Below are 72089 nucleotides of genomic sequence, written 5' to 3'. Positions count from 1 at the left end.
AACAGAACGAAATAATGTAGCCTACAAAACTGATATTCTCGTCAATGTGTCCGTCTGGCGGAGCAGATAGATGCAATTAGATACAGAACAGACATATAGATAGATAATTAGGGAGATAGATAGATATATAGATAGATAGATGTATTAATTGTCCACTGGGGAAAGTTGTTTTCATAGTAAAAATGTCTTCATCAGCTACGGAATCATGGTATTCATGCATATGCCTTTAGTTTGTTTTATTTTTGATAAACGTATGACGTATGTCTCAACCATTCACAAAGCTGCAAGAAATTACATTTGCACTGAACTATTTCACATTTCTACGTAGATTATAACCGACATCTGTAGCTTGTCAGATGCAATTAAATGGATGGAAATAAAATGCCCCAATCACAATGAGTTATAGCAGCAGATGATGAACAAAGAGAAACGGTGATCTGATGGTGTTGGTTGTGTTTTAACATAATCATTATTTCACAATCATTTGGCCTGAATCACTGAACTCTTATAGATTCCAATTTATGAGTTCGGTTTATTTTATTAATTTTAGCTGCATAATATTTTTAGCCTTTTCAATAAAATTCAAACGAAATCAATAAATCTAAAAAATATAAAAAAAATGTTAAGGCACACACAGACATCAAGATTTAGCGTATGAATCTCAGCAATGGTGACAAACAGATCACCTCTGAGCATAAGCTCATTATTTATTCATGCAGCAATGCATGATGGGAGCCATGAATAAGTTTTGATTGGTGCAACCCAGAATGCACTGCAACATGCTTTATAAATGTCACCATTGTTGAGATTCACAGGGTGATTATTGATGTCTGAGTGTCTCTTTATTGTACAAGAGAAACATTTTAGAAATGATTTGGATTACATTGTAAAAGTTGATAATATTATGGTTTACTAGGCCAGTACTGCTATAGTTAATAAAGTTGACATAACTCATAAATTGGACTCTATATGAGTTTAGTGATTCAGGGTCAATGATTGTGAAATAATGATTATGTTAAAACACAACCAACACCATCAGATCACCTTTTCCATGTGTTCATCTGCTGTTATAACTCACGTACAGCAGCTAAACAAAACTTAAAGTTAATCATTTAAGGGTGAAGAGCCCAACTAAAACACACACTCATCTCCATAATGGTGACGTTAATTATGGTTTTCTCCTTCAGTGATTCTGCTTGTTAACATCAGATGTCTTCAATGTTGGCAATAACATATCTTTTGTAAATTTTACTCATTTTAAATGGTTAACATTTAATGAATTAATTTGATTAATTATTACTCAATTCTAATTTGTTAAATTTAATTAATAATATTGCTTGTAATCTGTTGCCTCATTTTTATTAATTAGATATAAATCAAATCTATGTTTTCATTTTTACAGTGCACATTCAGGAGATTCAGAAGCAGAAGTTAGATGAGAAAGTGATGCTGTACAAACAGAAACACAAAATGGTCACTCACATAGAATGGAAGATATACTGGAGATGAACAGATGAGTCATTAGATTATTAATCTAATATGCAAATATGCTCCTGTCCATCTGAAGAGAAAATTCCCTACAAACCCTGAATTCCTTATAGAAGAAGCAAAGTCTGTGTGTGTGTGTGTGTGTGTGTTTTAATCGTTGTCAAATTGAGTTAAATACTGGTTTAAACACACTCAATATGTTGTTTATTAAATGTCTCTGTTTCCTCAAACATGTCATTGGTGAAGTGTGTCCCTCCATTCTCTTCCACCATCATCTCTATCTTATGCTGTACAACCTGAACACTTCATGATGAAGAAACTGAAACACAACATTAGACACAAATCACATACTTCAATCATCATGTGAGTTTAAAGGGAGAATTTGCCATTTTTAAATTGACCACATCATCATGAACTTACACTCAGGTATAAAAGCTCAGCTTGCAGGACCGGACTAGAACAAGAGACGCAACAAACACGACACAAGACACAACATGACAGAGACTAAAGCTAAGCAGTAGCTAGAAAGGAACCACAACTAAAGAAAGGAGAACTAATGCTAGGAATAAGGAGAAAGAACTAATATACATAAAGGTTAAAGGCAGACTATGGATAATGTCATGTCACTATGGATAAAAGTAAATACTAAAGTACACTGAGAACTAGGGATGGGTTCGACGCCCAGTGTCGACACACGTCTCGAGGTTTCGACACACGAGTGCTTCGAAACGGGTGTTCCGGAGCATTGCTGGAAATGAGGACCTGTGGAAATAAAGCTTTGTTATACCACACTGACTCCTCACGCCTCAAACACAAAGTGGATTGACTGTGCTGTCCCTTACCCACTATCCATTTAGTGCAATATTATCATTATATTGGTCATGCCTATATGAATGTAGCTTCTTTTTTTTTTTTTACGTGGTGTATTGCTGTTAATTAAAGTAAGAGTTTAAAATATTAAAAACAATGACATGTGAATGGTTGTTGTCTGAAAATGAAAACACCTTGCGGCCTAAACCACTGTTCCCAAAAATAATAAAAGTTCTTCCTCAACACAAACTTGCTACTTGTACAAGAAAAACTAAGATAAGATTTCCTGAAGATGCTGGACAAAGAGTGTTTGACACGGGTGTGTTTGGGTTTCTGAGTCGGTGTGTACGTCACCAAATCTAACTTTATATTACATTATTCACCGTCTTGTTGGCTAAATCATGGCACCATTTTGAAACATGTCAGCAACTCCTAGCAACTGCTAGCTAGGCTTAAGATATGTTGTGCACAGCGGGGTTAGTTGTAGCACAGTGTTAAGACTAAGCCGTCAAGTGTCCAGCGCTAATGAGAGGAGAACAGCGAGACACACAACTTTCAGCTTTGCGTTTTTATTTATACATTTATTTTGCCACATTTAACTTTGTCAGACTTTCAGAAACAATGAAACAAAACTATATGCACAGCGCCACCTACTGTCCTGGAGCTTCATTACAGTGAGGTCCAGCGGTGAACACTGTGCAAACACACTGACAAGTGTTTATTTAAGCGGAACATAAAACAATAGGCGGCCCTTTTTGGCCAGATCACAATAATAATTCACCTTTGTTTGTAGAAGATGAACTTCATGAACTTATTACTAAGCTCACAGTCAGTGTGGACTGTGCAGAACATTGATTCTGCCTTATTTATGTAAGGGATAATCCTTTAATGCATGGCTAGCCGTGGATTATCCCGCTTATACCTTGGTTATTTGCCAAGTTAAAAACAAGTTAAAGCTGTAACTGTGTAATTTTTTTACAGACAGGTAAAAATGACGGTTATTTTCTTAAGTTACGGAGAGAGAGATACCTGTGTGCGTCTCCTCTTTAAAGTCTACAGTCCCCTCGTTGCTTTAAAATTATTTCTGAATGACAGGCAACACTGACAGTGACAAGGCAATCTTTATTTGAACTAAATCATGTCATTTATTTAAATGAATTATGTAGAGTGTGAAATAAAACCAGCGTCTCTAACCATGATTACAATATAAAGATGCATTACATTTATTGACATGCATTAAATTAAATGAAAACAAAAAAATAAAACAGTTGGCAATTTCGATAGGGGATTGTTTTACCTATCATTATACTAATTGATGTTAAACTCCACATTGCGTCTCCTTTGGTAATGGTATGGAAGAAGGATGGTTCTCTCAGAGTCTGTACGGACTTTCGCTGGCTTAAAGGGCTCCTATTATGGAATTTTGAAATGTACCTTTCATGTAGTGTGTAACATAGATCTAAGTGAACAAAAACATCCTGCAAAGTTTGAAATATGAAAGTGCACCGTATATAAAGTTATTGTCTTTCAAAAGTGAGAGTCGACTCTGAGTCATTTTTATGAATCGTTAGAAGACCGAAGCTTTTTCTCTGACTAGATGACGTCAACTTGTCAAGTTATTTGAATACGATACGTCCACTTATTGCGCTCCAAGGCCAGCAGGGAAACATCATGGCGACGAGACGCTGTGTTCTGAAGTGCGACTCAAAAGCCAACTTTTTTCATCTGCCCAAGGAGGAGCATTTGAAGACTAAGTGGCTACAATTCACTATACCACAGAAGTATAGTCCGAGCCTTGTGCTTTGTTCGCGCCATTTTGAAGACGATTGCTTTTTAAATGCAATCAAACTTGGATTCGCGAGCCGCTGATATTGAAGGAAGGTTCAGTTCCAAGTGTATTTGCATCAGCTTCCTCCTCCGTATCACAACCTGTAAGTGTTATTAATAATTGTTGCTTTTATATTTTATGTAGCATGCTTAATAATTATTTTGTTTGTTGAGTAAGCACCGTTTAGCTTCTAGGTCTTCAATGACAATTGTATTGAGATATGTGAAGTGTTTGTCGTTGTTTTTGGAGTTGTCTAAAGAATAGAGTAATACCTCGTAGTAACGTAACTGCATTTTTTTTTTGTGTAAAAACGTTATGTTTATGCATCGGGCTAACGCAAACAAAGACTGATTGTGCTTTTACAATATGAACTCTGGGCTATGCTCGCTAACATAACATTAAATTCTTTATCTTATTTTTCGTTTTTTACTACAAACTATAAAGCAGTGGACTATAATCATTATTATAATACAATTTAATTGATAAAAGCATCATTGTACTCCGTGTTAAAAATAAGTATTATCTCTGTAAACACTGCTGGGTCATCTGACCAATCAACGCAGATTAGCGTCGCGCAGAGGAGGGGTTTGAAAAACGAGTCGTTGAACGAATCATTTGGGAGTCGGTGAGCAAATCAGGTAAAAATAAATGCATATTATACGAAAACAAAAGTGTTTTTTGTCATTGCATGCATGTAAAACTGTTGTTGGGGACTCCCTAAACAACATTAGGAACATTTTAAATGTCATAATAGGTGCCCTTTAATGCAAAGACGATCAAGGATGCTCACCCTTTGCCAACTTAAACTTAAATTAAACTTCTTATGTTTTTAGCAAACAATTTGTAATTAGTAAATCCCTAGTTAGATTTTTTTGTTTTAATGATACACATAAATTGAATGACTTGACTTGACTAATGATGAAAGGTTTAAAGATGAAACCGTTTAATGCACAGGTAGTTCCAGTCAATTTGATTATAGTTTGAAATGAATCCGCTACTATAAACATTGGTAACCATAGTAACACTATGTTACACATAGTAATGTGTAACACATAGTAATACTCGCTGACAGATTTGCTAATAATGCCCTTCTCTTCCATATCAGAAAGTACCTCTCTCAACTTTTGGTAGTGGGCGGGAGGGGTTCGGCGATAGGGCAGGCGGAACGGACGCTCATCGCTCAGATGAATTCGGTGTACAAAGTCTTTCACCTCTCCACAATCGAGTCTGTCTCTGGAGAAAACATCACGATAGGACACGATAAGACTCGCCAACTCCTCCTTCCATGACTCGGAGACTTCACATCCTTCGATATCAATGCCCTCCAAACCATACTCATGCAGTAACCGCTAGGGGTGTGCATTGGCACTGCCCTCACAATTCGATTCGATTACGATTCACCAGGTAACGATTCGATTCAATTCGATTCTACGATGCATTGCGATGCATCAAAATTCTACTGCACACAACAAGGCAATTTTTTCATCAGTCATGCGGCAATACAAGCAGTCATATATTGAACAACAGATTTTATTGGCTGCTATGTGTGTATTATCACTCTCCTGTATCTTTGACATAAATGTCATTAAACTAAATAAAATTGAATGGTACAGGGTATTGGATATGGCATTTTCAAACCTGAAAAAGAAAACATAAATCACTGCTTTCTAGGGCTGTAATCTCCCGGTCTATTAGTCGATTATTGGTCGATACGTTCTGGCTTGACCAAAATTCTGATTGGTCGATTTTTTGCCGCGTTCATTTCATCAGTTTTGCCGCGTTCATTTCATTCGTTTTGCCGCGTTCATTTCATTCGTTTTGCGCATTCATTTCATCAGTTTTCCCGCGTTCATTTTATTCGTTTTGCGCGTTCATTTCATCAGGTGGAAAGCACTAATTGCAAATGGGGGTGTTTTCAGAGCACCCCTGTTTCACAGGTAACAGTGTGTCTTCAGAACACCCCCCTTGTTTTCACTTCTTTTGGATTAGCCCAACCCACTGGAGAAGAGAGACAGACTGAAGAAATTAGGCTAGAAGGTTTGCAAAATATTATTTATTTAATTGAGAGACCGTTTAATTCATAGTCAGTCCTCTTCTACCATGTCAACAAAGACATCGGCAGTGTGGCAGCATTTTTTTTTTTTAGAAGACGGAAAATAATTATTGGAGCCCAATGCGCAGTGCCACTGTTTGTATTAGTTTTGAGCCTATGCTTTATTTTTCAGTTATGCACTTTATTTAGTTTTTGCTCTTGATCTGGTTTGTTTAATTAATATTATTTTTTTATTCAAATGGACGTGCCTTTTGTGTTTAAGAGTAAAAGCTTTATGTTAGTCTATTCGTGTCTCAGCCGCGAAGTTGCGCTCCTGTGTTCAGCCTCGTCTTGTTTAGTTTCCCATTAACTTCGTAGAATCCGAAATGTGCCCAGATGTCCGCTTTTCCAAGCTTTGGGTGCGTTTTTAATTACCCGTCTATCGCGGTCATCTCCCTCCGCCTCAGCCGTCTTGATTGTTGTTGTTATGCCCACGAAAGTAACTTTATTGTCCAACTCAAGGCCAGAAAATAAACAGTGACATAATCGATTATGGCACTTTGCCGCATCGATGCTGAATCGTGCATATCCCGCATTGCGATGCATCGCCGAATCGATTATTGTTGACACCACTAGTAACCGCACAGGGTCAACAGGTGGAAGAGACTCGGGGAAGGCTGCATCAGAAACTTGAGGTCTGCACACATCTTGTGAAACCGTAACATCCTCCACCGCCAAACAAGGAGACATATCAGCCAGCTTAGCGTTACGTCGAAGAGTTATTGGAGACTGAGTGGGATTCAAGATCTTCATCGGCACCCATCGATCACCCCACATAGGAGTCACTACACGTCCAACAAGAACATGACGTGGCGCTGAACGTGAAGTAGTGGGTTCGACGATGACAGAGCTTCCTGGGGAGACATTAGTGTTAGCTGGTAGTTTTCCCCAGACAAGGTGCTCACATCTGGGAAGCAAAGTAACCGCCTGACAAAGCTTAACTGTGCCGAGCTTAGCGGGCTGTTGAGGACCAGACCAACGAGAAACACAGCTCAGAAGCTCAAGAAACTCTGCACACTCAGGGCTGCTGTTTTTGCAGGAAATCAGTTCCCAGTACTTCTTTTCGGCTTTCGTCTTCTGAAGCACGCATTTGATGACGTTACTGCCGATAATGAACTCATCCTTCTGTCCAGGTACTACTAAGGTTGGTACGATGAACTTGAACCCGTAGACTTCAATTTCCAGGTCATACGCGCATTTAGGCTGAGTAGTAAGACCACCACAGCCCACCAGGACCACATCACCAGGAATCACTGAGGGTCGAGGGAGAACGCCGTCAGCACACAACTTGGATTCACATTTCGTGCTCAGGGTGCAAGCCATACTACCAGAATCTAGCATACCGTTCAGTACGGACTGGCCACCGACAGTCACAGGAGCATAAAAGAGTTCACTAGCTCCATCAATTTTCTGAGATCACACATACAGCACTGTTTTGTCGGGTGGCAACAATTTGCAACTATTTACAAAAATTACTTGTGGGTCTGACTCATCTTTTAGGAGAAATATGCCACCGCCCATGTTATCCCCCTCTGCACATGGGCTATTTAGTTTAACTGGGTGGCTGGAGAAGGCAGCTCAAGGCCCGTCGTCTCAGGACAATTGCTCTTAAAGTGTCCAGGTTTGAAGCAGTTACGACAAAGCCTCTGCCACATACAATGAGTATGTGTAGTGTGCTCTTTAGATCGACATACTCTACATGCTGAGCTCAAACTGGACTTGGGGTCTGAAGTTCTGACAGGACAGTTTGGGTTGGGTGAGGACAGTGAGGCAGTGCAGAGAGATAAAACTTTATCAAATCATGCCAACCAACTGCTGCATACTATCGACAGGAGTAAAAGGCGCTGCGCTGGGGTTGAGCTGACCAGTTAAACATGGTATCTGACTTGAGGAGAGTTCAGGCTGTCTGGGAGAACTGGGCACAGGATCGTCACAGACAGTCACAGTGTTCTGATGGCAAGCTGACACAGGCAATGAACGTGAAGTTCTAGCAAAAGCTCTCTGCAGGTTCCTGCGATGACTATCCAGTCGCTCTTGAACTTCAGCAGCACTCCACTGTTCAGCAGGCTTGAACTGAAAAGACAAAGCAAGGCCAGGATCTGGACAGTGTGAGATAAACATCATAACAGCTTCAGTAGCAGGGTCCTCAACGCTCTTGTTGCGCCTACGCAAACACTCATCAGCCACATAAATCGCCTTATTCAGCCTTATCCAGTAGTCCATTGGGCTCTCATCTGCCCTAGGCAGGGTGTTATAAAAGTCAGCCATAGGCATGTTTGAATACATCAACTCACTAAAATTGCGCTTCAGTATGTCGAACACGGTGGTGCACATCAGGTGTACATCAGGTGTACACTTCTTGCACATATGTCATCCAGAAAGGTAAGTCCAGAAGCAGGTCCAGGTCTACGGCTGATGCTGGTGGTGTGAGGGGAATACACAGATCTACAAGTTTACTGTACAGCGTAATGTAGTGGAGGATTGCAGAGACACAGTACAGTAGCTGGAGGACAGATGAAGAGCGTTTCCTAGATGTTTCCAGTACAGCAAGAAGCAACACTGGAAGGGCAGATGATGTATTCTAAAACTTTCTTAAAATACAGTATGAGAGTTAACTGCACAATTACTAGAAATGTTTACCTTGGATATTATAAAATGTGCATGTATAAAAAATATATATATATTTTTTTTTGTCCTCACATTCTTTCTTGTGTGACACACCTGAATGAAAGGCTCATTATGCAAGCTCATTATGCGGGGTCATTATGCGGGGTCCATTGTCTTCTCAGGTGTGAACCACTTACTATACATGCTGGTGTTGGATCAGTCACGCCCCTGCGCATATTGCCTTCCCAAACAAAAAGTGTTTTACAAAATGTAAATCAATGTTTTGTTTTATGTGAATGACTAGGCAGGATGATTTTCAGATCATTTTGAAGGAAAAACTCTAGATGACAACATCCATTACTCAAAAGTATTGTGAACACATATTTACTATGTGTTTTGTGGCGTTCAGACACTGTTTTTTAAATAACCATGCATATTGCTCACATATTATGGTAGCCCTGTATGTGATAAATAGAGTGTAATTACACCTTTGCCATTATTATGTTTATAAGCAACTGAAAAAAGCACAAATGTCAGGGCATGTCAGAACATCTTAAGGACCCCAAAAACACCTTGGTCCCCAGAGGGTTAACTTCTGCAAACCTAGATGTTTCCAGTACAACAAGAAGCAACACTGGAGGAACATCGTTTAGTGTGAGGTCAGAGAAAGTAGCCAATAATCGTCTATTAATAGGTCATTGTGTACATGTCGTGTGTGTATTGCAAGCTAACTTACAGAGTTCTCTGGACTTCACTCACAGGTTTATGTGCGCTACGTAGTTCTCCCTTTCCCTGAGCAAACTGAGGTCGAGGTGGACCATCCTCTGGCTAGACTGGGTCCATGGGGACCATTCACCAATGTAGATTTACGATAATACATAAATGATCAACATTAAACACAGTCAACTATATACAGAAAACATTAGGCAAACATGTAAAACGATTAAGAAAGCCACCGCTACTGGTCACATCTATGGTCAGATTGATTTGTTTAGATCCATAGATTGTTTAGACATAGTCTCTCCAGCGTGTCCTAGGTCTTCCTCGGGGTCTCCTCCCGGTGGGACGTGCCCGGAACACCTTCCCAGGAAGTAGTCCAGGAGGCATCCGGAACAGATGCCCGAGCCACCTCAGCTGACCCCTCTCGATGTGGAGGAGCAGCGACTCTACTCTGAGCTCCTCCCGAGTGACCGAGCTCCTCACCCTATCTCTAAGGGATCGCCCAGCCACTCTGCGGAGAAAGCTCATTTCGGCGCCTGTATCCGGGATCTTGTTCTTTCGGTCATGACCCAAAGCTCATGACCATAGGTGAGAGTAGGAACGTAGATTGACCGGTAAATCGAGAGCTTCGCCTTGCGGCTCAGCTCTTTCTTCACCACGACAGACTGGTACAATGACCGCATTACTGCAGCAGCTGCACCGATCCGTCTGTCAATCTCCCGTTAAAAAAATGGTTTAAAAATCAAACATTTTCCATCTCAAAAATATTGCCAGAATTCAACCTTCTTTATTGCTGTCAGATGCGGAAAGGCTTATTCATGCATTCATTACGTCGAGACTAGATTATTGTAATGCACTTTACTCTGGTCTCCCTGATAAGTACTGTATATGAAGAAACTACAAAAGAAAACGGTTCGGCTGTTCATATTTCCCCCGTTCTTTATGAACTTCATTGGCTTCCAGTATCGGCACGGATTGATTTTAAAATCTTGATTTAAACATATAAAGCCATTCATGGGATAGTGCCGGAATACATCTGTAATCTAGTTGCTATCCGTTCTCTCCGCTCTTCCGACTCTTCTACTCTTCAGCAGCCCACATTTAAATTGAAGCCGATGGCTGGTCGTTCTTTCTCTGTTACTGCTCCACGGTTGTGGAATAAACTGTTTAAAGAAGTCTCTAATGACCTATCTTTTTAATAATGCTTATTGTTCTTGAAATGTACTATCATTAACTTCTGTAATGTTTGATTTAATTTAATTATTCATTCATTATAATTATAATTCATGTGGTTTGGGCGTAACGTGCAGAGCGTCCTCTCACATTCCTTTAAGAGCCGGCGCGCTTGTTCCACGGCGGATTGATATTATAACGGCGGGTTTGCCGGCGCACGTCAGGAGCGGTTCACAGCCGAGGAGACAGACGTTCTCGTCAGGGCCGTAAAACACAGAGAAGTGGCATTGTATGAGGATGATGGGAGAAACCACACATATAAGCTTCGGTTAAACAGGCGTGTAATAATTTGGGTAAATGTGTAAGCTAGATTATGCCTATTTTTTCACATCTTCATGGACACCACAATGATCTCCCTTGTGTGTTAATATTTTTCCCTGTAATAATGTATGATTTGCAAAAATATGAACGGCTGCTTCTGTGTAGATGAGAGAAGCAAAGTGTATGATGTTGTGTACTGAAGAGAAGAGCCAGCGGAGGCCTTCCTGAGGCCCAGACCGCGCATTCCCTCGCCAAACATAAACTCACATATTTATGGCAGAATAGAAAATCTAGAGCAATCCAAATTATTCTCAACAACAGTGCATACCCGAACGTACCAGTCGGCGCACATAATACACTGTCACTGAAGTGGAGAAAGTGCTTAATGACCTCCCCAATAATAAAGCAAGCGGACTTGATGGCGTGACTTACGAAACGCTGAAAACTACCAAACAAATGGTGTGTCCAATTCTGACCAATATATTTAACATCTGTCTTGAGAATGGTAAAGTTCCCATAATCCCCCGTATCCCCAAAAACGATAATATTCCTGACGACCCGTCTACCTGGAGACATCTCCTTACTACCGACAGTCTATAAGCTGTTTATGAATGCGTCACGAATACTTCCTTGGTTAGTAGAGACCGGAATACTTTCACCAAAGCACAAAGCTTATATCAATAGGCAGGCGATGACTGAACATGTCTTCTGTCTTAAAACGGGAATAGAGGACTTCAAACACTCATCTACCAAGTTCTTCACTGTCTTTGTGGATTTTCGTGATGCATTTGGCACATTGCCTCATGATGTCATGTTTCACGCATTAGACGAAATACCACAGCTGTATGCAGAGGCAATTACAGATGTTTATAATAACTCTTACATCCAAGTCATATGTGGAAGCGCCCTAACCGACCCCATACCACTTAAAACGGCATCAGAACAGGGGCCCGTGGAGTGCCATCAGTTTCATTCTGTTGATCAACTCCTGGATGAAGTGGTTGTGCCAGCGCCAGCAGGTGTGCGGTCCCCAAACCCAGTGCAAGGCTATGCGGACGATGTGGAGATCTCCTCAAGAGATGAAGTGTCATTTCCAACATGCTCCTCCGCACAGATGAGTTCATAAGCTGGTCAGGTTTGGACATCAAACACACAAGATGTGCTGCATTCTCTGAGAGCCGCAGTGGAGGACACAGATGGTATGAAGCAAACCCCCTGCCTTCTCATTAATGCAGAAACCCATCCGACTGTAGGAACGCCACGAAACATCTCCTCATCTGGGTCATAAATGTGACGTCAGTGGCGATTGTGAGGAACAGATCCCAGAGCTGTGTCACGAGTACAGCCAAAGACTCGGGCTGAGTGATGCTGCCCACTCCCCATCATGATGAAGACTGAAGCCATCAGGCTGATCGCAGCGGCGAAAGTCCAACACCTTCTCCCGAACGTACATATTCCACAGCGTACACTGTCAGCGCTGAACAACGAAATGGTGAAGCTGGTGAGGAAATGGTTTTGTCTTAATAGTTGTACAACTCGGGACATTATCTTCCAGCCGTGTAGAGACGGAGGTCCCGGTTCCCCAAACACTGATGGCTCTACACCGCTTCCAGAACAGGACATCTTCTAAACATGCTCAATAATGACGACACAACTGTCCTGGCTGGGACCCGCCGGAGGAGGAGCTGTGTGTGTGTGTGTGTGTGTGTGTGTGTGTGTGTAGTACAGGAACACAGCTGTCCTGGCTGGGACCCGCCGGAGGAGGAGCTGTGTGTGTGTGTGTATGTGTGTGTGTGTGTGTGTAGTACAGGAACACAGCTGTCCTGGCTGGGACCCGCCGGAGGAGTAGTTGCTCTCAACGACAACATAATCACCGGTCCGCTGGTCTCCACCCTGGCGATCTTCAATAAAGACAGTACACCTCACCAGCTGCAGATTAAACACGCAAGAGCCTCGATTCTTCACCTGTGTGTGTGTGTGTGTGTGTGTGTTTGTGTGTGTGTGTGTGTGTGTGTGTAGTGTTCAGTACACCTTACCAGCTACAGATTAAACACGCAAGAGCCTCGATTCTTCACCTGTGTGTGTGTGTGTGTGTGTGAGTGAGAGTGTGTGTGTGTGTAGTGTTCAGTACACCTCACCAGCTACAGATTACACACGCAAGAGCCTCGATTATTCACCTCAGACAGACCCAACATGGACAGCACTGGACGGGTCTCAGGTTACAAGGAAAACTTGCATTACTTCAGTTTGCCGACCATTCAGTGTCTCACTCTGTCCTGACAAACCCTTCAGTCTCAGACGATATTCTAATATTCATGATTAAAGCAAGATGACAGTGTCTTCCAACGAAGTACAATTTGGCAACATGGTATCCATCAAAGCATGAAAAGGAGGCAAAAAGTTATGCAAAATTCTGCTCAGTTTCAGCCACCATCGGGAGCATGCAGATGTGGAGACGGAGATGTTCGGTTTATCCTTAATGTGTGGAGTATTATAACTGGACCTGTTTATCCTTACAAAGTATTGTTACTGACCTATAAAGCCCTAAATGGTTTAGCTCCTGTGTATTTAAGAGATCTTCTATCGCCATATATTCCATCGCGCTCTTTAAGATCGCTAAATTCGAGGCTTCTGGTCGTACCTAGGATATCTAAGTCCACTAAAGGAGGGAGGGCGTTTTCACATCTAGCTCCTAAACTCTGGAATAGCCTTCCTGATACTGTCCGAGGCTCAGACTCGCTCTCCCAGTTTAAAACTAGATTAAAGACGCATCTCTTTAGCCAAGCATTCACATGATGCATCTCATACCTTTTATACTACAGTTAAATCAGATCAAATGCATTCATATTAAGAACAGCAGCTACGCTAATTATTTCCCATCTGCCTTTTTTGTTGTTATCTCGGGACGCCTGTCCCTATAACTCAAATAGAGTTCGTCAGCTCCAGTTATGTATCCAGCCTCTCATGGAGACTTCAGATGCCCCAACGCCTGTGATGAGACGACTCGACGCCTGTGAAGAGACGACCCAACGCCGGCGATATGTTATGCCCTAAATTTCATGATTAACTAACTGTATTTTTGTATGTATATTTTTGAAATGCATTTTCTGTAAAGCTGCTTTGAAACAATGTGTATTGTGAAAAGCGCTATACAAATAAACTTGAATTGAATTGAATCCTTAATGTGTGGAGTATTATATATATATATATATATATATATATATACACACTGGTAATGTTAGCATGCTTCTGATAGTTAATTTTGGTCTTATAAAACGATAACTTAGATCACTGATTGCATGACGTGTTTGTTTAACATGGCTTAACCATTTTAACGGGTTACTGTTCGAACTAAAATAGCTAATGAGCTAGCTAACTTTGGCACAGTTATTTGGTAACGTTAGCTAATGGGACACCGTGCCTCTAAACTTTAACGAGCCCATTTTCTGCAGAAAATAGCCTAACGTTACGTACAACTTTGTCTTCTTCAACCGCCCTTTGCAATTGCAGTGTAACATCTAAGTAATGTATAGTGCATTGCCACTACTGAGAGTAATGGATAGGTAACTCTTAGTTGAACCAGCCCTAAATGATGATTTTGAATTAATATTTTCTTTATTAACAGGGACAAAATGCTGTTGCGTGTTCAATTCGGGGAAGAGCAGAAATACGTCAAGCTGTCTGAGCTGACATTCGATGCTTTCTTGAAAGAAGGTGGGTACATTAGGTTAAAGCAATATACATAAATGACAAAATAATACAGTATCAACCGTCTAATACAGTATCGCATCAGGAAGTGCATTGTAGTCTGCCTGAGGGAAAATTTTGATTCATTCATTGCTATAGGAGAGGAAGAATTTTGCAAACTCGTCAAATCATCTAAATCGACAACGTGCATGTTAGACCCTATACCGACTAAGCTGCTGAAAGAGATGCTTCCAGATGTCATAGATCCTCTTCTTAATATCATTAATTCATCTTTGTCTCTAGGATACGTACCAAAAACCTTTAAGCTAGCTATGATTAAACCGCTTGTTAAAAAAACGCAACTTGATCCTACAAAATTAGTCAATTACAGGCCGATCTCGAATCTGCCATTTCTGTCAAAGATATTAGAAAAAGCAGTATCCTCACAACTGTGTTCTTTTCTTTGAAGAAATGATATCTGCGAGGATTTTCAGTCCGGATTTAGACCGTACCATAGTACCGAGACAGCTCTCGTTAGTCACAAATGATTTGCTCTTATCATCCAATCGTGGTTGTGTCTCTCTATTAGTATTACTTGATCTTAGTGCTGCATTTGACACCGTTGACCACAACATCCTTTTAAATAGACTCGAACATTATGTTGGCATTAGTGGAATTGCACTAGCATGGTTTAAATCATACTTATCTGACCGTTATCAGTTTGTAGCAGTAAATGAAGAGATGTCTTATCAATCATAAGTTCAGTATGGCATACCACAAGGCTCAGTACTAGGACCGCTGCTGTTCACTCTGTATATGCTACCATTAGGAGATATCATTAGGAAACATGGAATTAGTTTTCACTGTTATGTCGACGATTCTCAGCTGTATATTATTTCAAAACCTAACGAAACCTGTAACGGTGGTGGCCGCCCTAACTCCAATAAACAATTCTAAAGAAAATATTCGGGCGCCAGACAAGATTAAACTTGTCACAAATTAAATTAACCCAGGATAGCAAAAAAATATATCCACCTGTTACACAACAAATTATAATAATCAAGAAAAAAGAATTTTCCTTTCACAGAGGATATTTATTTTCCGACACATGTTCATAGTCATAATTCACAAAAAAAGAGAAAGCAAAAAATAAAAAGAAATAAAGGGCACACTAGCGGTCTCAGCTGATCTGTTGAGATCATATAACTGGTCGGTCGGGATCCGTGCCGGAAACCAACCGCGTCACGCTAATCCACAGATTCGCGTCCACAATGAATCACAAAAAGGTCCATAAAAGAAAAGAGAAAAAGCAAACAAAACATTGGATGAACATCTCATTCATTCAGTGGTAAATCATCATTAACAACAGCAACATTAATTTTAACGGCGAACACTAATTATAAACACAACTCAGAATACACAGAATGTGTGAACGTGAAAATTATGCGGGTATGTGTGTGCGTAGTAGCGTGTGTGATGGCGGCGCAGGTGTACTGACCGGTTTTCAGTGAATCGAAAGGCACCAATAAGTTTATGGGTCACCAGACACCAGGAACCAGGATAAGTGGATGGGCAGTTGCCTTGTCTTTAGCTAACTGACACTAGTTGCTCTGGATTGCGAAACTTCAGCCGACCTTCATGCTCGCACCAGACATGCACGCAGCAGCTGCTTGACACAAAGCCGTTTTCCACCGTAAATCCCTCACAACGGGTAACCTCGAATGCAACCAACCGAATGACGCTTCTGATTGAAGGTATGAAAACACTCCCTTTTTATAGACCTTCCTTCCGTCGTTAATTTGACACTCCACCCCTAATTACACTAAACTGAAAATGAAAGTAAACAAATGTTTTCCCCGGGAAAGATCCTCTTGTCTGCCACAAACCTACCAATTCACAAAATTAACGGAATGCATAGCGGATATAATAAATTGGATGACTAGTAATTTCCTACTACTAAATTCAGAAAAAACAGAGATTCTATATTGGACAAAAAACTTCCACACGTAATAACCTAGAGTACTGTCTAACACTTGATGGCTGCTCTGTTAAGTCTTCGTCGTCGGTTAGGAACCTGGGTGTGCTCTTTGATACCAATATTTCATTTGAAAGTCACGTGTCTAGTATCTGTAAAACCGCTTTCTTCCATCTTAAAAATATATCTAAATTACACCATATGCTCTCATTGACAAATGCGGAACAATTAGTTCATGCGTTCATGACCTGAAGGCTAGATTATTGTAATGCTCTACTGGGTGGTTGCCCTGCACGCTTAACAAACAAACTACAGCTGGTTTAAAACGCAGCAGCTCGAGTTCTTACCAGAACCAGGAAGTATGACCATATTAGCCCCGTTCTGTCAACACTGCATTGGCTGCCTATTAAACATCGTATAAATTTTAAAATGGATATTTTGATTACTTACTGATTACTTACAAAGCACTAAATGGTTTAGCTCCGCAGTACTTGAGCGAGCTCTTAACACATTATACTCCTTCACGTCTATTGCGATCTCAAAATTCCGGCCAGTTAATAATACCTAGAATATCAAAATCGACTGCTGGCGGTAGATCCTTTTCCTATTTAACACCAAAACTTTGGAACAGTCTTCCTACCGTTGTCCGGGAAGCAGACACACTCCGTCAGTTCAAAGCTAGATTAAAGACACATCTCTTTGACCTAGCATTCACATAAGGCATTATAGACTTCTATAACTCAATGATAGGCTGCATAGATTAGGTCAGCCGGAACTGGGAACACTTCCCTTAAATCCTGATGTACTCGTTACATCATAAGAAGAATGGCATCTACGCTAATTTTAGTGTCTTTGTTTATCCCGAGGTTTTCCCGCAGCCTGCCGGATCCAGATCTGAGGAAGGACCTTCGCCTGGACCCGATGACAACGCAGTGCTGAAGTGCCAACTAGCCTCTCCCTATGGAGGATCCCTTTACCACTCTACAGATAAAGCATTGTGGAAAATTCACGTATCTCCCCCTTAGTGATAAAATAAAATTCTGTATCAAATTTATAGGCAGGACAAGTAGTTTAAGGCTTGGTTTGTAGAGAAATACAAACATGCGCACATATATTCAAATGCACAAAACTATAGAATTAATTCTTGATCAGCGTTTCTCACAGGTTCAGTTTAAAGTCTGTGTAGAGAGAACGGTGTCGTCTTAGCGGCCCCTAACTTAATAACAAATTATCCTTTCGCCAGAAGTGAATCAATCAAAACTAACATTATTCAAGAACCGCTATAAAGCCAAAACAATCTGTTTCCTTAAATTACACGTTTATCTCTGTAAAGCAGCTTTGAAACAATCTACATTGTTAAAAGCGCTATATAAATGAAGATGTCACAGGTCGGGATGGGACAAGCCAGACTGCACCCACCCCTGAACCAGGACCACCTTGAGGAGCGTGTCAGGAACGAGTCAGAGGCAGAAATAAAAGGAATAACAAGTTTATTTGAAGTTAAGAGTAATTTGAAAATCCTAAACTAAAATCTTCTCTCTTCCTCTTCCCAGGAGTCAAGGCGATGCAGCGGTGCCCGGGGTCTCTCCCACAGGTGAGCAAGTGGTCAGGACTCTCCTTCCCCACGCCGGTGCAAGGTTCACAGTGGCATACGATGGACAGGTGAGTTTTCCACCGGTGAGTAGGTGGCCAGGACTTTTCCTCTTCCCACGCCGATGCAAGGTTCAAAGTGGCATATGATGGACAGGCGAGTTTTCCACAGGTGAGTAGGTGGTCAGGGCTTCTCCTCTTTCTTCAGGTGCAAGCTGAAGCGGACACACCACAGGCAGGTAGGCAGGTGGGGATCACGCAGTCTTTACGTCCACAGGCTGAAAGGCACCACCTCGGTAGAAGACAAGACGGACACCTCAGAAAGATGGATAAATGGGGTACGGTTTTCTCACCTCGACAGACTGAACAGGCTTCCTCTGAGACGGACAGAATGGCTACTTCAAGCAGCGCGCACAGTTCTCACGTGTGTCACCGGGGGGACGGACACTTCACACTATACAGGTGGGCTACGGGGCTGCAGCAAACTCGAAGTCAACAGGCTGAGCGGAGCTTCTCCTAAGACAGACAGGGTCAATACTTCAAGCAGAGTGTACAATCTACACGTCAGTGTCTACACGTCAATTTAGACACTGCAAATCCACTTCCAAAGGTGCAAATAAGGCCAGCACTCACCCAGAGGTCTCTATCTGAAGAGCGATGGTCGTCAATGTTAAAAAGGATGTTCCAGATATTTCCTCACAGACACGGACAGGATTCACATCACCGTTTCCAATGCGGAAGGAGGAAGTGAGAGATCGATAATGAATCAGTGTACTCCACTCAGTGATATTTGTATAACGTAATCCAAGCACTCCAAACCACATCCAATTCAGTGTCAAAAACAAGCATTTAAGAGACTCAGTTCATCAGCTACTTATCTCACTCTCTTCCAGCCCAGACGGTGTGTTTTACTTTCCCTCCACTGTCATTGAGTTCCCTTAAACAACACTTCTTCCTGCACACAACAACAATTCTTCAGCGGCAACACTCAATAAAACGACTTCTCAATGGGGGAGAACCACACTAACAGTCTCTTTCTCCTGGCTTTTATATCTTTCTCAATGCCCATGTGACCTCATCACAGATCTAGATTAATTCTCCACACCTGATGTCGATTCCTCATCACGGTCGGCAAGGCAACCGGTACACATTGGCACATTGTCTCCTTGTTATTGTCCCGGAGGGAACACAAATCCAGCGAAACTTAGTTCCACTCTCTTGTTTGTCACACCGTGACAATGACTTGACTTAAAAATATCTGTTTCTTGTAATATGTTTCTATGTTTTGTACAAATTTCATAATGAACAGGTGCCTCTCAATCATCATCATCATCATGCCCGGGTACATCTGATGACACCGTCATACTGAATTTCATGATGTGTGACCCTGTTGAAGAAGTAGCCGCTGCTGAAGGAAGCCAGGCTAAAAGGCCATGCCACATAAACTACGAGGCAAAAGCTGTAAGTGGTGAAAATTGCTGTTAAGTCTAATCTGAATGTTGTTTCACCATGGGAAGTGTTCTTTAGTAAACTATTTCTTCTGCATATGGTTTTACAATAACGGAAAACACATTTTATTCCACCTATAGTTGATTGAAAAAATCCTAACATCAAAGCCTGGTGGTAAACGCATTATGCAAGAGTATGGAAAAACCAAATCTCTGACTGATGCCACCTTCGGGATATCTTGCATGGCGATTGAAGACCATACAAAGAAAAACAGCAGAGGAAAGAGGTGCCTCAGTCAGCAAATCTCCTCAAGGTATGTTTACTGATCAGTGACACGTGATTATAATGGTGACCTGTGAATTGTACAGAAATGAGTTCTTAACATTGTATTTTGTCTTAAGTTGGTGGGCCAGGCCGTGGTCGTCAGCCCTTCATCTATGACAGGGAACCATCTGATGAGGATGTGGAAGCAGCTATTGCTGTTTTGAAACACTCTGCTGATGAAAAGACTGTCCGTGAGAAGATGAAAATGACCTTCATATATCGGCAAGCAATGGTCAACGATGAAGCCAAATCATCAGATGTCTTTTTGGTCTTCTCACGATTTCTGGACACACCAGGACTGGTATGACATCTTAATTCACTGCATCACCAAAATATCCAATGTACCATTAGGTATCACTCATCACTTCTGTCTATATGTGTTACATTGCAGATAGAACAAGATTTCAGACTTCTGTTTGGTGAGGCCACGGCCAACAAATTCTTGGAGAAGTGGCCAACCACTTTCAAAGCAAAAGTACTAAAGGAAAGCCATGGACTTGTACCCACCACAGAACTCTTGGATTTGATGCGCAATACTGAGGCAGCTGCTGAAGTTGAGAATGGTATGAATGGAACTGTTTTACTTTTTATTGTGGGTTATGTAGGTGTGTAGTGTACATTTTCATAATGGTGCAAGTTGTCAATTTGAATGCTAGGCTATGGCATATTGTTAACCAGGTTTTTATTGACCTATTTATAGGCTGGGACAGTGACATGTGACAGTGTCATCTTGCTGCTGCTACATTTGCTACCACCATCTGCACAAGGTAGAAAGAGGCCGGGAAAGCTGTCTGCATATCAAGCTGTAGATCAGCTCATCAGATTTCAAAAGGTATGGTTAAAGGATTAGTTCACTTATAAAATAGTTTTTGCTGATTATTTACTAACCCCCATATCATCCAAGAGGTCCATGTCTTTCTTTCTTCAGTCGAAAAGAAATTAAGGTTTTTGAGGAAAACCTTCCAAGATTTTTCTCCATATAATAGACTTCAATGGTGACCAGCGGTTTGACGGTCCAAATGAGGGTTCAAAGTCTCGACATGATCCCAGCAGAGAAATAAGGTTCTTATCCAGTTAAAGGTAGGCATTTACCCTGAATCAGCTCTAATCTAATAAAGCTTTTTAAACAAAGGGATAAAGCTTGGGCCAAATAGCGCTCCTCAAAAGATTCTTTGGATTGGGAAAATTACAGATACCTTAGGAACTTATGTAAGACACAAACAAGAAACGCTAAATCTAAGTACTATAAAGATAGCTTCTCTCAAGATTTTCATAATTCAAGACAGTTCTGGAATCATTTGAATCGCATTCTTAATAAAACAAAAGAAAGCCCTGTAAATCAGATAAAATTAAATAATGAAATGATTTCAGACCCAGCACTTATCTCCAAGTCTTTTAATCAGCATTTTTCTTCCATTGGGGATCTCTACCACTTTAATCCCTATGAGATGTCTGGTACTTCAAACTTAATTAATACTAATAATTATTTTTCTTTTATTAAAATCTCTCCAATGGATGTGTTTCATGTACTTGGTGAGCTAAAAGAAAACCGTAAAGCTGGTCCGGATGGTCTAGAAGCAAAATTTGTGAAACTTATCTTTATCTACTTGTGCACTCCCTTCCATATGGTGCAGAATAAAGCTCGGGCGTAGACGTTATGGAACGGTGCATTGTGGGAAGCGGCAGCCATTTTAGGGGTAACGCAAAGGCGAGTTTGTAATAAGGTTATAGCGTAGCCGGCCGGTCTCCACCGGCACCGAGAAAGAGTACGGACCGTGACAAACTAAAAAGTTGGCTATACTATACCGTATACTGACAAACATAATAATGAAGCCAAACAACGCTACTTAAAAAAAAAAAAAAAAAGAGTATATAGGCGGAATCGATCCCTATATGAACTATTATGAAAGTTTAGTAAGCCTCCGTTTCCCTGATATTTTCACCTACCTGGTCTGTGGAGGGAGCGCTTACACCTCCGATCAATTAAACTTCAAGACACTGGACCTGCAGTTCACAAATTGATTGGTGCAAGATCTGCAGATCTAAGTAAACGCAGAGAAAACAATCGTTCGCACTAAGGCAACGCTAACGTTAACCAAGCATCAGTGGTGACACAGACACACACACACACACACACACACACACACACACACACTTGTTCGAACAGTAAAATAATCCACTGTTTACGTCCGGTAGTTCTGTAATCCGGTATAATATTAACATTCACCTCAGACACAACCCACCGTTCACCAAAATAAATACTTTAATTACATCATACTTTACATACTTTCTAATTAAATTATATTCATTGATTTAAAGGTGATGGTTTTCTTCCGTACAGTTGCAACCCAAGCCATCCGACGCCTCTTTGTATTTTCAGACACCAAGTCTCCTCACGTTTTTTCCAAGTATGAAAATGGTGAAAACTAACATGATTTATTTGCCGTCGACCATGAGACCGATTACAGCAGTTCAATACAGCAATACTGAACCATTTTCCTTCAAATAACCTACATTAAACCTAATATTATCAAATATGACCAACGTTACAATTTGAATTACATCTACTTCCGTACCGTGATTCCCACAATGCATTGCGGCATGACGCAACGATCCCGAGCTCTATAGGAATGATACATGTGACGTGTCCAAAGTCAATTGCCCTGGGTGCAGTGTGTGTGTGTGTGTGTGTGTGTGTGTGTGTGTGTGTGTGTGTGTGAAGTGCATATCTGTTAATAACACTAGCTCAACACACATCTACTCTGAACACAGTTTATAGGCTATTCTTTGCAATGCTGTTAGTTTCACTTTATTTTAGCAGTTTCCAGCATGCCATTAAACTCTAGAAATAAACTCTTGGTCTGTCTTCAGAAGCGCCACTAAACTGAGACGGCCCTGCTCTCGGTTATTGCAGCGGCTTCTCAACTAGTACATTTGTTCATATGTTGGATCTGAACGAAACTGCACACGGTTCTCAACCTCAGCTCGCTTCAGTGGACTTCTCTACAGACACGTCACACGCTCATGAAGGGAATATCATATTTGTATCAAACCTCTCAGGAAAAGAGAAATATTAAACACAACTGCAGAGGTTTATTAAGAAAATTAGTATCAATCATACAATTTTTTTTAAAAAGCTGGTAAAACCAGGAATGAACAGACAAGATACAAGAATCCTCAAATCATCTCCATCACACAGAACAGAGAGAGGATTATACAGTCTGAGTCTGTCCATTACTGTATGTAATATTATATTTAAAGCAGTTTACATATGAAGCACAAGAGAATGACTTTCAACACTGTAGGCTAATATCTATAAAACCCATATAAATGAAAATAAATCTGGCTTTTATATGTAAAACACACATTTGAATCAGTTTAAAGAGTTTTCCTCAGTTTTCTGAGAAGAAGAAAGTAAAACAATGACCAATCCTCGAGTTTTTGCTATTGTAAATATTGTTGCAGATTGGCTGTAAACTCATCAGTATTTTATTGTAATATTGTCGGCATCTCTATTTCCTCTGGGTGCTGCGAGTCCTTCCTTCCTGCAAAATAAAAGCATTGACTGACCTCTCGTCTGTGTTTTATCATGATTGCAGATGTTCAGATCAGATGAGTGTGAATCATCAGATTGTGTGCGGCTCAAACTCACCAGCTCTTCTTGCACAGATGATCTGAAGAAGAATCACAGTAGGAGCAGCAAACACTGCGATCTCAACAATAGTCACAATCACTGCAGGAAACATGAGAGGAAGAAGAGAAACTGGACATGACTGAAGTCAAGGGTCTTCAACTATCAACAGTTATTGATGAAGCATTTACAGACTGACTGATAGTTTAATGTTATAAAGCTGTCAGTATAAATGAACGTGTCGTACCTCTGTATAATGATCCAGCAGTCACACTGACTTCAGTTTCTCCTGGATCTGTGGATCACGTCTGTTAGTTCAGTTCAACACATAATGCCACATATACACAACATCATCATCACATAATACTTGAACCTTGTGTAGGAGCTGCTGCTGTAGTTCGGCTTGAGTTCTTCTCAGAGTTTGAGCTTCTGACTGGAGTCAGTGTTGGTGAAGCGACTGGAGCTGCAGAAGATGAATGTGCAGACGCAGCATCTCTAGATTAAAGATCATTACGAGAATAAAGTCGAAACATTACGAGAATAAAGTCGAAACATTACGAGAATAAAGTCGAAACATTACGAGAATAAAGTCGAAACATTACGAGAATAAAGTCGAAACATTACGAGAATAAAGTCGAAACATTACGAGAAACATTACGATGTCACATGTAACAAGTCGCTGAGCAGTTTCACCCAGTATGTCACCTGTCCCACTCGGGGGAACAAAATATTGGATCTCTGCTATGGCTCTATCAAGAGAGCCTATAAGTCTGTTGCAGGTCCTCCCATAGGATTCTCTGACCATAATGTGGTACATCTTCTGCCCATATACAGACCTGTGCTACATAGAGACGTGGTGCAGGTGTGGAACGAGGAGAACACTCTGGCCCTACAGGGCTGTTTTGACTGTACCGACTGGTCTGTTTTTCAAAACTCATCTAACAACATTAATGAACTTACTGATGCGGTATGTAGTTACATTTCTTTCTGTGTGGACAGTGTGATCCCAACTAAGACTGTTGTTTCCTATCCTAATAATAAGCCCTGGATATCTAAAGAACTGAAAAATTTGTTAAGAGAAAAGAGGGCTGTTTTTAATAGTGGTGACAAAGTGGCATATGCTGAAATTAGGAAGGTTGTACGAGTAGAAATAGTAAAGGCTAAACTTCAGTATAAAAGGAAAATTGAGTCTAAAATCAGTCAGTCTGATCTCAGATCGGTGTGGTCTGGAATTAAGCTAATGACAGGTCTACACAAAGGTACTAACACTGTGTCATTAAATGGTGTTGATACTGATGAGCATCTAGCAAATGAATTAAATAGTTTTTATATGAGATTTTCTAACAGTGATTTTAGCGGAAAAAACTGTCACATGTGTGATAATTTGGTCAGTGAGTGTACTCTTTATTTTGATATTGATGCATTTAAGGTTAAATCATTATTCAAACAAATGAATGTGAGGAAAAGCCCAGGCCCGGATAACATCAGTGGTCGAGTCCTTAAGTCTTGTGCTGATCAGTTAAGTGAGATTTTTAAAGTTATTTTTAATCAATCACTTCAGACACAAACAGTGCCAAAGATTTGGAAACACTCTATAATTAATCCTGTAGCTAAGTGTAAGAACCACAAGGTCTTAAATGACTTTCGACCTGTAGCTCTCACCTCATTGGTGATGAAGATTTTTGAGAAGTTGGTCAAGCAAGAGTTACTGAAGCATGTAGAAGAGCAGTTAGATCCTCTCCAGTTTGCCTATAGGGCTAGTAGAGGTGTTGAGGATGCAATACTTACGTTGTTAAATTCCCTTTATCAACATCTGGAATCCTCAAAAAATCATGCAAGGCTATTATTTATCGACTTCTCTTCAGCATTTAATACTATTCAGCCATTTTTGTTGGCTGAAAAACTTCAGTCCCTTTTTAACCTGAATTCTAACTTAATTGGCTGGATACTAGATTTTCTATCTAACAGGTCGCAGTGTGTTAGAGTAAATGGTGTTTTATCTTCAAAAGCCCTTACCTCTACAGGCTCTCCTCAGGGCTGTGTTCTTTCACCTTTGCTCTTTATTTTATATACAAATGACTGTAGGAGTAAGTATGAGAATAGGCACTGTCTGAAATTTGCAGATGATACTGTTATAGTGAGCCTTCTGAATAATGATGAGGATGGGCATGGCCCTGTAGTTGATGATTTTATTAGGTGGTGTGAAAACTTCTATCAATCAATGTTTCTAAGACAAAGGAGATGATTATTGATTTTTGTAGAGTACAGCTCAATGTTTCACAAACGTTTTTTTTCAGAAAATGAATGTTGAGACTGTAAATGAATATAAATATTTAGGATCCATCATTGACAGTAAATTATCCTTTGAGAGTAACACAGTTGTGGTTTGTAAGAAGGCCCAACAGAGACTTTTTTTCTTGAGGAAGATGAAATCATTTAGCGTGTGTGGGACTCTGATGACTTTGTTCTACCAGTGTTTTATTCAATCAGTCTTGACATTTTGTATTGTGGTGTGGTACAGTGGCCTTTCAATGATCAACAAGCGTAAGCTAGCTAGGCTGGTAAATGTTGCGTCTAAGGTGGTTGGGGTACAGCTACCTCAGCTGCAGCATATATATGATAAACGGGTCCTAGGGAAGGCTAATCAAATTTTAAAATACTCTGATCACCCAGTTTTTGGGGAGTTTGATTTGCTCCCCTCAGGTCGCCGTTTTAGGATACCAAGGTTAAGAACCAGACGTGCCAGGGACTCCTTTATTCCTGTGGCTATTAGGAACCTTAACTCACATAGGTGATATTTGTGTATTTAGTATATGTTTATTTATTAAATTAATCTTATCTCTGTTATAGCTCATTATGATATACTGACCTGTGTATTGTATTTGTTTCTGTCATTGTTATTAGGGAAAGAGTGCCTCCATTGATGTGTTGATATATGTTTTGTGTTGTTTTATATGTTGTTGGCATCTGATGGTGCTTTTATTTTGTTTTAGTTGTTTGTTTGTTTTCTAGATATCCAAATTTCCTTCCTAAGGATAAATAAAGTGAAACTTGAACTTGAACTTGAGAATAAAGTCGAAACATTACGAGAATAAAGTCGAAACATTACGAGATTAAAGTCGAAACATTACGAGATTAAAGTCGAAACATTACGAGATTAAAGTCGAAACATTACCAGATTAAAGTCGAAACATTACCAGATTAAAGCGAAACATTACGAGAATAAAGTCGAAACATTACGAGATTAAAGTCGAAACATTACGAGATTAAAGTCGAAACATTACGAGATTAAAGTCGAAACATTACGAGAATAAAGTCGAAACATTACGAGATTAAAGTCGAAACATTCCGAGAATAAAGTCGAAACATTACGAGATTAAAGTCGAAACATTACGAGATTAAAGTCGAAACATTCCGAGATTAAAGTCGAAACATTCCGAGAATAAAGTCGAAACATTCCGAGAATAAAGTCGAAACATTACGAGAATAAAGTCTAAACATTACGAGATTAAAGTCGAAACATTACGAGAATAAAGTCGAAACATTACGAGAATAAAGTCGAAACATTACGAGAATAAAGTCGAAACATTAAGAGAATAAAGTCGAAACATTACGAGAATAAAGTCGATACATTACGAGAATAAAGTCGAAACATTACGAGATTAAAGTCGAAACATTACGAGAATAAAGTCGAAACATTACGAGAATAAAGTCGAAACATTACGAGAATAAAGTCGAAACATTACGAGATTAAAGTCGAAACATTACGAGATTAAAGTCGAAACATTATGAATGTGCAGACGCAGCATCTGTACGACATTATTTTCATATTGATCATGACATGATGTTCCATCATCACAGTTTACAGTGGCATCCTACACAGTTTATATGATATATTGCATTAACCATCATACGTTAATAGACTCGTCTGGTTTATGCAATATATCATGTATGACCAGTGTAGGAGGCCACTATTGGGGATTATAAGGATTGTTATGCAGTTTATGACTTTGAACACTAATATTTTACAGTCCCAAACCGTATGAAGGCATCAGAAAGAGTCGAGCCAGTCTGTGGAAGTTTCCAGTAATCTGTCAGAAAAGAGTGTTTCTCACCTGAATACTTGACAGTGTATCTGACTGAGGTCTGGAGTTGATCTCTGTGAGTAACTTCACATCTCCACTCTCTGTTGTCATCTTCATTCAGGAGTGTTGTAGTCAGAGTGATGATACAGCGATGTGATGATGATGATGATGATATCTGATATCTGGAGTCTGTCTTCAGATCAACACCAGTCTGACTCACCCACAACAGCTCGAATTCCCCAGAACTGATCAAATAATCACAATAGAATCTAGTATACAACTGACAGGAGAGAGTCACAGAGCGGCCTGGACTGATCTCAGTCTGTGAGGATGATGATGATGATGGAGATGATGATGATGATGAAGATGATGATGATGGAGATGATGATGAAGATGATGAAGATGATGAAGATGATGATGAAGACACTGAAACTGAACACAAGAAACAAATCACAGACTCTTCAATCATCATCTGAGTTTAAATGGAGAATCTGCCCTTTTTAAATTGACCACATAATCATAAACTAACCATGAAGAACATGCAGATCAACATCAGCAACAGTTTCTTGATGTTCTCCATTCACAGATTGTCTGGCGAAGTATAATCCATGATCTTCTCCTGTGGCGTTCTTGATGTTCAGAGAGCAGTCAGACTCCAGACTCAGTCTCTCATGTCTCTCTGTGTCTTTATTCTTCATCCCTCCAGTAATCAGATCAACTCTCCCTGAATCTCTGTCACTGTAGCTCCATGTAGTTGATCTGCAGTCAGGAAGAGTTTTATTACAGGACAGAGAGACACTTTCACCAGAACTGATGAACACATCATCCTCTCCACTGGTTCCTGAAACACAGTATATCTCAGTGATCATTATGATAAATATTAATAAATGAGAACATAAAACTGTCAGGTTCTGGGTAGATGATGTAGGAGGCGAACACGAAGATAATAAATCAAAGGTTTTAATTCTCAATATGGCAAATACAAGAAAACAGGGAGCGTGTGCTCAGAGCACAGACTTAAACCCTAACATAAACATTGACCGACAACTGAAAGGTGAAAGACAGGAACTTAAATACACAGATGATAACGAGTGACGACAGGTGACGGTGATGAAGAACAATGACTAATTAACTAAACACAGGTGACAGAGATGAAGGTGATTGACAAGACACAGGTGATGAAGATGAACTAAATGAGCAGGTGAAGGTGAGGGGGGATGATGGGAGATGTAGTGCAGACACAGACGGAGATGAAGGTGGAGAATGTGACAAAAACACACCAGCATAAAAAGTTTTCACTCATAGTATTTTTCCTCACTTAAAGCAAACAACACACTCTCCAGAATAAACTATTAGTCTTTATCAGAGAGCTGTTCAAATCACTGACACACTCTTAATATGAAGATAATCTTCATCATCAGATGTTTGAGTGACACTATGTCCAGTATCAGGAATAATACAGTATGATCTGTGTGTATCAATACACAACTCTGAGATCACAACGTGAATGTGTGCAAGAATAAAGTGAGCATGTTCAAATGAACTCTTTCCAGACTAATTCCACTAGATGTGTTTAGAGAAAATCCAGATGTCTTTACCTGTGAGAAGTGAAGAGAGAAGGATCAGTCCCAGCAGACACAGATCACACTTATCAGCCATCTTCTGTTTCTGTCAGTCTTCCTCTTCATTATATATAGTTACAGCTCCTCCTTTAAACATCATCAGCTCCTCCTTTAAACATCATCAGCTCCTCCTTTAAACATCATCAGCTCCTCCTTTAAACATCATCAGCTCCTCCTTTAAACATCATCAGCTCCTCCTTTAAACATCATCAGCTCCTCCTTTAAACATCATCAGCTCCTCCTTTAAACACCATCAGCTCCTCCTTTAAACATCATCAGCTCCTCCTTTAAACATCATCAGCTCCTCCTTTATACATCATCAGCTCCTCCTTTAAACATCATCAGATCCTCCTTTAAACATCATCAGCTCCTCCTTTAAACATCATCAGCTCCTCCTTTAAACATCATCAGCTCCTCCTTTAAACATCATCAGCTCCTCCTTTAAACATCATCAGCTCCTCCTTTAAACATCATCAGCTCCTCCTTTAAACATCATCAGCTCCTCCTTTAAACATCATCAGATCCTCCTTTAAACATCATCAGCTCCTCCTTTAAACATCATCAGCTCCTCCTTTAAACATCATCAGCTCCTCCTTTAAACATCATCAGCTCCTCCTTTAAACATCATCAGCTCCTCCTTTAAACATCATCAGCTCCTCCTTTAAACATCATCAGCTCCTCCTTTAAACATCATCAGCTCCTCCTTTAATCATCATCAGCTCCTCCTTTAAACATCATCAGCTCCTCCTTTATACATCATCAGCTCCTCCTTTAAACATCATCAGCTCCTCCTTTAAACATCATCAGCTCCTCCTTTAAACATCATCAGCTCCTCCTTTAAACATCATCAGCTCCTCCTTTAAACATCATCAGCTCCTCCTTTAAACATCATCAGCTCCTCCTTTAAACATCATCAGCTCCTCCTTTAAACATCATCAGCTCCTCCTGTGGTTATTCACTTCCTCTGATCCACTGAGTGTTTAGACCCGCTGCTATATAGTGACACTATACAGTGTAACGTTGTCCTCTCTGTAGATCGGCTCATATAGACTCTGAACTGTGGACTTTAACACTGAGGATTTTGCTCTGTGGTCTTGAATGCTCTTGACTCTGAGTGACTCAACGTTCCTCTACAAAACCCCCATGTAATGTGTTGAGTGCTGGATGTAAACCCGGGCTAGTGACTGGTTCATGGAATCTGGATTACATTATCAGATTACACATATATATATTAGTTACATTACATTTTAATATACTTGTAGTCAGACTACAGTTACTTTGTGTCATAGACATCACTGGTGACAATAAACATAAAGCCTAATGTTGCAGTGCATGATGGGAACCACCAATCAAAGCTCATCCGTGTCTAAGTGAAAACCAGTGGTTTCAGACAGGGCTCAGAATGAAGGATGAAATCATCATTATTGCTAATATACCGTATAACTGTTGAGCTGAGAGAACCTGAAGGTAGTGATGGAGAGATGAAGCTTTAAAGCTTTCCAGCCTGATGTGTTTAACAGTGGAGGATTTCTCCAGGCTTTGAACGCACACAGCGACCCCTGCTGGCCAATGCTAATATCCTGCAGGAACAGTGTGTTATGGAAATTAAATGTTACTTTATGCAGGGCTGCCAAGGCTGAGAAACACGCAATCGACACTTCACACACACACACACACACACACACACACACACACACACACACACACACACACACACACACACACACACACGCACACACACGCACACACACACACACACACACACACACACACATCCATGTTCTCACGCAGAGAAACATCGCGAGCCAAAGAGGACACTGACACCGACACACAGATCATAGCACATACACACACTCACACACACACACACACTCACACACACACACACACACATTCATGTTCTCACGCAGAGAAGCAAAGAGGACACTGACACCGACACACAGATCATAGCACATAAACACGGATGAACAATAGAGGTATGTTGAAAGATACAGCACAAATGACTGAGATGTATATCCTCATCATAATATCTATAATCAGTGTTGTTCACCGCAGAAAGAGTCGATAACAGCTGGAGGACAATATGCCACATTTACCTCAGGAACATTAATGACCAGCGCACGCTAGTTGCCTGGAGAAATTCGCTAGAGACAGTATTATGCTAAATATGTGCACTATATCACATATTTATTATATATTTTTTACAAATATCGTTAAAATATTATAACATTATTATAATAAAAACCCTTTTATATTTAATTTGAGTTGTTATTTTTAACCTTTAATAATAATCAAATCTGACAGGGCTCTCTATAAGCATTAGGTGAAATTGTTTTTGTACCTAATATTTATTGAAAATAATCGATATTGAATCAAGATCGGATTCAAATCACAAGAATTGAATTGAAATCTTGAAATTTGTATCAAGCTATAATAAAAACAGTAACCTACCAGTCATTGTACCATGTAAATGTCACAGGTCGGGGCATGACATGTGGGCGACCCACCGGTGCATCTTCTTCTGCCATTGCTCCGCCTCTGTCTACTGAACCCAAGGTGGAACCCTGCCGACTACGCCAAATTATGTCACAGGTCGGGGCGGGCCAATCAGGCTGCACCCACCCCTGAGACCCGTACCACCCTTGGGGAGTCGGACAGAGGCCAGGCAAGGAGGACAGACACAAGTTTCTTTTATTAATATAAAAATAGATAAAATCATTTAAAATGGTCAGTCTTCGGAGCAGGGTCGTTCCGTCCTGCGGACCCGCCGAAGGCCCACAGAGTGCAGTGTAGGGGGTGCTCTGGTGAGTGGCTTCACTGTCTTCCAATGGAAGGGACGAGTCGGGGCTCACGACTGGGAGGAGGCTGCTGCAGGACAGTTCAGGTGCGTATTTCGGGTGACATACTCCCTTCTTCCCAGGGGGAGGACGGGCCGGGACTTACGGCCGGAGGAACTGTGGTGGAACAGAGAACTTACGGCTGGGGAGCTTCAGGCTGGAGGGCTTCACTGCAAAGCAGTCAGGTGAGTATACAGGCAGGTAATCCTCTTGGAGGGCCGGCAGACACAGAGCTTACGGCGGGAGAAGTTCGCTGCAAAGCAGACAGGTGAATATACAGGCACGTAATCCTCTTCTTCAGCAAGGATAGACAGAGAACTTACGGCTGGAGGAATTTCACTGCAAAGCAGTCGGTTAAGCATTCACCTACGTGTCCCTCTTCACAATGGGCTGTCAGATAATACACTCAGATACCTCTGGAGTACAACAGTGTTAGCCTCTTCTTACGTCTTTAGAACGTGATAGAAAACTCAGGTAAGTAATGGACATCCAGCGGGTTTAAGTTCACACTTCACACATCAAAACAGTGCTTCACATCACTACAATTCAGCACTCAGTGGGAAATACATATATAAATGGCCGTCGCCCATTTTCTGACCTGGCATTCACATCAGGGAGTCCCATAGACAAGAGAGAGAGGATGGAGATCGATTGGACTACTCACAGTCTCTCACAAACGATCTTACTGTCCAGCGATTTCCTCCTAGTTGAGTCGGCGTGCTCCTTCTCCCAAACTCACCCGTTTGCCAGCCCCACTTCCTCTTCTCCACCGCCAGTGTTGTAATGTAACGGAGTACAAATACTTCGTTACTGTACTTAAGTAGAAATTTCACGTATCTGTACTTTACTTCGCTATTTAAATTTATGTCAACTTTTACTTTTACTCCACTACATTTCCTAGATAAAATGTATACTTTTACTCCGCTACATTTCCACTAAGCATCTTCGTTACTCGTTACTACAAAATAAAATCAGAAGAAATGTGGGTTTGAGGTTTGGCGAAACACTGCTCCTAGATTGCATTACGCACACTGTATTTCAGCGTAATGCTTGTTTGTTGCCATGGAACCGCGAGCCGCGCCATGGAAGCGCGAGCCGCGGCCGCGCGCGACGCTTCACGAGATAAGATGCAAGTGGCTAAACTAAACCGCTGATTTACGATAGAAGTTTTAAACGACCGACATAAATAATAATCAGTTTGCAAAGACTGTAATCAAAGCTCAGCTTCGGGAAGGGGAGATTTACAGGTAAAGATAAAGAGACTGAGGGAAGAAGAACGAGAGATGGAGATGAGAGAGGGGGGCATGTAGAGCAATAGCCTTTTGCATACTGTGCCCAGAATGAGAATAACTTTATTACAAAGGATTCCTATTTAACACAGATATACATATGTTTTTTTGCCAATGACAGTGGAAAAATAATATGCCCCCGAACCCCCTAGCAAGATCACTTTTGGGACCTCTGTATTTATAAAACCCTGTATACGGCTATTGCACTGAATATAAAATTATATTTTTGAAAAATACAATGAATTATAAGGCTGTACAGAACAGTGCACTATTGCAGACTGATTTTTTCTTAGTAGAGCAGCTAACTGAAAGTACATGCAGTGGGAGATAAACGATAACACAAGTACAGCACAGGCTAAAAAACACAAACAACAGCAGGTAGTACCAGTTAATAGTATGCCTAGTATAAGAAATCCACAATAAAGTTCACAATTTCTAGAGTTCTTACTAGGTCAAGAAAATATGATCATATAACACCAATTTTATCATCTCTACACTGGTTACCTATTAAGTTCCGTATCAATTACAAAGTATTGTTACTGACCTATAAAGCCCTAAATGGTTTAGCTCCTGTGTATTTAAGAGATCTTCTATCGCCATATATTCCATCGCGCTCTTTAAGATCGCTAAATTCGAGGCTTCTTGTCGTACCTAGGATATCTAAGTCCACTAAAGGAGGGAGGGCGTTTTCACATCTAGCTCCTAAACTCTGGAATAGCCTTCACTGTAAAAAGTAATACCTAGATCTAACTTATAAAAAATGAGGCAAGTGGCTGCATTGGATGTTTTAGGTTGAGTCAACTTGCAGCCTTTTTTAAGTATATTGAACACAGTAACATTACTTAATATGAATGCAATAAAATCAAGTTGAGTTAACTAATAGTACTAGTATTACTCAGTTAGATAAACCTACTTTTCTTGGTACAGGTAATGTATTTATGGGTTGCTACAAGTAACCTCTACTCATTTTAATTAGGTTTTATGAACTTTATTTTTTTAGTCAAATTAAAGGATTAGTTCACTTTTAAAATGAAAATTCTGTCATCATATACTCACCCTTAAGTTGTTTCAAACCTGTATGAATTTCTTTCCTCTGCTGAACACAAAGGAAGATATTTAGAAGAATGTCGGTAACCAAACAGTTTTTGGTTCCCAATGACTGCCATAGTATATTTTTTTCCTACTATGGCAGTCATTGGGAACCAAAAACTGTCTGCTTACTGACATTCTTCTAAATATCTTCCTTTGTGTTCAGCAGAGGATAGAAATTCATACAGGTTTGAAACAACTTAAGGGTGAGTATATGATGACAGAATTTTCACTTTAAAAGTGAACTAATCCTTTAACCTAATCATATGTGAATAAACATTTTAATTGAGTCCTGGCTATAACCTCAGAAAATAAATCTAAATGTCTATTCTAAGCACTGAATCCCTTTAGAATTTGTCAATAACAATTACAAATTCAATTGAAGAAGAAAAAGATGATGAGAAGATAGATTGAAGACAATAACATTTATTTAATGTCAACCAGTGTCACTTTTAGTACAAAACAGCAAATAAATGTGCCCGCACATTTTATAATATAAAACAAACACTGTATAAGTGCATTGAAATATCAAAACTGCTCAATCTGCAATGTTTGGATAAAGTTAAATGTGAGCCATAAAATCACATTGTATCACACTGGAACTGCAATGTCAAACATTATTACAGTATTTCTCTATTTTGAACAAAAATAACCATGGAAATTATATTACCTGACCAACTTGTACCTGTCAATTGAGTCTTAAAGGAACATGCTTTAAGGTAAAAATCGCATGGGGTCCAATCCCACAAAAAGCCTCTGATCTCAAAAGTATACACCAATTTTGAGGGATACTTGAGGTCGAGAGCATAGGTATGTCCAAACAGGAGGCAGCATGCTTTCGACAGGTTTGACACATCTCTGACCACGGGCTGTCCTTCTATGATAATACCAATCGTGTCGGGATGATGGCACATGCAAATTTGCAGTGGGCAACTGCCAAGCTCAGCATGCACCTCTGTTTCAGCACGATTCTATTGAAGGAGATAAAAAAAAGAATCAATAGTTTGGTCAGACAAACAGGTAATGAGATGAATATAGCAGACAGGTAGAAGACACAAAGTTAAAATTGTACTTTTGTTGCTAAAGGTGGTGGATACTAGACTGATACTGTGACTAGAGCATGTGACCAGAGTGAAGTCTACCATGACAATGCCATAGAGTGTGGGTACTAAACTATCATGATCTACTGTAGCATGAGTGTTGTCTTATTCTGGTTCAAAGGATGCATTACAATAAAACAATGCAATTGTCCTTGCCTATCCCATTACTCATCAAATTACTGTTTATTAAAGGGATACTCCACTTTTTTTGGAAATAGGCTCATTTTCCAACTCCCCTAGTTAAAGTTTTACCGTTTTCGAATCCATTCAGCCGAACTCCGGGTCTGACGGTACCAGTTTTAGCATAGCTTAGCATAGATCATTGATTCTGATGAGTCCAGTAGCATTTCTTTCAAAATGACCAACGAGTTTCAATATTTTTCCTATTTAAAACTTGACTCTTCTGTAGTTAAACCGTGTACTAAGATCGACGGAAAATGAAAAGTTGCGATTTTCCAAGCCTATATGGCTAGGAACTACTCTCATTCCGGCGTAAGAATCAAGGAACTGTGCGGCCGTACCATGGGTGCAGGCGTAATGATATGACGAAGCACCTGAAAATAGTCCCCAGCTCGGTAACTTCCAACATGACCGGGACTAAGTTTGTGTAGTTTTTAGGCGGCAAATTAGGTTTCCAAATAATTACGGTTCGGGATCAGCACCAAAGTAAATGTAATCTAAATTGTCTCTCACAAATGTCTCCATGCTACAAGGCACGCTCTTGTGCAAGCAGGTCGTCACGTTGGTTTGTTGACGGCAAGTGCTTCGTCATATCATTACGCCTGCTGCACCCATGGTACGGGTGACAGAACACGTCAAAAAAAGACGTCATAACTTTCATTCTTGCTCTTCAGTGGACGTCTCTTCAACATACGACTTTTGTGACAAAGATGTTGAAAAGATGTCTTTTAGACATACCTGTGCTCAGTGAGACAGACAGACAGACAAATAGACAAGTAGCTTTAAGCCCAATACATACGTGGTGGACACTGATAAGGTCTTCCTGTCTCTCCCCCATGTACTCAATCAGGCATCTCAGGACCACTTCTCTCCTTTTCTCTGTTGTCCAGGATGACTCGAAATTTTACAGCTGCCTCCATTTTGATGATGTAGCCTTAAAAAGATGACAAAACATGAAAACAACATATTTTTACATTCAGTCTGGCATTGTTTTGCTAGCATTCTTGCAATATGTAATTTTTTGTATTAAAATGTCAACAAAAAACAGTTATATACTTTGAGCCACATTTAATTGACTTTTTCTCCAATTTAATTTTATGATACACATTTTAAAGCCTGGTAGTTTTTAGTCCTACAATATATTTAACTAGATTAAGGATTTTAGTCATCACATGTCAGGATCTTAAATGGTCACAGAAAAACAGTTGAGTAAATGTTAGTGGCAACTGACAGCTTACCAAACTGCCTCAGAGAAAGACTGACTGATAATAAACTGCTCTATTTGGTGATTTTTACTGTTTGTTGTGGGGAGGAGACAGAAAAGGTGATCATATCTGCTTTCTATTGGTGGTTGGTACATAAAAACGTCGAAAGAATTTTACCTATGTGTTACTTACCTGTGAATAGTTATAGCTGTATTTGTATAAATTCTGAAGTTTTTCTTACCTGGATGTGAAGCTTGAAGACCCCAGGTAACAAACGCGCTTGGGTATCTAAAGACCAGGAAAATGTTTGTTAGAATAAGATTGAAAATCAGTGGTAAATGTAACTTATTTAAGAAATGGGTTAGAAATTGTTTTGTTTTTTTCAACCAAAACTCTGTCATTAATTGACAATGCAGCATAAAAAAAACGTGGATCAAATATCTAAAATCAGACAGACTAATAAGCATACATCTCTACAGTTTAATCTGTGTATCTGCTTTACTAATGCAAAAGTATAACGTTACTAACAGAATCTCTGACACACGGCTAACGTTACCTTGTTTTGCCGGCTGTCCATAAAACACCATCTTACTTTCCCTTATTTGCCCGCACAACTATTGCCTGAAGGCTCGAAATTGCGACCGTTTCGATCGCATCCCTGCAAACAAGCCCACACTGGCCCTTTACGGGCCCACTTAGGGCTAGCCTAAGGGCCCCTAGCAGGCTGCCAGCGCAGGGCCCATGAGAATTTGCTCATTGGCAAAACGTTGGCCCCTCACTGGCAGCCCTCACTGAGCCCACACAGGGCCCTCACTGAGCCCACACAGGGCCCACACTGAGCCCACACAGGGCCCTCACTGAGCCCACACAGGGCCCTCACTGAGCCCACACAGGGCCCTCACTGAGCCCACACAGGGCCCTCACTGAGCCCACACAGGGCCCACACTGAGCCCACACAGGGCCCTCACTGAGCCCACACAGGGCCCTCACTGAGCCCACACAGGGCCCTCACTGAGCCCACACAGGGCCCACACTGAGCCCACACAGGGCCCTCACTGAGCCCACACAGGGCCCTCACTGAGCCCACACAGGGCCCACACTGAGCCCACACAGGGCCCTCACTGAGCCCACACAGGGCCCTCACTGAGCCCACACAGGGCCCTCACTGAGCCCACACAGGGCCCTCACTGAGCCCACACAGGGCCCTCACTGAGCCCACACAGGGTCCTCACTGAGCCCACACAGGGTTATTCTTTTTATTTATTGTTAATCTACAACAATAAATCTGTTTCACTATAAATTATTTTCGGCTACTATAAGTCTTATGGAAAAACAATTATTCTATACATCTGAAATGGATGCAGTCACCACATAACTAATGTCTGTATTGTTAAAAATGTACAGTAGTCAAAGGGATTTCAAATCAATGTATTTATTAATTACAAAATATAAAACATTCAATTCAGGTTAATACAGGTTAATTAAGATAATTTAACACTCTGAAAGGGACTAAAAATTCTCAAAAAATTTTTTTTTTTAATATAAACATAAACATAAAAAATACCTAATTATTACATTGTTATATTACATTATAACATGGGCAGAGCACAAAGTATCCTCAAAACACGCCAACATGGGCAGAGCACATTAGGTATCCTCAAAACACGCCAACATGGGCAGAGCACATTAGGTATCCTCAAAACACGCCAACATGGGCAGAGCACATTAGAGCACATTAGGTATCCTCAAAACACGCCAACATGGGCAGAGCACATTAGGTATCCTCAAAACACGCCAACATGGGCAGAGCACATTAGGTATCCTCAAAACACGCCAACATGGGCAGAGCACATTAGGTATCCTCAAAACACGCCAACATGGGCAGAGCACAAGGGAGTATAAAGGGAAAGTATCATAATCATATTCAAAACTAGGTGACAAAGAAAACAACACAGGAAAAATGACAGCAATGAAAAATAAGGAGCGTAAAGAGTGACAAACAGAGCGGCAAGAAATCAAGCTGTCTATGCGTTCGTTCCCGCTTCTCACGTCAGACGTAACAATTGGCAAAGCTCACTCTTCCCCCGAGGTCTCTTGCCTAGTCAGCAGACGGTGGTAGCGCTCCTTTCGTCCACCCGCTCTGTCTCTTGAATTCCGCAGCCACACCTTTATCTCACTCTCAATTTCAGAATCAGGAGGACTTGGCTGAAAGGAACATTTTCTTACAGCCTCTGAAAAAGCAAATAGGTATGAAATAACACTGTGTGGGAAGTAATTAATATGCCATTTCTAATAACCCCCAGGTAACGCTTTACTTGAAGGGGTGTGCATAAGACTGACATGACACCTTCATAATAATGACATGACGCATGTCATGAATATGAACAAGGTTTTATGCATGTTTATGACAACTGTCATTAAGTGTCATTCACTCAATTATGTCATATTTAATGCAACGATGACATTGTTTGTGATGTCTTTGTTATGACAACTTGACATAAACCAATACATCATAACCTGTCAGTGTCTTTGTCATGACAACTTGACATTACCAAGACAACACAACCTGTCATAAATGTGCCATAGCAGATTAATGATCACACTTAACCCTTTAGAACCTGAAGCTAAAATGGGTGTTTTTCACATATTTTGATTTTTTGACTGTACAATTCTAAAACAATGTGCTATCTTCATGTGCAAGCTGTCATCTTTGTCAGAAAAAGATTAGCTTTCAACAAATTACAGTTATTGACCATTATTGTGTGTGGTGAGTTTGTAAATAGAATTTAAATAGACAAAAAAAAAAAAAAGTAACGAAAGAAACTAACACTTTAAAGTTGAAAAATGAAGTATAATACAACTATACAAGTCTTTTTTGTGACATTAGGTTGCACAGTTTTCATTTAGGACACTTTTTTTCATACACGCACACATACAAATGCGTCCATTCATATTCGGCGACGACACATTCGGTTCTAAAGGGTTAAGAAACTTCTTAGCTTTATGGGTTAACATTACAATTGTCATGTGGTTAGTTTTGACAACATTGGCTGTCATCACCATCGCGGCTGATATGGCATCATAGAGGAAATTGAGTCATTGAAAACTCATCTCAAACTGATAGAGTGGCACCACTGGTTAGGGGTACAAATTTAACTTATCATTAAAATGTCATTAAATGTTAATATTCTGTCAAATAATTTTATAACAGTGTCATGAATATTTTTAATTTCATAATTCTTTTTACATCATGGATACGTCTACCTAAGACTCCATCATAATGGCATACAACCAGGGTCCGAAATTAACACCCGCCAAGCGCCAAATGCGGGTAGATTTTCCATTTGGCGAGTAAATCTCAAAAGGCTATCCGCCACACTGGCGGGTGAATATTCATACCAAAATAGTAATGTAATAAACATTTTTTAATAAAATGTTTGTCCCGCCATAGTCTTATCTGATCGGTGAGTAGTAGCCGAATGTAGACGAACTGCTGCGCGTGTGACAGGGCGCATGTTTAACTGAAGAACGAGCAGAGAGAGAGAGCGAGCCCCGGTCGCGCGCGCGGTCTCTCTCTCTTTCTCTCTCTCAGTGGAGACAGGCGAAAGTATAAAGGCTTCACCGTCTCCTAAGCGCTGTCTTCAGCATCCGAAATTAACACCAGCCAAGCGCCAAATGCTGGTAGATTTTCCGTTTAGCGAGTAAATAATAAAATAAAATGTTCGGACACTCGGGAGGTCGTGAGATATTGCACACGTTACGAGTCAGTTAAACTGATAATCGCGTCAAAGCAGCTGGTACACGGCACGACTGTCCGGCGGCAATCACGTGAGCTTTCGCGCTAAACACAAGAGACCAGAGTTTTCAATGTTGCAGGCAATAGCTTCAGATAGAAAATGACAGAAATGTGTGTGCAAATGGACAGTAGCCATTCCTTTCAACATAAAAACGAGAGAGAGAGAGAGAGAGAGAGAGAGAGAGAGAGAGAGATTGAGAGAGTGTGTGTGTGTGTAAAATAAATGTTTTTATTATTATTATTATAGCCTACATTTCAAATTTTGCTCTGGACAATTTCTTATATTTGTATTCAACATAATACCTTATTATCTCAATTAAATGTACTGAAATTAATGTATATGTGACACAAAAAGGCTGTTTATTATTTTGGCCGGTAAAAAATATGCGTGGCTGGTAGATTTTTTCATCTACCAGTCCCCGTGGCAGGTGAGCCAAAAAGTTAATTTCGGACCCTGCATACAACTGTTGAGGTCAAGAAAAATATTCCTGCCACGGTTATACAATTATTTGACAGAGTATTAACACTTAATGACACTTAATTAACACAAATTCAATGTGTACCACTGAAAAAAAATTGGTCAGAAAAATATTCATGACAGCCTATATCAAAACCAAGCACATGACAATTGTAATGTTAACCCATCAAGCTAAGAACTTTCTTAAGTGTGATCATTAATCTGCTATGGCACATTTATGACAGGTTGTGCTGTCTTGGTAATGTCAAGTTGTCATGACAAAGACACTGACAGGTTATGATGTATTGGTTTATGTCAAGTTGTCATAACAAAGACATCACAAACAATGTCATCGTTGCATTAAATATGACATAATTGAGTGAATGACACTTAATGACAGTTGTCATAAACATGCATAAAACCTTGTTCATATTCATGACATGCGTCATGTCATTATTATGAAGGTGTCATGTCAGTCTTATGCACACCCCTTCAAGTAAAGTGTTAGCCCACAGGGTAGCTTACCTGTTACAATCCTCCTTATCCTCAGGTTCTGAAAAGGTCTTTTTTGGTGTGCGCCATTCCAGTTCAACTGCGTGGCTAAAGAATGGCCAATCAATGTTGTCAGTATTCTCCTTGTTGCAACTTGGACATTACACCCACCAATAGTTCCTAGATAGGCAGTCTAACAGGAAGGAAAATGCACAAATTAAAAAGTGATTTGCAAAAAATTTAATGGTAAGAAATTAGGTTCAGGACAAATTTTTTTTTTAAAGCTTTCAGTCAGTGAAAAGTAGTGAGTAGAGTTCTAGTTATAGCAGAAAGTCAGGTTCAGTAGCAGTTGCACTGTTGCCAGTTTGGGGACAGAAGGTTATCTTACTTCAGACCCCCCTGGTGACTATTTCTTAAAAGCAATTTCTTTAAAGTTTCTCTGCGACACTTTGTTAAGAAGCTACAGTTGTTAGAACAACGCCACTAGCTGATCAGGACAATAGATTCCCAGGCAAGGGGCTGTATACTATATGGACAAAGTATGTGGACCCATTGACTTGGTTCCCCCTTTGCAGTTGCAACAACTTTCACAAATACTCTTGTGGATGTATGAGCATAAAATTCCACTGACACCCCACAAACTTGTGAAAATCTTTCTCAGAAGAGTGAAAGTTGTTGCAACTGCAAAGGGAGTACCAAGACCAAGTACATATGGATTTTAATGGCATGCCATTGAAGTTTTTGAGGGTGTAATAGCATACCTTTGTCCATATAGTCTACGTTAGAGCCAGAGGCTCGGTCAATGCTAGTTCAAAGTAATTTCTGTCTTGAGAAGAGCTACTGTTGACATACCAAATCTTTCCGGCATTGATGATCTTCCATTTTTTGCTCCAAGATATCCATGTCCTGGTAGCTTTGGAGGGGTAATATGACGTCATCAGGCAACGTGACCTCTTTTGTGCTTGATCGAGAGATATTTGCCACTGTTCTCTCCAGCATAGTCAGCCTGTCCTTAATCTCCTCTAGTGTACTGACTAAATATCTATCAATACCTGAAAAGGAAGAAAACAATTAAAACTGAGCACAGAGACCGTTTTAGCAGAATAATAGGCCAACTATAAACTCACAATAGGGGTCTAAAAAACAGTGTGCCCCTAGAGTCCAGTATTGTACAGCATTTTGGCTACGTTCAGACTGCAGGTCAAAGTGACCCAAATCCGAACAGCACTAGTCACATGGAATCCGCTCTTTACCAGGTCGGATTTGGGCCACTTTCATATGTGTCCGGTTGGATTTAAAAAAAAAAAAAAAAATCATCGAAATTCATGCGACTCTGACGCCACTCTAGATTGATCATCGTCACAATTCTGCGCTAATGGGAACGAGAACAGCGGGTAAGAGTGAATTTAACTCTCTTTCTCCTCCCCCTCATTATTATTTGCTCACAAATTCTTTCTTCCTCCTGAAATCAACCTAAAAACAAAACCGTAGATAAAAATAAAAATAATAGGTATATAATAGTAATAATAGTATAATAGGTAAACTAACCTCTGTGGCCTCCATGTTTACTTCCGCACGATTTACGTCATATTACTCTTTTGCCCATGCGGGCCACATTTTTTAAATAATGAGAACAGATCTGGCAATAAATTGGAATTGAGCATTAAGGCCTGCAGTCTGAACGTAGCCTTTATGGCTTTCTGTGTCACTTTCTCTGTACTATAATCACGGCAGCTTCACATCGCAAGCGTGAGCGGCACATATTGTTTTCGCCGTGCATGTTAACCAGTGCATTCACACCGGCAGCAGGTGCAGCGCATGAGTGTCAAGCAGGAGTGCTGCGTGCTGTGAAGCGGGTGTTTCGGGGGTGAGTCTAGATTTTGCTGCGCTGCTCACGCTCAATTAAAGTGAAAGCACCCTTTTGATGGACAAAATAGAAATGATTTCACACAAAAAGTGCTCAAAATGCACAGAATAAACATGTGTTGTGTGTTTTAACAAAAACTGGAGTATGTCAGAAAATAAAATATTTATAATAAAATTATAAATATAATATAATAATAAAATAAATATTTATAGAAGATTTACACATTTAAGCTTATTTTTAATCATTCAGTTTGGATAAAAGTATGCATTTAAGCGATTATCTGTTAAAAAAAAATGTATATGTTCTATGCAAAATGCTCTATTAAAGAAAAGATAGAAAATAAATATTTGTGTGTGCCGTTAAGTGGTTAGAAAAAATTTAATTGGAATCGGCTAAAATCGGTATCGGAAGGTCAAACTCAATGAAAAACTGGAAATCAGAATCGGCCTAGAAAATTGTAATCGGTGCATCTCTACTAATGAAACAAAATCCACAGACAATACATTACAGACAAAATCAAAATATTATTAGGTAATGTAAGGCCTAGGCTAATAAGAAAGAAATGGATACTAACATTGGGTTCTTCTTTCAAGAAACAATTCTCAATGAATAACCATCTTTACAAGATGTAGCCACAAAGAGTAAAAAATACTTTTGCTTCCAAGGCTAGAGAGGTGTAAGCCTTTTTACAGTCTACTAAACATACCTGCTGATAGAGAGTGCCTCACAGGAAGGGGGAAGGCTGCAGTTGAAGGACGGCTTGCAGGTGGAAGGTGGTTCTCAGGTGAAAGGTGTCTCGCTGGTTGAAAGTGGCTCGCTGGTGGAAGGTGGCTCGCTGGTGGAAGGTGGCTCGCTGGTGGATGGCGACTCGGTGGAAGGGGACTCGCTGGTGGATGGCGACTCGGTGGAAGGGGACTCGCTGGTGGATGGCGACTCGGTGGAAGGGGACTCGCTGGTGGATGGCGACTCGGTGGTGGAAGGTGGCTTGGAGACAGAGTAACCAGAGAGTTATGACCAGAAGGTGGCAAACACATGGGTGATGGTGGAACTGGTGGCTGGTGTACGACTGCAGCTGTGATCGTTTGTGACTGTCTCTGCCGTTTCAGTGGAGCAGGTTCAGGCTCTAGATCAATGTAGCGTTTGGTAGGTCTGCACAAAATGAGGAGAAAGAATCTAAGAATGCATTTTAACACACATAAACAGCTGGCTCATACTAAATAACTGGTTCCTACTAATAACTGGCTCATAATATTTTAGATTTAGTCATTTTAGTTTGCTTTCAGGATCTTGTTCACAAAATGTATAAATAAGAATGTACCAGTACTATCATTTATGTTTAATATTTAACCTAATTTACATAAATGTATTAGACAGTAAAGGCAATAGAACAACACTTACTGTCTTGACCGCTGACTGCGATCTAATTCTTCAGGTTCACTGGCTACAATTAAATTAGTTTCTGCTATTTTGGCTTTATATCTTGCCTTTTCATAATCCACTGAAAGAAACAAAATAAATGTCAATAGTTATTTCGTCTATTCACATTTTCCTTGTCATCTTTTATGCAATGCTCAGTTTAAGTTATTTACAATTCTGGGAGAGAAAGAAAAAAAATCTACCTGCTGTGCCCAAAACACAGATTTCATGCGCTTTCCAAGTCTCTCCAGGAATTTCATGCATCAACAAAGCTGCCTTGTGTTTACCAGGGTCAGTATAAGGTGGCCACAGAGTTATGGAGGAGTCCTCATTAAGCCATTTGCTGCTCACAATCCCTACTGAGTAATCTGGGAACTCCACAATGTTGTACAGGGCCATATCGCTGGTGCAAGGTGGCTCACTGATGCAAGGTGGCTCACTGGTGCAAGGTGACTCGCTGGTGCAAGGTGGCTCGCTGGTGGAAGGCGGCTCGCTGGTGCAAGGTGACTCGCTGGTGCAAGGTGGCTCGCTGGTGGAAGACGGCTCGCTGGTGCAAGGTGACTCACTGGTGCAAGGTGACTCGCTGGTGCAAGGTGACTCGCTGGTGCAAGGTGGCTCACTGGTGCAAGGTGACTCGCTGGTGGAAGACGGCTCGCTGGTGCAAGGTGACTCACTGGTGGAAGACGACTCACTGGTGGAAGACGGCTCGCTGGTGGAAGACGAGCGCTCGCTGGTGGAAGACGGCTCGCTGGTGGAAGACATTTACATATACGAAAAAAAGAAAGAAGAAAAAAACCCTCAGTAGCTATGGAGAAATGGAATGGCTGCCCATTCTGTGTCTGTGTGGATCAAAACATATTTTCTTGTTATATCTGTTTCAAATATTTTTTATTAGCACATATTCACATCAATATATCATCTACATCATACACAAGGGTATGATGCATATCCACATAGAAATGTGTGCAGTTAGGACATACTGTCCTCTTTTTGTTTTTAGAACATACAACAATAGTAAAAGAAGAACAGAATCAACAGAAAAACATAGAGTACAGAAAAAAAAAGAAAAAAAAAAGAAAACTAAATAATCCCTCTTCCCACCCTACCCAGCCTTATCCTTCCGTCTAAATACTACTTAATTATAGTTAGAGGAAAACATTAATTCCCACTGCCAGGAGTGAGATAGTGAATGAGAGGTGACCACACTTTTTCAAAGTGTGGGAGTTTATCCATAAGAATATATTTTATTCTCTCTAAATAGAGAGTGTTAGTAAGATCACTAAGCCACATCTTTGTGGTGGGTGTTTCCTTATTTTTCCAATGCATGAGAAGTAACTTCTTTGCGGTGATGAGACTATAGGACAGGAGGCATTGTTGGTAATTGTTTAACCTGTTAATGTCGTCTGAAATTCCTAAAATAATAATGTGTGGATTAGGCTCCAATTGTATGTTAAGTATCCTAGAAATTAAACTGAAGATATTAAACCAAAAGATCTTAACCTTGGGACACATGGCAAAGCTGTGAAGCAACGTGTCTTCTGCAACATGGCATCTGTCACATAGAGGGGATATCTCAGGGTATATTTTGTGTAACCTCTCCTTAGAATAGTGAAGACGATGTAGAATCTTAAAGTGAATTAGGCAGTGCCTAGCATTATTAGAACATCGATGAGTATGTTCCAAACTCTTTTCCCATAGATGGTCTGGGATCACAGTGCCCATTTCTTCCTCCCATTTTATTTTTATTGAAGTGGAGATCACTGGACTGATAGACTGCAAGGTGTCATAAATATAGGATACCGATTTTTCTGAGCAAGACATGGGCCGGAGGCATCGATCAAGACAAGAGCCCGAGAAGGTCTCAAAATTTAGCAAATATTTTCTTACATAGTTTCTGATTTGCAAGTATCTAAAGAAACTACTACCCGGTATATTATATTTACTCTGTAATTGTGCAAAGGATGCAAAAATGCCATTAATGTATAACTCTCCTATTGTATGGATGCCTCTGTTCATCCAGAGATTGAAAGTATTATCAAGAATGGATGGAGGAAACGTAGGGTTTCCAGTGATCGGTAATGCATAAAATATGAGCTTCAACTTAAAGTGTGATTTGATTTGTTTCCAAATACGCACTGTACTATGGATCATCACATTGCTATTGTATAAAGACTTCTCAATAGTGTAAGGTGCCAGAAGGATGGCACCTATAGAGTAAGGCTGGCATGCCTCTTGTTCTAATTCGAGCCAGTTAGGTGAGGTAGCAGTGTTATCCAGCCAGTACGCCATAATCTTGATATGTGAGGCCCAGTAATATGATAAAAAATTCGGGAGTGCCAAGCCTCCCTCCACTTTAGACTTGCAGAGGTGCTTCTTGCCTATTCTGTGGGTTTTGTAGTCCCATAAGAAAGGGAGCACAATCGAGTCAATTTTTTAAAAGAAAGATTTGGGGAGAAACACTGGAATGTTCTGAAATAAATATAGTAATTGGGGCAAGAAAATCATCTTGATAGCATTCACTCTACCAAGTAATGATATTGGCAAGGTCTTCCAGAACTGTATATTTGATTGTAATTTAGACAACAGTGGTGAGAAATTCTCCTTAACTAAATTAGAGTGGCATTTTGTAATCTGGATTCCTAAATACGTGAATTTTTCTGCAGATACACTAAAAGGGAGGTTCTGTAACCAGGCAAAATCCCGCACCTGCATGGGCATTAGCTCGCTTTTATTCCAATTTATCCTGTAACCAGAAAAGGTCCCAAATGAATTTATTTTATCGAGTATCTGTGCGATTGTGATTTGGGGTTGAGAGATAAATAACAAAACATCATCGGCATACAATGAAATTTTGTTTATAGATTTTTGTGTATTATAACCATGAATTAACGGGTCTGAGCGGATACTCTCGGCAAGGGGTTCGATCGCTAAAGCAAAAATTAAGGGGGAAAGAGGGCACCCTTGTCTCGTTCCTCTGTGTAGTCTGAAACGGGGGGACAATACTTGATTAGTCAATATCTGTGCACAGGGGTTGTTGTAAAGAAGCCTTACCATTGATATGAATTTCTCTCCAAAATTAAATCTCTTTAAAATTTCAAATAGATACGGCCACTCGACTTGGTCGAATGCCTTTTCAGCATCGAGTGAAAGGATGGCTAGCTCTTCTTGTGGTCTATTAGTAGCATACATGATATTAAATAAACGTCTAAGATTGAAAAAAGAATTTCTACCTGGTATAAAACCAGTTTGGTCTGGATGTATTAATTTATCTAAAAAGGGGCTCAATCTATTGGCCAAAATTTTAGAAAATAATTTCCCATCTTGGTTTAATAGAGAGATAGGTCGAAAAGAGCCAACCTCTTCTGGATCCTTACCCTTTTTATGTATCACTGTAATAACCGCTTCTGTTAAAGTAGGAGGTAGGACACCTTCTGTGTGGGCTTGAGTGAATACCCTATGTAGATATGGGCACAGAGTTACATTAAATTTTTTATACAGCTCACCTGAAAGGCCACCAGGGCCTGGAGCTTTATTACTTTTGAGTGAAGTAATAGCTATTTTAACTTCTTCAACAGAAATATCAGAGTTCAGCTGAGCTGCCTCATTTTCATCTAGTTGGGGGAGATTGCACTTATTTAAGAAATCTTGCATAGCTGTATAGTCTGTATTACTTTTGGAAGTGTACAAGTTTTTGTAGAATTGGAGAAATCGATCATTAATGTCCTTGGGTTTAATCAGAATCTCACCTTTATCAGATTTAATTTTATGTATTGTGCGATCATTTTCCTGTTTTCTGAGTTGCCGAGCTAAGAGTCTATGTGGCTTGTCATTAAACTCAAAATGTTTTTGTTTTGTATATAAGAATGCCTTTAATCTTTGCCGAGAGTATCTTGTTATATTCATATTTTAAGGCAGATATCTTTTTGTGCAAGTCATTGGAGGGAGTCTTGGCATTCTCTTTATCCAGGAGGTTAATTTGGTTGTCTAGTTCGAGTAATCTAGCTTTGTTCATTTTCCTTCTAGATGCTTGAAATGAAATTATAGAGCCTCTAATAAATGCTTTGAATGCCTCCCATAAAATAGTAGGGGTGGTTTCTAAATTATCATTAGTATCAAAATACAGGGATATCTGAGATTTTAAATAGTCACAGAACTCTTTTTCGGCTAATAAAAGAGGGTTTAGCCTCCAGTTTGTCTGTGGCTTCACAATGTTTTGAATATTCAGAGTACACGTAAGGGGACTGTGATCTGAGATCAAAATGTTGTGGTATTTCGGATTTACAGCATAAGGTGTTAGTTTTGCATCTATAAGAAAATAATCTATCCTGCTGTAAGAATTATGTGCTGCAGAATAAAAGGAGTAATCCCTACCAGTCGGGTTGGCTATTCTCCAAATGTCAGACAAATTAGTATTGTTGATAAATGTATTAAGAAAGACACTTGAATTACTCTTCTCTGCTCTGCGAGTGGAAGATCTGTCTAAATACGGATCTAATACGCAATTGAAGTCCCCTGCAATAATCAAGTTCGTCTGGGATAAATCTGGAATAAGAGACATTGCCTTCTGAAAAAATGATGGATTGTCTATATTTGGAGCATATATGTTCATCAAGGTAAGAGGAGTAGAATATATTTCCCCAGTTACAATCAGAAATCGACCTTCCTTATCAGATATTGTATCCTTGTGAATGAAGGGAACGCCTTTCCTTATCATAATTGCTGTACCTCTTGCTTTAACATTAAATGATGAGTGGTATACATTATTAATCCATTTACACCTTAACCTGATATGAGAGTCTTTTTTCAAGTGGGTTTCCTGTAAGAATATTAGATCGGGTGCCAATGATTTAAGATGGGCAAAGATTTTACCTCTTTTAATTGGGTTGTTAAGTCCACGCACATTCCAGCTAGCTAAGGTTACACCCCTCATTCCTTCTCTTGTATTCAGATCATTTTGTATTGGCATATCAGAAAAAAAGTAGAGTGAATAACTGTTCCAAGTACACTTTCAAATTGTGATTTTATAGTAGTAAGACGGCTGTGCCCCCCCCCCCCCCCCCCAATCCTATAAACTCTTTTAAACCCTCTAGAACAAACTGAGTAAACAAAGAATAAGAACATTCTAGCCATTACTAAACAAACGTATGGCACGAAAGTACTTCAGTAAGTGTAAAAAAAAAAAAAAAAAAAAAAAAAAAAAATGTAATGAGAGAAAAAAAAAGTAAAAGAAAAAAAAGAAAAAATTAGTCTAACCAAAAACTATTACTTCCCTGAGCTGTTACTGTTAACCCTTGTTAACCTTAGTAACTAGAGCTTCTCGAATAGCTCGTCACATTAATTTGAATAGAACAAAAACATTATGCTGTAAGGTATAAAACGATGCGTGGCCTAACGCACAGTCTCACCATATTCTGATGGATTGAACCCGTATGTTTGTATAACTGCTCTGTCCACTTAGCTGGGCCACCTGGTGTGTCATTTCCTCTGTCAGTGTCTATTATGGCTGTCCAAAGTGTTTCTCAGCGTATTCTAGAGCTTCCTTTGGGTCGGTGAACGACATTTTCACTCCTCCGTGTGTCACCATCAATCTAGCAGGATAAATCAGTCCGTATCTGACGTCTGATCTTCCTCGTAACATTTCTCTAACTCTAGTGAACGCCGCTCTCTGTTTGACCACAGAAGGAGGGAAATCTGGAAATATGTGTATTTTCCGCCCCTGGTATTCCAGCTTATTCTTTTCCATTGCCCTACGTAGTATTTCCTCACGGACGTGGTAGTAGTGAAGTCTTAAGATGAAGGGTCGTGGGGGGTCCTCTGGTTTCGGTTTCTGGCGGTTTATCCTGTGTGCGCGATCTATCAGTGGTTGCTCCGGCAGAGACAGCGCTTCGGATAGGAGTTGTGAGATGAACTCTCTGGGCCGTGGCCCCTCTTTTCCCTCCGGTATTCCTATAATCCTAATATTGTTCCGTCTGGAGCGCGCCTCGAGGTCCTCACATTTTTCATCTAGATGTTTAATTTTAGTCGTCAGATGATCCACTGTAGATTGCAGTGTGGAGAGGATGTCAGAGTGGGATGAAGCGCTTTCTTCCAGCTCTTTCAAAGCGGTCTCGTGTGCTGCTGTTTTCCCTCTCAGCTCAGAGATAGACTTCTGGACGTTTTCATTAAGTGATGAAATCTCGCCCCTGATGGTAGCAGAAACTTCTGTGATGCGGTTTTCTATGGTGGCACAAACCTCTGATCTGATCCGGTTCACATCTGCGCTTAAGGCAGCGATGGCCGCGAGCACCGTCTTGTTAGAGGGTTCATCCACAGAGTTGTCATCAGCATCCGGGGTCTCCGAGCAAGGTGCGCTCGGGGTCTCTGGGCCTGCCTCAGGTGCCTCGCTTTTCTTGACTTTCGGTTTTACCATTGTTGACACCGAGCAGAAAATTTTGTTCCGGTGATTACCGCGACGTTTATGTTTTCCACGAAGTGGGTAACAATCAATGATTTAGCGTTTTTGCTCAGTTTTTGAACGGATTTTTGACGAGCTATCTGGAGGTGCGTCTTAGCCTTCCATTGCTCGCTAGCGCCCCTCTCTCTTGTTATATCTGATAGGTAGTTTATTTGGTCTGTACTTTCTAGCTGACTTGCTTTATAAACACCGATGTCTTTTGAGTCTAGAGGACTGGAGTAAAGAGATTCTAGCTTTGAAAACCTCTTGAAAATGATGTACTTTGTATTGGTCTTTTCATCACATAGTATGTTCTGTACCAGTCCCAAATTCCCTTGAACCATCACACAGTTGTCCCCAGTAGTTGTGGCTACGCAGAACTGTTGAAAGATTGCCTTTTTATACTGGGTGCAGTGAGGCAGGTTAGGTATTGATGGACCACATGAGTGTTTCATTTTGAGCAAAGGTGTCTTGCTGTCTGTCTCCTTTGCTTTTTTTGATGTAATAAATGTCCTTTCAAGTGTAATTTGGTTAAATATTTGTTTAAGAACAAACTGTGGTTTCCGGGAAGCTTTTTTCAATTTCCTCATATAGTTTTCGAATGGAAAAGCTGACACTCCATCTAAAGCTCCATACCTCCTAACATCATCAGCCAAATGAGTCAAACTGTGCACATTATACACCAATTCATCAGCACCATACAACTGCTCAAATTCGCTTAAGAAATGTTTCATGAGAGCATCAGCGTAGTCACAGTAATAATTACACAAGGCAGGACAGAGCATCAAGTACATGGCAATTGAGAGATTCATGAAATTTCTGTAGTGGGAAGAGGAAAGGATGTCTTGTAAAACAATTGGGCCTGTATAAAGTAAGAACTGACGGAATTCAGTGGCTTTCCACCGGTCAATGTCTGCTAATCTTCTTGGCTTTCTCTGAAACTCAATTGGCATATGCTGCCTTAGCTGCTGCAATCTCGCAGAGATAGCCATCACTGCATGAGAGCCCAACCTACAAGAAAAATCCCCCTTCATCCAAAAACGTATCAATTTTCGAGTCACTCCGAGGCAAACAAGGTGCATGTAATCCAGAATGAACATTGTAACCATGCCTATGTTAATCCGTGCAAGGGGAGAGTTGCCCCTGTGGTGATCCTCATCCTCCTGTCTAGAGAACTGATCATCTGTGCGGAGTGTAGACGTCTTATCTGGGAAAGTCATGTGGTTCTTAACATAGACTCCTTCTTGATTGCAGCGCTCACACCCAAAGTACCCATTGTGTCCCTTAATGTTTTTAATAAACGATCTTGCAGGAGCATCGCAAATGAAGCAGTCAATCTTTAAAGTAAAGTTTTTTCCTGCCATCTCAAAGCCTCGCTCAAGGCTAGCTACCTCCTGCACAAAGTCAGACAAATACTGCTCCAAATCCAGTGGCTTGCTATTGCCACAAAAAATTCCAATAACAAAAGGTTCCTCTTCAAATGACACTTTGCCCAAAATTGGCCACAACTGCAAAGCTGAACTCTTGTACAAGGGCAACCCATCAACATTAATTTGGAGGCCAATAGTGTTGCTAACATTGTTGATGAGAGTTGAAATTGTCTGCAGGTGAGTGAGAATGCCAAAATGTATATATTCACCTCCTTTGATGTTTTTAACATTGGCTGCTATTTTTGCAGTTTGTAGCAGGGTGCGAGCTTGCTTTGGTAAATTTGGATGGAACTCCTGTAGTGCACAAAGAAGATCTGAGAGGGTGTTCTGTGGCACATCATTCCTCAGAGCCCATTCACACAGCACCTTTGATAGTTTTGCACATTCATCTTCCACTGTATCACATTCATCTTCCACTGTATCACCCTCATCACTACTGTCACCATCTTCAACTGCATCACTCTCATCACTACTGTTGCCATAGTCATCAAACGAATTTAGGCAATCCATGAAAACATCATCTTCCTCATCATTGACATCCAGATTGGATTCAGAATTAACTTCTCCCAAACTTTCACCTCCATTAATCTCCTGAACTGAAGATGATGAATCAAAAGAATTCAGGATTCTTAATGTGTGCCGGCGCTTAGTCCAATAACTCCTGGAAGCCATGTCCTCGTAACCTGTGATAAAATATGTAGGACTTTCACTTTCTTGGACAGACATTCCCTTGCCAAGTCAAATATGCTGTCAACATAAATCTTCTAAATCACACCCGTGCGATCAGTCTTGGATGGTCCGGTGTGATTAGAACGGTCCGTGCATCACGTGATCAACTGCTAAATACAAACGTGCTTTGGCGCATTGGCTGGCGCTGAGCCAGAGACAGACGCGCTCAGTGCTTGTCATATATCACAACTATTCAGTGTTTTCGACCACATAATGGTTATTTTAGGTTTAAGACATTTAAGAATCACATAAGTACTAAAAAAATATACACTGATGTATATGGAAGCGGCAATAATAATCCTTTATAATATAAAAAGACGACACGTTTTATTCATATCAGATACACATTGTGTAAGTATCTTTACATTTTACCCTATTCTTCTCCCAGTTCACCAACCACTTACTTTCATGTATTTCGGGAGAAGTGGATGAATTGACGTGTTGTAAAACCAACAGATCCGTTACAGCTAACGTGATCGTTATAAAGGTCTTTATACAACAAAACACATCCACATGCACATGTTTGACAATCGGAATATCAGTGTTTCATACTATAGCTAATAAATGTGTGAATATTTTTTATAAAAAAGGAAAAATTACATAAAAGCATATCATCATTCATTCAGCGCTGTGTTGTGGTTGCACAGTGTCACGTGACAAGCAATAATAATAACGTTCCTCTAACGTAACCAAGGAAACAATAAAGTGACAGATTCGAAATAACGGTCGCCTTGCTCATTATGTACGTTATTTGTAGCCTACTTATCATTTTGATACTAGGGGGATAATAAAGCTAATATAGACACTTACAGCATGTGTTGCCTTCATTATAAGGCAAATTATTATTTTTTTAATTTATTTTTTGCGGCTCCAGACAGATTTTTTTTTTTTTTGGCTCTTTCAACATTTTGGGTTGCTCTGCGTTAGACGAACGTAACGTTAGTTAGAACTGAATAACTTTTTCCCCCTAGACTTTAGCAGTTTACTGTGACAATCTGACGTGGTAACATAAGTTACAGAACAGGGAAAACGGGGTGAAAAGGACAATATTTAGCCTATAAGCTAACAGGTTAGTTAATTGACAACCTAACGTTAACGTTACTCCGTTGTCGTTTGACAAAAACATATGGTCTGGATTAACAACAACAACAACAAAAAAATAGGTGAAATACAATCCTAGCAGAACACACACACTATGGCAAATATTTACTGTTAAAGATAATACATTTACAATTAAAACTTACCTCAGAGTATTCCAGTGTGAAGATAGAAACAACCGTTAAGAAGGCGGCAAGGCAGCAAGTGACGATTCCAGCCTGTAGCGTAATGACGCGATGACGTTGGATAACGTTAATCAAATACGTAGTTGATGTTCGACGCATGCGCGGAATTGGAAAATACTTTTTATATGTATTAATCTTGTATTTAATGTAATTTAAACTGTAATGCCGAATTAAGGATAGAAAAATAGATACTTAAATAGATACTTCATTAGACAAATTATGCTGTGATTTTAAATCAATAGCTAGTGTATTTAAACTTTATTTAAACAACGAGAGTATTTATTATTATTATTATTATTATTATTATTATTATTTGTTTAATTCCGTACACTCGCTGTGCTATAGCCTACTTGGCAGATTATAAGAGTTGTAATAAAATATGTAGACATCATTTTTATACCCTAAGAGATTTAATAAATTAAGATGCCAAGAATAAAAATCCTGTGTCTGGTATCTGATAAATAGAAGAAAAAGTTATCAAAGTTTTGACTGTTAAAACATCCCAATGTCCAACAAATTCACAAACTGTTGGGGACAATGTCAGGTAATAAATAAATAGAGATAGATCAACCTTCTAATGAATAAAGACATGTACATATATATAAATGTATATATATATATTCAATACTATATATATATATATATATAACATTGAATGCTCTACAAATAATTATTATAAGTTAATAACAAAAGACAAAAGATAGCCTATAAATTACATGAAAAATAGCGTGGAAATATTCAAAGAGCGCTCATATCTCGGCAGACTTTTTCCTTCTAAATATTTTAAAATTGAGTGTATAGCCTAAAGTTAAACTTATGATCTCCAGTGTCGTAGACAACGGTGTGAAAAGCAACTATAATGAATAAACATTTATTTGACTTGACTGAGGTGTTATTAGTCATGTGAACCGGTCTTTTCTTTCAATTGAATGTATTTTTTTATTGTTGAAAATGTTTAGCTATATTAGAATGATATAAATGGCATTAGGACTATACGTCTATGGGAAATTGTATAAAAAAGACAAAAAGAAAAGAGAAGTTTAAAATTTAATTTAATCTCAACTAACTCTGCCAGAGTGATGGATATCATAATAACTTCTTCATATCTCTGTCATTAACCTTACATTTTGACCTTCTCAAATAAATGAAAAGCCTATTGTTTTATTCATGATATGCAGGATTCAAAATTAACTAGGTTGGCAGATTTTTTACCACCAATTCAATTACATTATACACTGTTAATTATGGATTACATTACAAACATCACATCCAGTAAAAATAATAGGCTTTTTGAAGTAAGAATTGTTCTTAGAGTTTTTAATGGATCATGTGTTGTCTTGTAGACAATACAATGCAAATAATGGATTTTTTCTTTTTGTTCATTCTGAGCAAAGGTATAAATGGAAGGTCTTATTGAATTTCACATAAAATTTTAAAAAGCCAAACCGTAATGAAAGTGGGCTACCTAAACAAAACCTGCATGGGCCCAAAGGGACAAAAGCTGCTCTGGGCCCGAACGGGCTGGCCCAAAATGGGCCATCATGGGCTTAACGTGGGCAGCCCGCTAGTGTGGGCTGCTCACAGATAGCCCGCGGTGAGCCCAAATCTGTGGGCCTCACCTGGGCAAGCCCGCACTGGGCCTGTTTAGGTTAGGTGTGGGCTGGCCCTAGCCCACCGTGCCCGCAAAAAGCCAGCATGGGCCCCGCAGGGGCATGTTTGCAGGGATATGATCCCAAAATTTAATGTGCAATCTAGGGCATTTTTGTGCAAATAATTATTACCTACGTCAGCCTTTTTTTTAAAACAAATGTTGTTACAGTGGCGATGATGTTAGCAGGTGCTGCTAGAAACGTGCATTAAAACACATAACTAGGCATGACTACAGCACTTTTTTTTTTATTTAATTTAAAATGTATAAAATGTAATTGTATATTAACACGGTCTCAACCGCTGTTGTCTGTCGATCGGCTGTGCAGCCATCTTAGCTTGCCATGTGTGCAGGATAGCTAGCTACAGTACAATTTGCAAACCTATAACCTCAGCTCCCTAATGGAGTAACGTTAACGTTAAGCGATTTCGCGTGACTACATCACCAGTCATTCGGCTAAATTTGCTCAACTTACCGTGTTAAACAGTCCAATACAGATTCGCTGCAGCGAACAAACCGTTGAGGTGCCGAGGAAGATAGTGCATCTGCCTGGGAAAGTCCGCGCCAATCATCATCTTCTTCTTCAAAGTGCGCGCCAATGAAAAAGGGATGCCAACTTATACAAAATGTAAAATATTTACGTTTTATGAACGCACCAGCCACATCGACAGCTGCTCAAATAAATTGTGTATGTCAACTCACTTTTATAACATTTATTGTACACAACAACCACATACAAATCACTACCTAAATAAATTGCATTGGTTTTATTTAAAATATATTGTTATATAAAAACTACTATATTTTAAGTCAAGAGGAAGTATTTTGATACTTTTTATTATAAAACTAATAAAATTAACTAGATTACAACTATTTAAAGTATATAAAACCAACTTTGTGGGTGTAGCACTTTTTACAGTGTTCCTGATACTGTCCGAGGCTCAGACTCGCTCTCCCAGTTTAAAACTAGATTAAAGACGCATTTCTTTAGCCAAGCATTCACATGATGCATCTCATACCTTTTATACTACAGTTAAATCAGATCAAATGCATTCATATTATGAACAGCAGCTACGCTAATTATTTCCCATCTGCCTTCTTTTTGTTGTTATCACGGGATGCCTGTCCCTATAACTCAAATAGAGTTCGTCAGCTCCAGTTATGTATCCAGCCTCTCATGGAGACTTCAGATGCCCCAACGCCTGTGATGAGACGACTCGACGCCTGTGAAGAGACGACCCAACGCCGGCGATATGTTATGCCCTAAATTTATGATTAACTAACTGTATTTTTGTATGTATATTTTTGAAATGCATTTTCTGTAAAGCTGCTTTGAAACAATGTGTATTGTGAAAAGCGCTATACAAATAAACTTGAATTGAATTGAATTGAACAATCAAAGTTAACCGCTTGCTTTAAAAAAAAAAAAACTTTTTACTTTTACTTAAAATACTTAAGTACATTAAATATCAGAAAATTACTTTTCATACTTAAGTACAGTATAAATCAGATACTTTAAGACTTTTACTTAAGTAATATTCTAAAAGGTAACTTTTACTTCTACCAAAGTCTTTTTCTAGTACCATACTTGTACTTTTACTCAAGTATTGCTTTCTAGTACTTTATACAACACTGTCCACCGCTCACGCTTCCTCTGAGATACACAGTCCCCAAAAACTCTAAAGCTCTTTGGTATGTACTCTCTCCTTTTATCCTCCCTTAATGGCAACGTGTCCCAATCGCGGGCTTCAATCCTTTCGTGCACAGCTGCCGGCGATTTTGGCTAATCACCCCATTCGCAGGGATTTTTGCGCTAACCCGGAACTAGCCCGGTGTGCCGTTGTTATGGGTCCGGCGGGAGGCAATCTCGGCGAACATTAGTTCTGCCTTGCAAGGGAAAAAGTTAACATTGGTAAACATTGTAATATGCTTTCACCAAACTTGTTCAGTTACCAAATGTTTTGACAATCACAACACACTTGCACAAGACACACAAGACCTGAGTGAGTCGAATGAACAACTTTTACGATATGTCTAGTAATTTTAGAGCACAACAGAAACTTTCCTAATACACTCATATTCTTCTGCTGACGACATTTCCACACACAGCGCAATGCCTCAGTGGAACTACAGTTCCCAGCAGCCATTGCGTCTCTGTTTCCGTGACTCGGGTTAATGAAGATGGCGCCGTCCGGAGATCAACAAGCGTGGGTCATTCCCGGAGGTTTTACTGGTAAAAATGAACTCATTAACGTTTATAACTTAAATAACGAGCGTATATTCGCTCGTGATGATGATATCAGTCGAGGGTGCGTGAGGAGCTCGCGAGTCGACTCACTAGATTCACTTGCGCTTGATTGATTAATTCTAGTGTCTCAGCGATTGGAGTGTAGTAATGTGTGTGTGTGTGTGTGTGTGTGTGTGTGTGTGTGTGTGTGTGTGTGTGTGTGTGTGTGTGTGTGTGAACTGTTGCTTGATGCTTCAGTGAATGTTCTCAGTCGCGCTGTGTTTGAAATAGAGGATGGATACCCGACCCGAGCCCACATCAGCGCGATAAGGCATTGAACATTTTACATTTAAAACAGCTTATCATGTAGGTAGCCAATGTGCCGGATGCTTTCACTTGATGCAAACGTTCGTTTTTGTGATTAAAATACATGTAAAATATTACCATAACATCTGTCTTCCTGTGTGCGGACATTTGTTTATGTAGCCGTGACAACGAGACACGTGCATGCGCGCCGGTGTTAAGAGCGCTTGTTGCTCCGCGCGCTGATGCGCTCGTCTGTCGACATTTCCGAATGATTTAATGCTTATTGATTTAAAACTTTCTTCAGTTAAACAAAGACAAAACTGAAGTCATTGCGTTTGGAAACAAAGATGAAGTTCTCAAGGTGAACGCATACCTTCACTCTAGAGGTCAAACAACTAAACATCAAGTCAGGAATCTTGGTGTGTCTCTAGAGTCAGACCTTAGCTTCAGTAGTCATGTCAAAGCAATAACTAAATCAGCATACTATCATCTGAAAAATATTGCAAGAATTAGATGCTTTGTTTCCAGTCAAGACTTAGATAAACGTGTGCATGCTTTCATCACCAGCAGGGTGGATTACTGTACTGGACTCCTTACTGGAGACAGTTGCAGCTCGTACAGAACGCTGAGCAGAACCAGAACACATGAACACATCACACCAGTCCTCAGGTCTCTACACTGGCTCCCAATCACATTTAGGATTGATTTTAAAGTATTATTACTGGTATATAAATCATTTAATGGCCTAGGACCTCAATACATTGCAGATATGCTCACTGAATATAAGCCATCAGCTGGAAATACCAAGGGTTCACCTCAATTTTTTATTCTAAACTGTTTTAATTATTCTCATTTATTTTGATTATTTAAAATTATTTTATGTAAAGCACTTTGAATTACCATTATGTATGAAATGTGCTATATAAATAACCTTGCCTTGCATCCCACAGTTTTATTGAATTCCCTGTAGCAAAATTATCTTCTATTGTATCTCTATATTTTTTCCTCGCCGCCTTCGGTAATATATTCAGTTCCTTTTGGACTATTTTTAATTTAATTTTAGCATGATGTATACCGGTAAATGCCAACTTCTTCCTATTCAAACATTCCTTGACTTCCTTTGTTATAAAACTTTTTAGAAACGCTTTAGATTACAGCCCGTAAATTACCGCGTAATTAAGATGAATTTAGAGTATAACTTTCTGTGATTATAGTGTAGCTATAAAGTACTTGCATGTCAGTATAAGGGAACAATATGTAAAGTTTGGGGAATAAAGGCGTAACAACCAGGAGAATTACACAAATATTTATTCTGTATTATAGAACTATGGGGTACTTACGCTACTATTATTATACACCAATCTTTTTCTCTAAAAAGTATAGGGTACATATCTATGCATTTATAATTTTTTTATATTTTTCATAGCAAAAGTGCAGATGTTTAAGTTTTGGCTTACATGTTTCAAGGCAAGTAAAACTATTGCATTTTTATTAAATACTGGGAAATATACTCTAGTTCCAAGTTACAGGGAAAGTGTGACTGTCACGGAAACACCATCGTCAGCACCAGACCTCCTCACTCCGCCCACTCGTTCCACAAGCCCTGAAGAAGAAGAAGAAGAAGAAGAAGAAGAAGTTGCTTGTCTGGTCTCGTTGTTACACTAGCGACTCCCTGACTCTCCCTTGGATTACTGAGCTACTATCTACTAACCTGACTCCTGACACTAGTGATGGGGAAATGAAGCCTCATGAAGCAATGAGGCCGTGACTGTTCCGGGAAAAGATTCAAAGCTTCGAGAGTGTCGAGAACAGCGCCATCTGGTGTTTATTTAAAATAAAGCAGCCAGAAGCCTTTGTAAGAAGCTCTGTCAGATGAAGCACAACACACTCCATAATTTCAGTGTTATGTGTACAAATAAAAGCCTTACACGTTTGTGTTTGATTTGTCCATTAAATAAATTATTTTACCCATTAAAGTGACAATAAAATATAAAATGAGCTGATATGATTCAATAAAATCTAGGCCTACTCTCTCTCTCTCCATACACACACACACACACACACACACACACACACACACACACACACACACACACACACACACACACACACACACACCCCAATGGCATGGTATGCATCTGTCAACAGATTGTGTCGTGCCAGGACGTTGTTTAAGACGACCAATAATCTTCTTAAACCTCAAAAGAAAAGTATCTGTCTTTCTGACGAGATGTGTAACAATTTTAACACATTTTTTAGTGAGAAAGTCCATAGTATCTATTGCTCCATTTCCTCTGTGTCTCCTGTGCTGACTAGCGAGTCTCACCCTAAAAACTCACTCTCTACTTCCTTCTCTAACTTTGCTACTGTCAGCTAGGGTTGGGTACCGAAACTCGGTGCCAATAGGGAACCGGTTCCGACATAAACGGTAGTAACCAGACCGAATAAGAACGAAAATTTCGGTGCCTGATTTCGATGCCTGACCTTTTTTTTTACCGCCCCCTGTAAAACATATCGCGGCACGAATGCTCCATAAATAAAACATGTCCAGTTAACCAGCAGAGCATTCGTTTCGTTCGTTTGTTAAATAAGAGTGTTTTCACGCGGATACAGTGTTTTCACCTCGTGCACACCGCATGCACTGTCTTCACTCGGACGCGCGTAGATTGCGGAGACTCTCTATTTGTTCTGGTGAAATCACAAAATATAATGCACACAAACGTGTCCCTGTTTGATATACAACCACTGATGAGCATAATCGGTATTGATGAGGAAAAAAAACTATACGAGTGCGGATTAGAACCCAGAACCTCTGACACGCTTGACGAAAGTTCAAGTTCAGCAGGCTGCCAGTGTCTCTATTTTAGCGTGTATATGATACACAGTTTTTCAGCCTACCCACTTCATTGCGTGTAACACACACGCACCCCACACCACTACTAAACATACCAGAACCAACCCATGTGTATCCTATGCACGTAAAAACTTTTCGCGTATTACACGATAAACACTGCGTGTTATAGAGACGCATTTAGTGTGATCGGGTCGCGACATCACAGATGATAATAACAGCAGCCGTTCCTCTTCGGGTCAGTCTAGTAGGCCTGTTTTAATGCCAATTGCAAATCTTGCATATCAAGTAGGCTAGCAAACACCGTTGCCATTCAACAGAGTGTGACAACGTGTGCAAAATGTTTTAACAAAGTTCCAACACTTCTTTATATGTTCAATATTTCTGCTCAGTGTAAGATATTTCTCTGCTTAAAGTAAAAGTCATAATATGTGAAAACAAAATGTTGATCTTAACTTAAGTGTTTTACATCAATAGCCTATTAAACGGCACAATTTTTCATTTAATCAGAAATCAGAAAATATTTAAATATTTAAGTTAATATTGTGTCCAGTTTGGCCCTGTAAATAAAAGGATATTATTTTTTGACAAAGTGTGTGCGGTTTCATTTTCTCAAGTACCGGTTCAAGAACCATTTAAGCACCGGAACCGTTTAAAAAATACCGAGTAGGTACTGGTATCGGATAAAACCCAACCGATACCCAACCCTACTGTCAGCGTAGACCATGTTGTGAAATTGGTCGTGACCATGAGTTCATCCACATGCTTTCTCGACCCCTTGCCTACTGAGGTCCTAAAAAAGTGTTTACCACATATTTGCCCATCCAGTACTTCACTTATTAACAATTCCCTAGCCACCGGCCAGGTTCTTCTGGCCCTGAAGATGTCCGCTATCAAACCAGTTCTAAAATAAACTGGTTGTGATGTTGACAACTTATATAACTATAGGCCTATTGTGAACCTGCCTTTTGAGGCAAAGGTCCTCGAACGAGTTGTTGTTGGCCAGTTACAGCAACATCTGTCCAAGAACAACTTATTAGTTCCAGTCTGGATTCAGATCTGGACACAGCACGGAGACTGCTCTTGTACGGGTCACTAATGACTTTCTTGTTCTTGCTGATACGGGTGCTTGCAGCATTTTGGTTCTGCTAGACATTAGCGCTGCTTCTGAAACTATATGTCATATCATCCTCCTTGACAGGTTGCGTGTTTTGTTAGGCATCTCTGGTGTTGTTTTCGAATGCTTTAAATCCTGTCTAACTGATCGTTTTCAGTATATTTGTTTGGGGGGAAACAAATCGGAGGCAACATTAGTTCAGCAGGGCGTCCCACAGGGGTCAGTACTAGGACCTACTTTGTTCTGCATCTATATGTTGCCGCATGGTGACATCATTAGAAAGTACGGTATGGGGTTTCATTGTTATGCTGATGACACGCAGATCTATGTTAGCACACTCCCTGGTCCAAGTCTCACAATTACAGCTCTTACCGCATGTCTGGAAGAAATAAAGGTATGGATGCATGACAACTGTTTTAAGCTCAACGAATCAAGAACGGAACTGTTACTTGTTGGTATGCCGGCAGCTTTGCACAAACATAACTGTCTTAATCTGTTTTCTGATTCTGAGTTATTGGCTCCAGCGTCACAAGTGTGAAATCTAGGAGTTATCTTTGATTCGCATTTGTCATTTGTTGCCCATATCAAAATGGTTTAAAAATAAAAAAAAATCCATCTCCGACTCTTCTACTCTTCAGCTTCAATAATGCTTATTGTACTTGAAATGTACTATTAATAACTTTTGTAATGTTTGATTTATTTTAATTATTAATTCATTATAATTATAATTCATGTGGTTTGGGCGTAACGTGCAGAGCGTCCTCTCACATTCCTTTAAGAGCCGGCGCGCTTGTTCCACGGCGGATTGATATTATAACGGCGGGTTTGCCGGCGCACGTCAGGAGCGGTTCACAGCCGAGGAGACAGACGTTCTCGTCAGGGCCGTAAAACACAGAGAAGTGGCATTGTATGAGGATGATGGGAGAAACCACACAAATAAGCTTCGGTTAAACAGGCGTGTAATAATTTGGGTAAATGTGTAAGCTAGATATATTTTTTCACATCTTCATGGACACCACCATGATCTCCCTCGTGTGTTAATATTTTTCCTTGTAATAATGTATGATTTGCAAAAATATGAACGGCTGCTTCTGTGTAGATGAGAGAAGCAAAGTGTATGATGTTGTGTATGAGTCCAAAAAACTGCCCACAAAACAACCTTAATCTAGATGGACGTCCTGTTACTCTATCCTCTACAGTAAAAGACCTGGCTGTTATACTAGACCGCAACTTGTCTTTTGAAAATCATATTTCAAATGTCACAAGAACAGCCTTTTTCCACCTTAGAAACATTGCTAAGCTACGTTGTGGTCAGCTGTGTTTACGTACCCCCCAGCGCTAATATCAACACAGCAGCGGAGCTCATGGCCAGGGATGCTAATGATAAGTTATCCAGGTATCCCGGCGCTCCACTGTTTATTCTGGGGGACTTCAATAAATGCAAGCTGGATTGTGTGTTGCCATCTTTCCAACAGTATGTGGACATCCCGACTAGGCGGGCAAACATCCTGGATATGTGTTACGGCAATGTAACCGATGCATTCCGTACGTGTTCATACCCCCCGCTGGGAGCAGCTGATCATAACATTGTTTCTCTACTCCCGTTGTACAAACAACAACCGAAACAGCATAGACCACAAAAATACAGCGCCCCGCAGTGGTCAGATGATGCTATCACCTGCCTACAGGGCTCCTTGGCATGTACAGATTGGGACATTTTTGATGGGAATTTGAATGAGAAAGCTTCTGTTATTACTGACTATATAAATTTTTGTGTAAAAACATGCATACCTGTCAAAATAGTGAGGAGATATCCCAATTCCAAGCCATGGATTACCCCTCAAATAAAACAGTGTCTTAAAGATAAACATAAAGCCTTCAGAGAGAAGAATTGGGCTAACCTGAAACTGGCAACCCGCAATATAAAGAATGAAATATTCAGAGCAAAACTGAAATACAAGGACAAACTGGAAAATGAGTTTTCCAAAATGAACACAAAACAGGCGTTTCAGACAGTCCGGACAATAACCGGATGTGAACCCAAAAACATCTCATGTGCAAACACTGTAGTCGACCAAGCACTATTTGTAAGAGAACTTAATGCTTTCTATGCTCGATTTGACAAACAGGATTTTTCAACTGAATGTGAAATTCTATTGAGATCCTTACCTCCTCCAGACCCTGATGAATTGCCACCATTCAGTGTGGAGGAAGTGAGAAGTCAGCTCAGCAGATGTAAGCTGGGCAAGGCCCCGGGTCCCGACAACATCTCGGTGCAGGTGCTGAAGAACTGCGCTCAGGAGCTCTCATCTATTTTCCACTCACTTTTCAGTGAGGCTTATCTCACTGCTACCATACCTTTCATATGGAAAAAGTCCATTATAATTCCGGTCCCCAAAAGGCCACGGCCCAGTGAGCTCAACCAATACCGACCTGTTGCCCTCACAGTCACATCTATAATTATGAAATACCTGGAAAAGTTGCTGCTGAAAACCATCTTGCCAGCTGTTAACCCACAACTGGAACCCCTTCAGTTTGCCTATAAGGCTAAAAGGGGCACCGAGGATGCTGTAGCCTGTCTGCTGCATCTCCTCCTTCAGCACCTGGACTCTCCAGGCAATTTTGTCCGGATACTTTTTGTAGACTTCAGCTCTGCCTTTAATTCCATCCAAAGACATCTGATGATTCAAAAACTGTATCACCTCAACATTTCTACTCGACTGATTCAGTTCATACACAACTTTCTTAGCGACAGGCAGCAAGTAGTACGGATGGGCTCAACTACATCTTCTGCTCTCACCATCAACACTGGAGCACCGCAGGGCTGTGTGTTAAGTCCTTTTTGTATACACTTTACACAAATGACAATATTAGTCCATTATCCAACATCAAATATTTAAAATACTCAGATGACACAGCTATCCTAGCCCTGCTCAGAGATAACAACTCCGTTATGGATTATCACACCACTGTTATGCACTTTGTCCAGTGGTGTGAGGATAACTATCTGAACCTAAATATTAGCAAGACAAAAGAGCTGATAGTCAACCCCTTGTTACCACAGTGTCCTGTTGTTATCCATAATCAGACAGTCGAAATAGTGGATAGTTTCAAATATCTTGGAGTAACAATAGATAACAACCTTTCCTTTGATCAGCATATCACGGACATACATAAGAGAAGTCATCAAAGAATGTCAGTTATTCGAAAGCTCAAAGGACTAAATGTTACTCCTCGTTTGCTACTGCTACTTTATCAAAGCATTATTCAGCCAATCTTATTGTACTGTTCTGTCTGTTTTTTCAATTTGCTTTCAATCAAAAACCGGACCAAACTAACAAAGGTGTCTAATATTGCTTAACCTTACAGAACTCAATAACAGAGCTATCACACGCATTGCAATTTCAATAGAACAGGACTCCACACATCCACTGAATGAGTTTTTAACCCTACTGCCATCAAGGCGTAGGTACAGGACCCTGAGGTGCAGGAAGGCTCGGTTTGGAAGAAGTCTGATTCCCGCAGTCATCACATGCCTCAATAACCACCGTCGCTGAGTGTTATCCTTTATTTTTTATTTTATTTTTATTATTATGGTATTATGTTCATTTGTATTATATTGTTTATGCTGTGTGTCAAACAAGTGCAGTACTGTGGAAAAGAATTTCCCCATGGGGGACAATAAAGTTAAAGTTAAAGTAATATGCTATCAGTTTCTGATGCAGAAAAGTTAGTTCATGCATTCATGACCTCGAGACTAGATTACTGTAATGCTCTATTAGCTGGTTGTCCTGCATCCTCCGTAAACAAGCTACAGTTAGTCCAAAATGCAGCTGCTAGAGTTCTTACTAGGTCAAGAAAATATGATCATATAACACCAATTTTATCATCTCTACACTGGTTACCTATTAAGTTCCGTATCAATTACAAAGTATTGCTACTGACTTATAAAGCCCTAAATGGTTTAGCTCCTGTGTATTTAAGAGATCTTCTATCGCCATATATTCCATCGCGCTCTTTAAGATCGCTAAATTCGAGGCTTCTGGTCGTACCTAGGATATCTAAGTCCACTAAAGGAGGGAGGGCGTTTTCACATCTAGCTCCTAAACTCTGGAATAGCCTTCCTGATACTGTCCGAGGCTCAGACTCGCTCTCCCAGTTTAAAACTAGATTAAAGACGCATCTCTTTAGCCAAGCATTCACATAATGCATCTCATACCTTTTATACTACAGTTAAATCAGATCAAATGCATTCATATTATGAACAGCAGCTACGCTAATTATTTCCCATCTGCCTTTTTTGTTGTTATCTCGGGACGCCTGTCCCTATAACTCAAATAGAGTTCGTCAGCTCCAGTTATGTATCCAGCCTCTCATGGAGACTTCAGATGCCCCAACGCCTGTGATGAGACGACTCGACGCCTGTGAAGAGACGACCCAACGCCGGCGATATGTTATGCCCTAAATTTATGATTAACTAACTGTATTTTTTTATGTATATTTTTGTTCATTTTCAGAAATTCATTTTCTGTAAAGCTGCTTTGAAACAATATGTATTGTGAAAAGCGCTATACAAATAAACTTGAATTGAATTGAATTGAATGTTGTGGACACGCTACCCTTAAAGACCCATGCGCCCTTAAAATAGCATCTGAATAACGCGCCACTGACTTTAGATGTGTGTGTGTGTGTGTGTGTGTGTGAAGTGCATATCTGTTAATAACACTAGCTCAACACACATCTACTCTGAACACAGTTTATAGGCTATTCTTTGCATTGCTGTTAGTTTCACTTCTTTATTTTAGCAGTTTCCAGCATGCCATTAAACTCTAGAAATAAACTCTTGGTCTGGCTTCAGAAGCGCCACTAAACTGAGACGGCCCTGCTCTCGGTTATTGCAGCGGCTTCTCAACTATTACATTTGTTCCTAGCACAGCTCAGGCAAGCTCACATCAGCACCACCATAAGGACAAAGCAATAACTCCAATCCTTCAGACTTCTCGTGACTGAGAGTAACAACCACCGCCTGACCTCCTGCCACCAGCACTAGGTCGGCCTGAAAGCCTCTCCACGCTACACAACTCCCATAACCACTTCCAGCAGCCACAAGCAAACCCCTGCCTCCAACCAACTGACTTCATGATGACACACTGTCAAGGCACCGCTGCTCAGAGACCTGGGCCTGTCAACAACACTGCACACGGTTCTCAACCTCAGCTCGCTTCAGTGGACTTCTCTACAGACACGTCACACGCTCATGAAGGGAATATCATATTTGTATCAAACCTCTCAGGAAAGGAGAAATATTAAACACAACTGCAGAGGTTTATTAAGAAAATTAAAGCAATCATTCAGAATGAACAAAAGCTGCTAAAACCAGGAATGAACAGACAAGATACAAGAATCCTCAAATCATCTCCATCACACAGAACAGAGAGAGGATTATACAGTCTGAGTCTGTCCATTACTGTATTTAATATTATATTTAAAGCAGTTTACATATGAAGCACAAGAGAATGACTTTCAACACTGTAGGCTAATATCTATAAAACCCATATAAATGAGAATAAATCTGGCTTTTATATGTAAAACACACATTTGAATCAGTTTAAAGAGTTTTCTGAGAAGAAGAAAGTAAAACAATGACCAATCCTCTTGAGTTTTTGCTATTGTAAATATTGTTGCAGATTGGCTGTAAACTCATCAGTATTTTATTGTAATATTGTCGGCATCTCTATTTCCTCTGGGTGCTGCGAGTCCTTCCTCCCTGCAAAATAAAAGCATTGACTGACCTCTCGTCTGTGTTTTATCATGATTGCAGATGTTCAGATCAGATGAGTGTGAATCATCAGATTGTGTGCGGCTCAAACTCACCAGCTCTTCTTGCACAGATGATCTGAAGAAGAATCACAGTAGGAGCAGCAAACACTGCGATCCCAACAATAGTCACAATCACTGCAGGAAACATGAGAGGAAGAAGAGAAACTGGACATGACTGAAGTCAAGGGTCTTCAACTATCAACAGTTATTGATGAAGCATTTACAGACTGACTGATAGTTTAATGTTATAAAGCTGTCAGTATAAATGAACGTGTCGTACCTCTGTATAATGATCCAGCAGTCACGCTGACTTCAGTTTCTCCTGGATCTGTGGATCACGTCTGTTAGTTCAGTTCAACACATAATGCCACATATACACAACATCATCATCACATAATACTTGAACCTTGTGTAGGAGCTGCTGCAGTAGTTCGGCTTGAGTTCTTCTCAGAGTTTGAGCTTCTGACTGGAGTCAGTGTTGGTGAAGCGACTGGAGCTGCAGAAGACGAATGTGCAGACGCAGCATCTCCAGATTAAAGATCATTACGAGAATAAAGTCGAAACATTACGAGAATAAAGTCGAAACATTACGAGAATAAAGTCAAAACATTCCGAGATTAAAGTCGAAACATCACGAGAATAAAGTCGAAACATTACGAGAATAAAGTCGAAACATTACGAGAATAAAGTCAAAACATTCCGAGATTAAAGTCGAAACATTACGAGAATAAAGTCGAAACATTACGAGAATAAAGTCAAAACATTCCGAGAATAAAGTCGAAACATTACGAGAATAAAGTCGAAACATTACGAGATTAAAGTCGAAATATTATGAGAATAAAGTCGAACACAACACATAATGCCACATATACACAACATCATCATCACATAATACTTGAACCTTGTGTAGGAGCTGCTGCTGTAGTTCGGCTTGAGTTCTTCTCAGAGTTTGAGCTTCTGACTGGAGTCAGTGTTGGTGAAGCGACTGGAGCTGCAGAAGATGAATGTGCAGACGCAGCACCTCCAGATTAAAGATCATTACGAGAATAAAGTCGAAACATTACGAGAATAAAGTCGAAACATTACGAGAATAAAGTCAAAACATTCCGAGATTAAAGTCGAAACATCACGAGATTAAAGTCGAAACATTACGAGAATAAAGTCGAAACATTACGAGAATAAAGTCGAAACATTACGAGAATAAAGTCGAAACATTACGAGAATAAATACGAAACATTACGAGAATAAAGTCCAAACATTACGAGAATAAAGTGGAAACATTACGAGAATAAAGTCGAAACATTACGAGATTAAAGTCGAAACATTACGAGATTAAAGTCGAAACATTACGAGATTAAAGTCGAAACATTACGAGATTAAAGTTGAAACATTACGAGAATAAAGTCGAAACATTACGAGAATAAAGTCGAAACATTACGAGATTAAAGTCGAAACATTACGAGAATAAAGTCGAAACATTACGAGATTAAAGTCGAAACATTACGAGAATAAAGTCGAAACATTACGAGATTAAAGTCGAAACATTACGAGAATAAAGTTGAAACATTACGAGAATAAAGTCGAAACATTACGAGATTAAAGTCGAAACATTACGAGAATAAAGTCGAAACATTACGAGATTAAGGTCGAAACATTACGAGATTAAAGTCGAAACATGACGAGATCAAAGTCGAAACATTACGAGAATAAAGTCGAAACATTAATCTCGTAATGTTTCGACTTTAATCTCGTAATGTTTCGACTTTATTCTCGTAATGTTTCGACTTTAATCTCGTAATGATCTTTAATCTCGTAATGTTTCAACTTTAATCTCGTAATGTTTCGACTTTAATCTCGTAATGTTTCGACTTTATTCTCGTAATGTTTCGACTTTGATCTCGTAATGTTTCGACTTTAATCTCGTAATGTTTCGACCTTAATCTCGTAATGTTTCGACTTTAATCTCGTAATGTTTCGACCTTAATCTCGTATTGTTTCCACTTTATTCTCGTAATGTTTCCACTTTATTCTCGTAATGTTTCGACTTTAATCTCGTAATGTTTCGACTTTAATCTCGTAAAGTCGAAACATTACGAGAATAAAGTGGAAACATTACGAGAATAAAGTGGAAACAATACGAGAATAAAGTCGAAACAATACGAGAATAAAGTCGAAACATTACGAGATTAAAGTCGAAACATTACGAGATTAAAGATCATTACGAGATTAAAGTCGAAACATTACGAGAATACAGTCGAAACATTACGAGATTAAAGTCGAAACATTACGAGATTAAAGATCATTACGAGATTAAAGTCGAAACATTACGAGATTAAAGTCGAAACATTACGAGATTAAAGTCAAAACATTACGAGAATAAAGTCGAAACATTACGAGATTAAAGTCGAAACATTACGAGATTAAAGTCGAAACATTACGAGAATAAAGTGGAAACATTACGAGAATAAAGTGGAAACAATACGAGAATAAAGTCGAAACAATACGAGAATACAGTCGAAACATTACGAGATTAAAGTCGAAACATTACGAGAATAAAGTCGAAACATTACGAGATTAAAGTCGAAACATTACGAGAATAAAGTCGAAACATTACGAGATTAAAGTCGAAACATTACGAGAATAAAGTCGAAACATTACGAGATTAAAGTCGAAACATTACGAGAATAAAGTTGAAACATTACGAGAATAAAGTCGAAACATTACGAGATTAAAGTCGAAACATTACGAGAATAAAGTCGAAACATTACGAGATTAAGGTCGAAACATTACGAGATTAAAGTCGAAACATTACGAGATCAAAGTCGAAACATTACGAGATTAAAGTCGAAACATTACGAGATTAAAGTCGAAACATTACGAGAATAAAGTGGAAACATTACGAGAATAAAGTGGAAACAATACGAGAATAAAGTCGAAACAATACGAGAATAAAGTCGAAACATTACGAGATTAAAGTCGAAACATTACGAGATTAAAGATCATTACAAGATTAAAGTCGAAACATTACGAGAATACAGTCGAAACATTACGAGATTAAAGTCGAAACATTACGAGATTAAAGATCATTACGAGATCAAAGTCGAAACATTACGAG

General features: G+C 39.8%; 2 protein-coding genes and 2 long non-coding RNA genes across 4 annotated transcripts; all 4 read right to left on the bottom strand.

Annotated features, from left to right (window-relative positions):
• Positions 1–23207: 23207 nt before the first annotated feature.
• On the bottom strand, positions 23208–29764 carry LOC307003173 (uncharacterized protein). The gene is made up of 8 exons (XM_079621343.1): positions 29379–29764; positions 28310–28539; positions 28206–28212; positions 27811–28025; positions 24069–24158; positions 23943–23990; positions 23717–23797; positions 23208–23609 (listed from the first exon to the last, which is right to left on the bottom strand). The coding sequence occupies exons 2-8, from the start codon at positions 28476–28478 to the stop codon at positions 23554–23556; spliced, it is 666 nt and encodes a 221-aa protein (XP_079477469.1). The 5' UTR covers positions 28479–28539; positions 29379–29764; the 3' UTR covers positions 23208–23553.
• Positions 29765–35027: 5263 nt separating this feature from the next.
• On the bottom strand, positions 35028–37736 carry LOC307006388. The gene is made up of 3 exons (XR_013799453.1): positions 37344–37736; positions 36697–36831; positions 35028–35588 (listed from the first exon to the last, which is right to left on the bottom strand). It is a non-coding gene; the product is annotated as an uncharacterized lncRNA (long non-coding RNA).
• An 878-nt stretch (positions 37737–38614) lies between these two features.
• Positions 38615–55165, bottom strand: LOC307003075 (uncharacterized protein). Its single transcript, XM_079621190.1, has 7 exons — positions 54967–55165; positions 45334–45878; positions 45113–45212; positions 44421–44863; positions 42700–42899; positions 41881–42040; positions 38615–39333 (listed from the first exon to the last, which is right to left on the bottom strand). Exons 2-7 carry the CDS (start codon positions 45527–45529, stop codon positions 39176–39178), a joined length of 1257 nt encoding a protein of 418 aa, XP_079477316.1. The 5' UTR covers positions 45530–45878; positions 54967–55165; the 3' UTR covers positions 38615–39175.
• A 13270-nt stretch (positions 55166–68435) lies between these two features.
• LOC307006656 lies at positions 68436–70033 on the bottom strand. The gene is made up of 3 exons (XR_013799500.1): positions 69876–70033; positions 69029–69302; positions 68436–68921 (listed from the first exon to the last, which is right to left on the bottom strand). It is a non-coding gene; the product is annotated as an uncharacterized lncRNA (long non-coding RNA).
• Between the last annotated feature and the right edge of the window lie 2056 nt (positions 70034–72089).

This window comes from Phoxinus phoxinus, assembly GCF_949152265.1.
Source record: "Phoxinus phoxinus genome assembly, chromosome: 1".
NCBI classification, from domain to species: domain Eukaryota; kingdom Metazoa; phylum Chordata; class Actinopteri; order Cypriniformes; family Leuciscidae; genus Phoxinus; species Phoxinus phoxinus.
This window is presented reverse-complemented; position numbering and strand designations above follow the sequence as displayed.

Bases quoted from the DNA above. Each gene is read 5' to 3' on its own strand.
- LOC307003173 (XM_079621343.1), bottom strand. From the start codon at position 28,478: ATGAAGAATAAAGACACAGAGAGACATGAGAGACTGAGTCTGGAGTCT. The intron at 24,159-27,810 runs GTGAGAAACACT...CATCTTCTGCAG, and splicing joins ATACACTGTCAAGTATTCAG to CTCCAGTCGCTTCACCAACA. The intron at 23,991-24,068 runs GTTCAAGTATTA...CGTGATCCACAG, and splicing joins AGCAGCAGCTCCTACACAAG to ATCCAGGAGAAACTGAAGTC.
- LOC307003075 (XM_079621190.1), bottom strand. From the start codon at position 45,529: ATGGCCCTGTACAACATTGTGGAGTTCCCAGATTACTCAGTAGGGATT. The intron at 42,041-42,699 runs GTATGTCAACAG...CCTTCCTGTTAG, and splicing joins ATCAATGCCGGAAAGATTTG to ACTGCCTATCTAGGAACTAT. The intron at 39,334-41,880 runs GTAAGCTACCCT...TTGCTTTTTCAG, and splicing joins GATAAGGAGGATTGTAACAG to AGGCTGTAAGAAAATGTTCC.